Source organism: Dermacentor silvarum, chromosome 4 (genome assembly GCF_013339745.2).
Source record: "Dermacentor silvarum isolate Dsil-2018 chromosome 4, BIME_Dsil_1.4, whole genome shotgun sequence".
NCBI lineage: Eukaryota > Metazoa > Arthropoda > Arachnida > Ixodida > Ixodidae > Dermacentor > Dermacentor silvarum.
Window position 1 is genome coordinate 149,043,973 of NC_051157.2, and position 60,948 is coordinate 149,104,920.

The following is a 60,948-nucleotide window of genomic DNA, read 5'->3' on the forward strand; positions in this document are numbered from 1 at the left end:
GCAAAATCAGGCACCCTGGTTCAAGGTTGTCACCGTAGAAGTATGGTATATATGCTTCGTATTCCTTCCCTATGGCAAGCTGCTCAGTGTGGGACTTATGCTGCCACATATCAGGTGGATACCTGTTGTTTAACGAAGACAGCGCTGTGTCAAACACTTCATAGAACCTCTGGCGGTACATGTCACTCGCTGATGGAAACACGTGAGCTGAGGAACCTTCTTGATAGCGGCGTGGAATCTTCTTTCGCCTAGCGGCTAGAACACAATGGTCCTCAACTTTTCCTTTTCCTGCCTCTGCCACACGTATGTGGGTCACGCGCTTCATTTTGGAGTTAATCTGCGCCGAGTTCACGCTTGGGCCATCCGAAATGGCTGGTTCCTTCGCGTGCGCTGTGTCCCCGCGCGTCTAGTGCTATGTTTCCGCTGGTGCTTATACGGTGGAAAGTACGCTTCCTTTTCAGCGTCAGACGGGTTCTGGCGAAGTACCGATAACCAATGTGCGCACTGTTGGTTTTATCGCTGGTGGTCATGCTGTGTTCGTAGCCGGTGCACATTGCAACGTCCACAGCCGCGGTAGACGCGAGCTCGATGCCTGTTTTCTATTTCTCCTTTTATTGCGACAGCAATTGTATCGACACTCCAGGCAAATTTTCGCTGTCGTCGTCGCCATGATATTCCGTATAAAATCCAAAAGTCATATGAGTGAGCGACGCATACACTACGGGTTCGAGAACGCTGAGCCGTAACACTTTATGGACATTATCTTCCCGCGCGCTCAATATTCGGGTTAGTTGGAGGTCACGTGATCAAATGCGGGCATGGGGAGGAGAGCACGCGTCCTCTTATCTAGGCCTTGATCAGCTGCAAATTACTGTGTGCGGTTGACGCTTACGCAGCCCGCGTGCCGTATCTAATTGTTGGTAATTAAGGGGGGAGGGATGCAATGATCAAGGGCGAGCAGGGATCGCTCCTAACTTCATGCGCGCTGTCTTCCTTCTTAGGATGTTTCTCCGTGCCCCAAGTGTTGCAGGTAGCATAGCCTTAGAGGCAGGGGTAATTGGAGATCGCTGACAGAAGCCGTCCTGTAGTGGACATAAAGATATGCAGATGATGATGAATCTAATTTTCGGATTCGCGGTGAATCGCATGGCTGTACGAACCGGTCGCCTCCGCTGCCGGCGTTCATCATAATGCCAGCGATAGCGACTGCTCGTGGTCATCGAGCGGGATATTTACAGGTTTACATGGTCCATGCATTGCACGATCTTTGTTATTTTAATTAGTGAGTAAATGTTACTACAATTAATATAGGCAATATAACCAACGTACAGACTCGTGTGAGGGCCACACTTTTTTACCACAATTTTGACGAGCCTTACAAGGGACCGGGCCATTTTATCTCATTTTTCCAACAACGAGTATGAAATCCGCTGTAAACCTCCGCGATCGCCTCCTCTCGCCATCTATAGTCGTGTACAACTTTAGAAGGCAGCGGAATCTTCCCCTCAAAGGTGAATGTACACGAGCATGCATCCACCAATGGGCGCGCACTCTAGACTGACGTCACGAGCCGGACGGCCGGTGACCCCGCCGACGGAAGACATGGCAGCCCGCGCTTCGAACTGGGCCAAGTCGCGGCAGCGGGACTATTTCTTTTAGCCGCGGTGGAAATCGGCTGCTGTGCTTCAGTGGTCAGGGCGGGGCGCCTCTCCTGTCTTCTTAAGTTGTAATCAACTTTCTATATATATATATATATATATATATATATATATATATATATATATATATATATATATATATGTAGTTGCGACGCGCGAAAGTACGCTGCGCGGGAAACGGAATCGCGCTGAACGCGATTGCTTCTCGGTCGGATTAAAAAAAATATATATATATATATATATATATATATTATTATTATTATTGCAGTCAATGTAGCCGCATGAGTAGAAGAGGAGGAGTGTTAGCGGAGAAGACGAAGAAGAGAACGCTTCTTGCTCGTCGGAGGCTCGCCCTGAGGCCTGTTCAATAAACACCGTTTGTCGCGCGTCGTAACAGTTTTTGGTGGAGGTGCTGGGTACTTGAAGTAACGACGGACCCGGAGCCATTTATTCTTCGCCGGAGTCGTCGCCTCGCCGGACTACCCCCTGCGCCTGTTAACATGACCAACGAAGGAGACGCTCGGGGACCGATACCTGCCGCTCCGGGATCAATGCCTGCTGGTACGTGGCGCTACTACCAAAAACCCGGTTTTCGCCGGGAGAGCAGGTGAAGATGTAGAAGCATGGCTCAGACATTACCAACGGGTAAGCAAGTCCAACGGCTGGAACACCACCGACCAACTAACCAACGTTATCTTTGCTCTCACTGACACTGCCCTGATGTGGTTTGAGAACCACGAAGAATTATTAACAACGTGGGAACGTTTCGTTCATGACCTAAAGGAATGCTTTGGCGACTCGGACGCAAAAAAAGAAACGCGCAGAGCATACCCTGGCACAGAGAGCACAGCTACCAGGGGAGACTTGCACTGCCTACATCGAAGAGATCTTGAAATTGTGCAAGCAAGCCAACGCAAGAATGTCCGAGGAAGACAAGGTCGGGCACCTGCTCAAGGGCATAGCAGAGGATGTGTACAATTTTCTGATCGGCAAGGACAGTCTCGCTTCAGTGTCTGATGTCATGAAGCACTGCCGTACGTTCGAGGCGCTGAAGATGCGCCGAATAACGCCAAAGATTGGCCGATTGGCCATTGTAACCACTGTGGCCAGCATCGATATGAGCTCTTCATTTGACTTGGCGTCGACCATACGACAGATCGTCCGCGAAGAGCTGGACAGGCACACCGAGACGACACGTCACGTGCCTGATGTCTCTGATGCCTCCTTTTCGCAAGCCCCGGCGACTTCACCACCTTTGAATTGATGGCAACCGTCGGTCAGCGTCGCGAATGTATCAGAGTACCGACACGCACCGGCATGGAGAGGCCACTACTCTTCGGATACCCGATTTGAACCTCACCCTCGTTACGCACGTTCCTCTGGACGCCCCACCACTGGCAATGCTCCGCGTTACGACCCAGTTGTTCGTCCTAGGCGTGCAGACGTGTCTGACAGCTCTGAAGACTACCGCAGAAGCCGTCCGCTTCCGACATGCTACGTCTGCGGCGTTCTTGGCCATATATCCCGTTTTTGTCCTCAACGCCAAAGGTCTCCGTACGATCAACTTGCTGTCCCAGCGCCCAACGCCCAATGGCCTTCTATGGCGCAATCGCCTTCTAGCAGCAACTTTTGGCAAGGAAACTTACGGAACCGCTCACCTGCCTCCGATCGTAGCGTGATGCCACCTCCTGCTCCTCGATTGCACCGGTCTCCTTCACCACGGCGTCGTTCAAGATCACCACGCCGGAAAACTAGAGAGCGCGGCCAATGGAGGTGAGGTCGCTGGAGATTCGCTGCTGAAAGTTATGCCTCCGCCTGTGTTTATGTTGAAGAACAAAGTGAAAGTCCTCGTTGATGGTGTGTCTACATTGGCGTTAGTGGACACAGGTGCTGTTGTCTCTGTGATGAGTCTGGCTTTCCAAAGGTTATTAGGACGCAAAGTGGTATTTCAATGGAACCAAGTGGCAACATTTTGTGGCGTGAGCGGGGATTCGTTGCGGCCTGTTGGTTTTTGCACTGCACAAGTGTCACTGGGTGGTAGAGTTTTCACGACTGAATTTGCAATCCTCCCCCGTTCCTCACATGATGTTATATTAGGTATTGATTTTCTGCAGATGTGTGGGGCCACCATTGATTGCCGAACAGGGGAGATGTTTGTGAGTGGTGACATTTCTTACGAGCTCATGCAGGATGCTCCAAACGAGGATGGCGCATTTCATGCCTGTGAGTACACTCTCGTGCCTGCTTTGTCAGCTGTGTGTGTGCCGGTGGGCTGCGCTACTACCACTCATCGGGCCTTCGACGCCACAGTAGAGCCGGCGTATTTACCGTGCATAAAGAAGAATATCCTTCTGCCACATTGTCTTGTGTCTGTTGCTCAGCGGTGCTCCAAATTATGGGTTGTCAACCCTTCAGGCGAAAACGCAGTTGTACCTGCTGGCATGAAGCTTGCTTCCTTCAAAGAGCACAGATCGACGCCAGTCGCCGTGCTAGCAGATGCTCCACATACACGAGTTGACATCTGCTCGGAAGACTCGAAGATTCTGCCAATGATCAGCAAGTCGATCAGCATGGACGAGCGCCGTACATTAGTGAACGTCCTGACTAAACACGTAAGCATCTTCGACTTCGCCCAGGGCGATAACGCGCCGTCCATTCCTGCGTCTCAAACCAAGCACAGAATTAACACGGGGTCGGCGCAGCCTGTTCGACAGAAACCCTATAGAGTGTCACCGTCAGAGCGCCAGGTTATCGACGAACAGGTTCACGAAATGCTACAGAAAGGAGTAATTCAGGAGTCATCCAGTCCGTGGGCTGCTCCAGTTATACTTGTGAAAAAGAAAGACGATACTTGGAGATTTTGTGTGGACTACCGCCGTCTCAATTCCATTACCAAGAAAGACGTTTACCCTCTTCCAAGGATTGATGACGCATTGGATTGCCTTCATTCAGCATCCTACTCTTCTTCTGTAGATTTGCGATCGGGGTACTGGCAAATCCCAATGCACCCGGCGGATAAAGAAAAAACGGCCTTTATAACCCCGGACGGCCTTTTTGAGTTCAACGTCATGATGTTTGGGCTTTGCAATGCACCCGCGACTTTCGAAAGATTTATGGACACCATTCTTCGAGGCCTCAAATGGCATATTTGCATGTGTTATCTAGACGACGTTGTCATCTTTGGAAGCACTTTTGAAGAGCACAACAGGCGCCTGGAAGTCGTCTTAGACTGCATCGAAAACGCCGGCCTAGTACTCAATTATAAGAAATGTCACTTCGGTGAGCTGCAGACATTGGTGCTTGGCCATCTTGTAGACAAGGATGGTATCAGGCCTGATCCACAAAAGACAGCAGCTGTTGAAGCGTTTAAGCCTCCTCGGTCTGTTAAAGAGCTTCGTAGTTTCCTAGGCCTCTGCTCTTATTTCCGCCGATTTATACCTGCTTTTGCCGATGTCGCATATCCCCTGACTTGTCTTCTGCATAAGGACGCCGTTTTTGAGTGGACTCACGAGTGCGACGCATCTTTTCGTCAACTGAAGTTCTTACTGACGACGGGTCCCATCCATCGGCATTTCGACCCAGCTCCACCAACAGAGATCCACACCGATGCGAGTGGCGTGGGGGTCGGTGGAGTCCTCGTTCAGCGATGCGGCCGGAACGAGCATGTCATTGCTTATGCGAGTCGTACGTTAAGTAAGCCTGAACGCAATTACACCGTTACGGAGCAGGAATGCCTAGCGGTCATTTTTGCTGTGCAACGTTTTCGCTCGTACGTGTATGGACGCCCATTCACAATCGTCACAGATCATCATTCGTTGTGTTGGCTTGTCAATCTTCGTGATCCCTCTGGTCGACTCGCGCGCTGGGCTCTACGTCTCCAGGGGTACAACTTCACAGTTTCATATAAGAGTGGTCGCCGACACGCTGATGCTGACTGCCTTTCGCGAATGCCACTAAACACCACTCTTTGTGATGCCGATAACTTTGATCACTTGATTGCTTCTTTGGCACCTGCATTCCCTGATAAAGAGACCTTCGAGAAGGAGCAGCGAGAAGACTTCAGCTTAGAGCCACTTTTCAACGCGCATGACTCCACAACAAGCCGAGAATATTGTGTTCGTGATGGCCTCCTCTACAAGAGGAATTTCGCAACCACTGGTGCCCGCTTCCTTCTTGTAGTTCCGGAGAAGCTACGCTCCTCTATTCTGCAGGTTATGCACGACGATCCTACCTCCGGACATCTCGGAGCAGCGCGTACATTCCATCGTGCCCAAGAACGGTTTTACTGGCCCCAAATGCGTCGGTCGACTGAAATGTATGTGGCCAGTTGCGCTCAGTGTCAGGCCCACAAACACCTAACTACGACGCCAGCCGGCCTCCTACAACCACTGGCGCCTCCGAGCTCTCCTTTCGAGCAAGTTGGAATTGATCTCATGGGTCCCTTTTCCCGCTCATCGAAAGGGAACCGTTGGATCATCGTATGCGCCGACCATCTGACCCGGTACTGCGAGACGGCTGCTTTGCCATCTGCAACCGCCAGCCAAGTTTCCTTTTTCCTCCTGCATTCGATCATTCTCCGTCACGGCCCTCCTCGAGTAATCATCTGTGACCGCGGCCGCCAGTTTACTGCAGATGTCATGGAAGAGCTTCTTCGATTATGCGCTTCCAGCTTTCGCCACTCGACACCGTATCACCCGCAAACAAATGGGCTGACCGAGCGTACCAAGCGCACGCTGGTGAACATGTTGTCCATGTACGTCGCATCGGACCATAAAAACTGGGACGACATTTTGCCATTCATTACATACGCTTTTAACACAGCAAAGCACGAGACTACTGGTTACAGCCCGTTTTTCCTACTCTACGCTCGTCTGCCGCGTCACACACTGGACACCATATTTTCTTTCTCCACCCACGACGATCTCACCATCGCCGAGACTCTGTGTCTCGCTGAAGAAGCTCGACGCTTGGCCCGCATACATACTCTGGCTTCGCAAGAGCGGTCAAAAGCACGGTACGACAGGCACCATCGGGATGTCACCTATTCTCCAGGGGATCTAGTCTGGCTATGGTGTCCGGTGCGCAAACGTGGCCTGTGTCAGGAACTTCTTGCCAACTATACTGGCCCGTACGTTATTGTTGACCAGCTCAGTGAAGTGAATTATCGACTGGCGCGTCTCACCGCAACTGGACGGCGCTCCGCGAAGACTGAGGTTGTGCATGTCGCTCGTCTCAAGCCCTTCACACCGAGAACTTAGCTGACTTGCCCGGCGGGCTTCGTCTAGGAGGGGAGGAATATTACAGTCAATGTAGCCGCATGAGTAGAAGATGAGGAGTGTTAGCGGAGAAGACGAAGAAGAGAACGCTTCTTGCTCGTCGGAGGCTCGCCCTGAGGCCTGTTCAATAAACACCGTTTGTCGCGCGTCATAACAATATATTTGCTTTCAAGTTGGGGGTGCGGCACTTACACGGATTTATACAGGAAGAATCTTTTTCCTGTACTTGTCTTATGCTTCGCTATCATTAATACTGTTTCGCCTTTCCGGCAAAACAGCAGCCTCTTCTTTATTTTTTTTCTGAGTCCTAGTAGAGGCTCTGTTGCGCATGACTGCTATTGATTCTGATTTCGAGTGAATTTGGCTTGGCCTCACTTTGGTTACTAAGTTAATTATATATACCAGGGTGTTTCAGCGAACACTTTCAAAAATTCTTAAAGTTTACCTGTGGCAGATAGCACAATTCTAGTTAATGAGCCGGTCTACTCAGAGCGGCGGACATTACTTGCGCAAAAAATGGAAAGGCATAATCGACTAATTAACAAAAATTCACTAATTAAGTCTTAACTAATTACCTGATGGTCCATATTGTAATCTATAAATTGTAGCCGTGGAGTTCGCAAGGCGGATCCACTTGGAACGAATTCTCGGGATGACACCGCTTTCGAGATATTAATTCCCGAACTTTGCGAAGAAATGCATGGTCGTTCCAGTTAGTTTCTTAACAAAACGTCGCTTTATGCATTGAAGCACAAAATTAACTGGAACGCCAATGCATTTCTCCGCAAAGTTCGGGAATTAATTAATATCCCGAAACTGATGTCATCCTGAGAATTCGTTCCAAGTGGATCCGATCGTCTTGCGAACTCCACGGCTACAATTTGTAGATTGCAATATGGGCCATCAGGTAATTAGTTAAAAACTTAATTAGTGAATTTTTGTTAATTAGTCGATTATGCATTTCAATTTTTTGCGCAAGTAATGTCCGCCGCTCCGAGTAGACCGGCTCATTAACTAGAATTGGGCTATATGCCACAGGCAACCTTAAATAAATTTTGAAAGTGTTCGCTGAAACACCCTGTATATTTATGGCCTCTGTATGCACGTTGCGATGTTTCCATCCCTAATAAATGTTGTAAATTATTATAAGCTTTTTTTTTTCATGAGTCGCTAGCATTACCTACTGGAAAAAGAAGCAATTGTGCTGAGACACATATCATTCACGTGCATTTCAGACACCGTTGATAAAGGACTCTGCCGAAGGGGTCACTGAAGTCTGCAGGTCTTTTTCAGTGTCAAAAAAGTGCGCATAGCAATTTGCAGCGAGTTGAACATACAGCAACATATTGATTTTCTAGACATATAGGCCATCCGTATCATTAGAAATAATTGTTAGTTGGGTACCTCTCTCTCTTTAAATATATAATAAACTTTTTCCTGTGTACACATTGAAATATAATGTGTCTGTGCATGGTGTTGACACTGGAAATTAAAATAACATGTTGAAGGTGAAAAAAATAGGGATGAGGGAGCCGCCGTTGGTGCTTCTAATGCGCTTGTTTTCATATTGCCAGGAGTTCAGAAATAAAGCGAAATTATGAAGAAAAGCCGTGCACGTCCGCGTCTACAATGATGCAGTTGCAGATGCAACAATCAGCGTCGGGCTCGGCCTGACGCCTGCTTTATCGATTACTTCTCCAAGAAACTCGATTTCCTGGACGCCGATACTGCACTTATCAGGATTGAAGGTTAATCCGGCGCGTTTTGCTGCTAGCAAAGCAGATTTGAGACTTTAATTGTGCTCTTCTACCGACGAGCTCCATACCAGAATGTTGTCCACGTATAATTTAACGCCGGGAAGGCCTTCGAAAATTTCAGCGTTTTTTGGAACACCTCAGGGGCGGACGATATGCCGAAGGGCAATCGTAAAAAGCAGTAACGACTGAACGGGGTTGAGAACGTGCAAATCCGCGATGTCGAGTCATCCAAGGAGACTTGGTGAAATCCACAGTTAGTATCTAAACGAGAGAACACAGTTGCACCAGCTAACTCAGCTTCTATGTCTTCTCATGTAGGCATCATGTAGTGCTCCCTCTTTATGCACTCATTCATTTTCCTAGGGTCAATGCAGAGACGAATTTTCCCGTTCTTTTTTTCGAGCAATCACCAGGGGACTCACCCAGTCAGTAGGCTCGGCGACTCTTGTGACGATTCCGGCGTGCTCCATCCTCCCGAGTTCACCCCGTAATGGTTCTGTCAAGGCCAACGGCACACGTCGGACTGGTCGAACGACTGGCACGTCGTTGTCTCGAAGAACCATGTGATACACTTTTTTTCACGCAGATATTTGATACGCAGCGTATCAAAGATCTCGATGGCGTCCTCACCTGCGACACTGAGAAGGAGCGCTGTCTTCGACGACAATGATCGCTGCTTGTCATTCGGTTCCGATGCAGTAAGGAAAAGCTCGAATCTCTGCTTAAATGTCTGCCAATTCTTGCTCGCTTCCCCCGTCATGTTTAGCGGACCAGGCGGGCTCAACGAATCCATTGCGTAGTCCCTGCTGCGCTGCCCGTAGAAGATCAAAGCCGTGCTCGGATGCGCATCTCACTTCTGGCACCATGCATCGTTGCGTCCAGGAAGCCAGACATGCTGCGCCGGGGCAGTGGGGAAAAACAGAACCGATTCATTGCACAATCGTACATATATAGGATTTCGAAAGGTGCGTGTCTTTCTGCCGATAACAGATAAGTTGTTTGAGTATAGAATTAAAAATACATGGCGCTTGCGGTTTGACACACGATGCGCTTGCGCAGTACACGTATAGCGCTCAGCGCCCAACATACGATACAGATGGGTTTGCGGTATAAGTATTGTATATGCAAAAACACAATCACAATGAAAACAATACGAAGTCGCGATCCGTCGAGTACAAATTTTGCATGTTTGAAATTCATTAACAGGCTTTATATAAAGCTTCAAACACACTGAAGATGTAAAAAATTAAATAAAAAGACAGCATGTAAAGTTTACAGCCCACTGAAGGTCGTTACCGTGGCCCAGGGATGTGACGGGGCAGAAGAACGAACAAAGTGCATTCATTTCGCTCATGCGATCCATACCGGTCATGCCAAGCAGCTTACGCGATAGACGTCAAAAGTAGGTGGCCACTGAGAAGACATACTAGAGAGAAGCAGAAGATGCGCTAGGTCTCATAGAAAAAAAAAAAAAAAAGCTGAGAAGAAGAAAATAATTCAAGTGAAAGGATGGAACGCTCAGTCTCGCAACTTCGGATTAGATGACAGCTTCACGACGGTGAACGGATTGAATCCACTTGCGACTATTCAGTTATGTGCTACGTTTCAACGCCCGACAAAGCACTAAGTACAGCGGGGACTTAGGAAAACCGGCAGTGGAGTGCCGGTGTTGGGGTCGAACCGGCAGCCGGCACCATGAGAGAAAAACCGGCCATGTGGCAACCCTCCATGTAGCAGCACTTGCACTGTGATGGTCGAGTCCCGGAAAACTTACTGTACAAGTTCTTCTAGATGGTCGATTGCTGAAAATACGGGAAATATCCTATAGTAGGTTAATTACCCTGCTGTTGGCAAGACCCTCAAGAAATGAAATATATTTCATACTCTGTGCCGATGGACCCCAGCATAGTGCGGGGTGTAGAAGCGTCACGTAGCATAAAATGCAGCGATCCTAAGTTAGCGCGGTCTAGGATTGCTCACAATTTGAATAGAGAAAAAAAGTTCGGCAGAACCCATCTCACGGTGACTATCGACGGTAATGCGTTAAGCGTTGAATCAAATAGCGACGCGAAATACATCGCTACTATCGAAAAGAGTTATAGATGAGGCGGGTACTGCAGCGTTTCCCAAAGAACACTCGGCGCCTTCTAGCGGCGCCCCCATGAAGCCTGAGCGTGGCCTCCGAAATGCATGGCCCGCCGGTGCGTGCGAACGCTTAGAAACGTGTCATGCGGAAACCGGGCTCTTCTCTCGTGCTTATTTCCGGACACGCTGCACCATATCTGGTGGCGCTGCCGAGGAGTCCGCGCGATGGCCTCCGGTTCGTTGAAGACCGGTACGTGTGTACACATCGCCACATACTAGGTGACCCAAGTTGGTCCGATGGTTGGTTTCAAACCCTGTTACATCAGCACAGCAGCCCAATGCGCTACCCATACGAACACGGACTACCCAGTGACCCAGGGAGCCAGAAAAAGCAGTTAGATACAAACATAGATACATATATATATATACAAATACAGAAAACCCCGCAAGAAGTGCCTGAAGTGCTCTAAGAATGTCAACGCATTAATAAACAGTTGCCGCCTCCTCTATTCCGGCATCGGGAAGTCCCCTTGGGGAGCAACCCTGCAATGATCCTTCACATGGAACCCATTACGATGTTATGATACATACGTATACCCTCACTAAACCTTGACACACCGTTAAACCCGTAGACGAGTGCTTAGAATACTGGCACAGTGCGGTTTAACAGTGTGTGACCCGTGGCCCGATGTTCAGTCCAAGTTGGCTGGAATGTCTTAAGCTAGGTGCAACACTACGCAGGAGCACGTCGTAGCGTAGACGTGTCGGTGATTAGCGGCACCGCGGACTCCGAGCTAATGTGCGTTTCCGCTCTGGTTTTCGAAACAAGCACGCGCAGGAACACCTTGGCGAACGCCTTGGGTGACGGTGAGTGGCGACACTGCGATTCCGAGCCAGATGCGCTTGTCGAGTATGGGTTCAAGACGACCGGCCCACAGGAGCAGCAGGGAGGCCCCCTGGCTGCCGGTGACTAGCGCCACCGTGGATGTACCGAGCTTAAGCCATGGCTGCTTCGAAAGAAGCGGTTACCCGCAGGGGCACCAAGTTGGAACTTGGGTGTCGGTGATTAGCGCCACCGCGGACTCCATGCCAATCTCGCTTGTCTTGACTCCAGACTCTATCCGGCGCAACCACAGGAGCACCTTAGGCGAAAGCCTCAAGGGTGTAGGTGATTGGCGCCACCGTGGTAACTCTGTAGCCAGATCATGTGCGTTTCGCAGCCTGAGTGGGAACGGCGCTCCGCAGGGGCACTCCGGTTAATCGCCGTTGGGTGTCAGTGAACTTTGGCGCCACCGCGGACTCCTAGCCATGTGACAAGACCTGCTTAACGAGGCTCGGCCTTTGCCGCGTGACCTTGCCGCGAGCCCCCAAATACACGCAAAGTGTATTTGGGGGCTTCTTTCACGCTCGGGAAAATACTTTTATGTAGCAAGTATTGAGCAACAGAAAGCCATCTCGGCAGTTTTTCATGTTGCTCTACAATTTTCTCATTGACACTTTTCATCTAATTGTAATGTTTGAGAAGTTGTTTAATTAAGACTAATTATGCAATTAGACTGCCGCGTGGCAATGCCGCGTCTCTTCTATGTCGACGACGATGACAACGATGGGAGTTTTAGTAGGCTTGGTCTCGTCCGATTCATGGCCAATCCCCCGTAGTGGGTTGTGCTATTTTTATAGGCACCAAACCAAACCAAAATCTCGTACGTCGGCCTACTTCGATGAAGCAGGAGGCAGGTTGGAGGTAACAAAGTTGAAGATATATTGCAACAAAAATATTTACGGAGTCAAATGCAGAGTTAGCAAAAGAACACAGATGCAAAACACACAAGTAAACAGTGCCTTACTCTTCTACTTCTTCTTAACTTAGAGCCTAGGACAACTGTCACTTCATACGACCAACCGAGTCTCACTGTTCTACCACCAAGTGGTTAGAGCCCAGACTAACGTTGCATCATACGGAGTCTTTCTGATCTATCAGGTTTAGTGATTACAGCCTAGACTGAGGAACCAGCACCTCGTGTCGATTGTTATAGGTGAAAGAGACAAAGAAAAAGGGCGGTAGGACTGTTGGCCCATCCCAGAGAAGCAGTTGCCAATGAGAGTTGAAAGATTGTTGAGCCACAACCCAAAGGGATGGGCTTACTCCTAAAAGTGAATGTATTAGAAAACAACCCTGTTTGCTTCTTCACAGAACTTCGTTTTCCTCTCCTATTTCTACGTGGTCAGTGACGGCCCCAGCAAACACACCAGGCACGAACGATGATTTATTGAGGCCATCTCGAACCTCAGCGGCGTTTCTAGCCGCCGTTTCTCGGGCGCTGGTGTCACAACACCGCTAGGGAGCCTATATGCAACGCCGTTTCAGGGTGGTGACAACACCAACATTTTCACCGCTATTTACTGCCAAATTTGGTGGGTAGCCATTTTGGTCCCCAGTCGTTCTGCCTTTTTTTTTTTGTCACGCTCTGATGTACTCTATTAAATATCTTTAAAGACTCCGCACCTTTATCTTAAAGACTCCGCAGCCGCCGCGTTCCACGGCGCGCGCCGCGGCTCGTCACCCGACTCCACGTGGGCCGTCCGGCCCCTCAAAAACAGAAACGGTTGCTGCCCGGACGCGATGGTGAGTGGGCGCCTCCCTATTCATAAAACCCTTGGGCAACTCGCGGCACTGCGAAAGTATATACAAAACAATCATGCAGCCCTACACCACCCATTCTGTATGTTCGATTGATGAGCGGCCTAACAGAGCATCAAAGAATGAAGCCTCAATGCAGCGATCGCACGGGTTCGCAGCGACCGACTGCGCGTCTACATGCATGTCCGCGCATAATGTTTCGCTTTCGCTGCGAGCGCGTTTTCGCACCGTGCCGTGAACTTTAGGCCGCAGCATATAAACATTTGGACGTCATCAGAGCTGTTCAAAAAATAATTTCGCTATAACTAGGGACTTCGACGATGTACGGCGACTCGTGATGCGCCGTTGCGGCGATTCAATCATTTTAACACGAAAGTGTTTTATGCCGGGGTCCACCAAGACTTCACTGACGTATTTCCGTCACGGAAATACGTCATAGAACATAATACAAAGAAAGAAACCAGAAGAAAAAGTTCCACAAACATGCAAAATTTGGAAATCGAACCCACGACCTCTCGCGGTCCGCGACGATAGATCGCCGAGCGTTTAACCCATTGCGCCACAAACGCATTTGCAGAGAGCAACACAGACGCGCCTTATATATCTAACACTCCTCCGTGTACCCGCGCTCTTGCTCGGGGTGGTGCCGCCGCCTACGAGCAGAAAAGAGAAGTACTGCATTATGACACTAACGCGCACCGACAGTGAACGCTTCGGTGGTCTCAGCACTACGACGCCTCGATGCCAGCATTCGAAGGGACGCTGGCATCAAGAAGCACTACCAACGACACCTAGGTGGCGTTCACCGTACTCAGCACAGCGGAGCGTGGCCTCCGCAATTAGCTCTGAAAATGTTTCTGAAGTTGATCGCGGAGGCTGCAATTACGACGCGCTGTACGCGCTGATTTGACTCGGTGACGATTCAGTTACGTGCTTTGTCTTGCGCGTTGTATTAGTGTGTCAGTTACGTGCTTCGTCTTTCGCGTTGTGCTAGCGTGTGCAGCGTAGTGCAGCTTCCATATGCACGACGGTTGCTCATGGTCATCGACGTTGGTAGTCGATGATGATGATGATGATGATGATTTATTGGCATCCCCTTTGAAACGGGGTGGCGACAAATAGTCACCTAGCCTGCTTGATTTAATCAGGTATACTACACATGTTCTTTATTTCGCATTTTTGTATACCTTTTTCAAAAAATTTAGCTTGTACCGCTGCCTATGATTTTAAGAGATCAGGTCGTATCCATCTTTTCCCTGCTTTTTTTCCACCAAAAGTCGTGATGGAGGAGACGTGCCACCAGGCGTCAGCGTGGGTGCATCAACGCCTAAGGGCGCTTTAGCCACAAAACACCAATAGACATTATATATCAATGTGCAATAAACATTACACTACTTCTGTGAAGACACGTTTCACTTTCGTGTTCTATACCGATTCCTATATAAGAGGGATCAACCACATTTTTTTTTTGTTTTATAGCGAAAGCTGTATATGGCTAGGCGAAACGAAAAACCGTTCGCCACATGTTTCGATAAATGTCTCCATTGGTTGCGCCGTCAGTTACGTCGTTCTCTGCGTCGCACCCAAGCGCGTGCGCCATTGGTAGCGCCGTTAGGGACTTCGTTCTCTGCGTCGTACCCAAGCAGGCGCGCCAAGTGCCGCTCGAGAAACTCGCCGCCGAAGGCGAGCGTTGGCCCCGGCGAACGCGTTCCCGCCATGGGCACGTTGACGCTGCTCTGCCCGCAACGTTGCTTCCTCGGCTCGCCGTTGTCGCATGCGTTCGATATCTCGAGTTAGTTCGGCGTCGTGGTTAGCAGCATCCGCGTGCCATTGGCGTTTACGTTCCACTATATAGAAACACAAACATGTAACCAATAATTGAGAAACGCTTCAATACAGCGTAGGGATTAACCCACTGCTAAACACCGGGGCCGCACGTTTCAGCTCGCTGGTTAACTATCTGTACGGAGTGCTTAGACAGTGTTTCTTTTAACACGAAGGTGTTTTATGCCGGGGTCCACCAAGACTTCATTGACGTATTTCCGTCACGGAAATACGTCACAGCGAACATACACGAACATAATACAAAGAAAGAAACCAGAAGAAAAAGTTCCACAAACATGCAAAATTTGGAAATCGAACCCACGACCTCTCGGTCCGCGACGATAGATCGCCGAGCGTTTAACCCATTGCGCCACAAACGCATTTGCAGAGAGCTACACAGACGCGCCTTATATATCTAACACTCCTCCGTGTACCCGCGCTCTTGCTCGGGGCGGTGCCGCCGCCTACGAGCAGAAAAGAGAAGTACTGCATTATGACACTAACGCGCACCGACAGTGAACGCTTCGGTGGTCTCAGCACTACGACGCCTCGATGCCAGCATTCGAAGGGACGCTGGCATCAAGAAGCACTACCAACGCGTTCTCGCAGAAGCACTACTAGGTGGCGTTCACCGTACTCAGCACAGCGGAGCGTGGCCTCCGCAATTAGCTCTGAAAATGTTTCTGAAGTTGATCGCGGAGGCTGCAATTACGACGCGCTGTACGCGCTGATTTGACTCGGTGACGATTCAGTTACGTGCTTTGTCTTGCGCGTTGTATTAGTGTGTCAGTTACGTGCTTCGTCTTTCGCGTTGTGCTAGCGTGTGCAGCGTAATGCAGCTTCCATATGCACGACGGTTGCTCATGGTCATCGACGTTGGTAGTCGTGATGGAGGAGACGTGCCACCAGGCGTCAGCGTGGGTGCATCAACGCCTAAGGGCGCTTTAGCCACAAAACACCAATAGACATTATATATCAATGTGCAATAAACATTACACTACTTCTGTGAAGACACGTTTCACTTTCGTGTTCTATACCGATTCCTATATAGGAGGGATCAACCACATATTTTTTCTCGCAAGACTCATTGAGTCCGGCCGCGCCAGGGTTGCCCTGTCGTAGAACGCCCTCGGTATCCACCGCATTGTCTGCGCTTTCATACACCCTCGCATTTTCCGCAGCCGGTTCACCTTGCGCTTCGCTGTCCATACCCTCACTGCTGCCCTTGGTAGGTTGGCACTTGTCGCTAGCCGAGACCACTGGCTTCTCTTGCTTGCCTTGTGGGTCACCACCCCCTCCAGCAGTCTCTTCCGCGTCTGCCTACTCGGCCATCCTGACACGGCGGAACGGCCGCGAAAAGAGCGAGCAGTGAGTGACACGTATAGAGGGATATAAAAAATACAAAACTTGTGTCAGAAGTGGGATTCGAACCCACGCCCACATACGCGGACCAGAAGCCTCGTGCAACCCGCATCGCTGGGCAAGGTTTCCCTTGAGTCTGGCGCCTTAGATCACTCGGCCATCCTGACACGGCGGAAGGACCGCGAAAAGAGCGAGCAGTGAGTGACACGTATAGAGGGATATAAAAAATACAAAACTTGTGTCAGAAGTGGGATTCGAACCCACGCCCACATACGTGGACCAGAAGCCTCGTGCAACCCGCATCGCTGGGCAAGGTTTCCCTTGAGTCTGGCGCCTTAGACCACTCGGCCATCCTGACACGGCGGAACGGCCGCGAAAAGAGCGAGCAGTGAGTGACACGTTTAGAGGGATATAAAAAAATACAAAACTTGTGTCAGAAGTGGGATTCGAACCCACGCCCACATACGTGGACCAGAAGCCTCGTGCAACCCGCATCGCTGGGCAAGGTTTCCCTTGAGTCTGGCGCCTTAGACCACTCGGCCATCCTGTTTTTTTTCTTTATTGCCGTCGTCGACGTACAAAATCAAGGGTTACAAATGATAAAACGTGCCAGCCACACTTTGGCCAACACAGCACTAAAATCTTTTCAGTGACACCAGTTCATCGAGTACATACATCCATTGTGGTGGATCAGGCAGTGATTTGTAAGCGTCTCTCACGTAAACAACACTCTCAATGAAGTGTTCTCGCACTGGTATTACAAACAAGTCTGCATGTTCAAATTGCATGCGAGTTTTCCACATAGCGTGGAGGCCCAGGACCATAATGAGGTCGTACGGTACTTGGTCTGAGGTATCTATTGGCAAAAAGCGTATCCCATACGGGTCCAGGGGTAACTGCTTCTTCAGCGTTCTCTGCAGAACGTCCCAGTGAAAGATCGGGTCCCAGCAATCTAGGAAAACATGTTCTATTGTTTCTGGTTTTTTACATAAAAAGCAGTTGGTGTTCCAGGCGATGAAAATACCCTTGCTATGAAGCCATGCAGGTCTTAACGGGAAGTGTGTTTGAATGTAATTGGAAGAAGGACTTAGTTGATGGCCGTACTGGCATTTTCTTCACTCTTTTTAGCACGTCCTGTCCGGGGCCTCCACGGTGTGGCGAGCGGTACAAAGGTACAGGGAGCATCGTGTCCACAAGATCTCTGTACAATTTTTTCTTTGTAACGGTGGACAGATACTGCTGTGAGAAACGCACATTTAACATCCTATATGACATCACCACTTCACGCAGGTATCCTTTCACAGTTCCCGGCATGTTCTGAGCCGATGAAACAACGAATCCCGGAAGAAGTCTGCCCACCTGTACTTGTACTATTGTTCGAAGAAAGAGATCATTTTGATCCCGCAGAAACACAAAGCGTGACACAATTTGTCGCAATAACAAGTGAACCAGACCAAGCCCACCTTTCTTGACCGGGAGAAACAAGTTTGTTCGACTCGTCCTCTCCCAGGTAGAGGCCCAAATGAAAGTAGCGAAAATGCGGTGAAGTTTTTGTACGCTTACCCGCGCAGCACACAACACATTCATAACATACCATATCTTAGAAACTAAAAAGAGGTTGCAAACAGTGGCTCTAGAAAACATTGACAATTGCTTTCCTCTCCAACCGTCAGCCTTTTCCTTTTCTCTCGAAGCTTGGTCGAACCAGTACGGTTCGGCCTCACGGTAACTTCCGAGAGGCACCCCCAGGTACTGTGTAGGTAACTTTGACCAATTCAATCGAGAAAAGGTCACCAATACTTTATAGTCAACGTTGGCTAGAGTTATCGGGCGATATGAGCCAGGCAACAAGCGTTTCTTTTCATCATCACTCTTCGGGATTAGCACAATATGCGAGGTTGTGAAGGACAAGGGCAATCTTTTTCGGTCATACGCTTCGCTGATAACTAGATGGAGGACATGAGCCAGCGCTGACTTAAACGTTTTATAGAAAGTAGCCCCTAAGCCATCAGGCCCAGGTGCTTTACCGGGCGCCAACTCGTCTATTGCGCACTCTATCTCACTCAGGGTAATGGGATGTTCTAGCCGTGCCTTAACTTATTCATCGAGCTTTGGCATCAATGAAAGTAATTCCATCTGGTAGCCATCTTTAGGTTCGCGTGGTTGACCTAAGAAGGCTTTGAAGTGATCGACGATCCCTTGTTTGATGTCGTTTTTGTCGGACGTGATGTCATTGCCTTTAGCTAGCTTGCGGATTTCCTTCCGACATGCGTACCTTTTCTCGCCTGAAAGAGCTCGTTTTGTTGGCGCTTCTCCCGCCCACAGCTTCTCAGACCTTAATCGCACAACGGCGGCTTTGTATTTCTCAGAGTCTATCCTTTCGAGTTCGGCTTTCACTTCCTTTATTTCGTTAACATACACACCAGGCTGGACACTTTCCATGCTGATGAAAAATTGCAGTTGCTGGCGAAGGTTCGTTTCTGCCTGTTTCAGGTTATGCCGAAGGACACTGCTTCTTTCAATAACCATTGTTTTTACTTTCTGTTTAAATTCTTCCCATTTAATGGCGAAGCTTGCTAATTCGACTGAAATCAGGCTTTCTAGTTCCTTCGCAACAGCATCAACGAAAGCATCGTCATCCAGCAACTGCGCGTTCAATTTCCAGAGGTCCCAGTTAAAGGTGTGTTTGATCTGTCTTTTCCCAAAGGTGGCAGTTACCAAGCAGTGATCGCTATATGCAATCGGTTGCACATCATATTCACTACACAAGGGCACCAATTCGGCTGACACATATAATCTATCTAGCCGAGCGTGGCTATCACGCTGGAAGTGAGTAAACTGCGGGTGAGTACCACTGGCGAAGACACTACCGATATCTTCCAAGTCGTAATCGTGCACGACTGCATTTAGCAATTCAGCACTCCTATCGCGTACGTGTGAAAATTTTGCGCGGTCGTCAGCAGTGCATACACAGTTAAAATCGCCCAGCAGTATTACCACCTTGTCACAGTTTACGTACTCTTCAAGACGCTCAAAGAAGGATCGCCGGTCTGTTTGAATATTCGGTGCATAGACACAAATGACACGGAAATCCTTATCGCAAAAACAAAAATCAGCCACTAAAAGGCGCCCACTTTCACACGAAAACACTGACTGCACACAAATGCCAAAGTTTCTTCGAATGAATACAGCGCAACCACCTGATCCACCAACAGCGTGAGAAACACACACGTCAAAGTGCGCACGAAAATTGGACACCATTCTGTCGGTTAGTTCCTGGCTCTCTATTTTCGTTTCTTGGATTCCCACAAGATGCAAGTCATTATCTAAGAGTAGCCGGCTTAGCTGACATTGCCGCCTTCTTGCACCGAGCCCTCGTACATTTAACGTGGCTACACGTAGCGCTCCTTCGATATTAGCTGCCATGACCACACGGCAGAATGGTGCCCATCACAGGTACGCAAGGACGAGTGTAAATAATGACGTGCCGATAACCGCGTCGAATGCCACAAAAGGGAACACAACCCGACCTCTCGAAAGCAACACTCACATGCAACTCGGGCCCTCGTTCCTGACACATATCCAAGAGAATAGCGCTCAGGGTGACGGCCATTGCACTCACGAACTCCCCAACCCGCCTCAAGCAAAACACAGTACAGAACTACGGAGGCGGTTTACCCGCCTGCCGTGAATCGGCCGTAATGTTCGGCCGCAGCTTCAAGGTTGGTCTCCTCATACCTGGCGTTTTGGGCGGTGGCTCGTCTCCGCCGCTGCTGTCCTGCGTCGTAGCCAGGCTATTGGTCTGGTCGCGCGGGCGTTTCCCCGCCTGCAAGTTAGCGAGCGCGGTTCTTCCTGTTCAGGGGCGGTGGAGGCCGCTCCCGGATCAGGTGGGCTCTCTTCCTCACGGTTCGGCATGGCTACAGTGCCCTCCACTTGCTCTTGTTGTTCAGTGGCGACGGCTTCATTGACATGTTGCCCCTGTTTCTGAAGTCGTACCTCCGTCTTTGCCGCCTCGCCAGCTGCTTCCTTAGCCGTGGTCTATGTGTCTTCCATATCCGCCTCGTCCATGAGTAGGGCGGAGTTGTCGTCGTTGCTCACGGGTCCGGTCACGCTTGCGTACGTCCGCTCGTACTGACTCTCTTCGTGACCGAAGCGTCGGCACGCACCACACCGCTGTATGCAGCAGTCGCGACGAATATGGCCTGTTCCGCGGCAGCGTAGGCAGAGTGGGGTCCTGCCCGGCACAACCACGAGAGCCAGCTCGCCGGAGACGCTCACCTGGTGTGGGAGGTCGTCCAGCATTACGCCCGGCTTCAACTTCAGCGTAACCAGTCTTGTGGTAGAGTTCTTATCAGCCACGCCATGCACCCGCCACCGCTCGCGGGCGACGTCCGTGACCTTTCCAAACGGCGCGAAGGCAAGACGCACGTCCTCGTCAGGAACACTGTGCAGCAGCCAATGCACTTTCAAGCGCACATCCGGGTTGGCGGGGTCAATGACGAGGCATCGGCCCTTTTTGACCTGCAGCTCACCAACGCTGACTATCTTCTTCATGGCTTCGTCGTCCTTGAAGGTCACGGCCCAAACGTGGCTCATACGGTAGGCCCCGAGAGCCACCACTTCCGGCAGGAGCGATAACGGGGCGAGCGCATCGCGGAAATCTTCCACCCGGTATGGGCGGGCCCTGATGTCACAATGTAAAAAAACTGTGTTCACAACAAAACGCCCTGTTGGCAAACTCGGCAAAACAACTTGATACTCGTCAGCAGCAAAATTCCTGTTACCGCTGCCGCTCTGGGCCGCTGAAGCCGCTCCTACGGAGCCCATCATCATGTGTCAGTCACGCTCGGTGGCCGGAAGCAGAATTCCCCACTCGGCCATCCTGACACGGCGGAACGACCGCGAAAAAAGCGAGCAGTGAGTGACACGTATAGAGGGATATAAAAAATACAAAACTTGTGTCAGAAGTGGGATTCGAACCCACGCCCACATACGTGGACCAGAAGCCTCGTGCAACCCGCATCGCTGGGCAAGGTTTCCCTTGAGTCTGGCGCCTTAGACCACTCGGCCATCCTGACACGGCGGAACGACCGCGAAAAAAGCGAGCAGTGAGTGACACGTATAGAGGGATATAAAAAAATACAAAACTTGTGTCAGAAGTGGGATTCGAACCCACGCCCACATACGTGGACCAGAAGCCTCGTGCAACCCGCATCGCTGGGCAAGGTTTCCCTTGAGTCTGGCGCCTTAGACCACTCGGCCATCCTGACACGGCGGAAGGACCGCGAAAAGAGCGAGCAGTGAGTGACACGTATAGAGGGATATAAAAAAAATGTGGTTGATCCCTCTTATATAGGAATCGGTATAGAACACGAAAGTGAAACGTGTCTTCACAGAAGTAGTGTAATGTTTATTGCACATTGATATATAATGTCTATTGGTGTTTTGTGGCTAAAGCGCCCTTAGGCGTTGATGCACCCACGCTGACGCCTGGTGGCACGTCTCCTCCATCACGACTACCAACGTCGATGACCATGAGCAACCGTCGTGCATATGGAAGCTGCACTACGCTGCCCACGCTAGCACAACGCGAAAGACGAAGCACGTAACTGACACACTAATACAACGCGCAAGACAAAGCACGTAACTGAATCGTCACCGAGTCAAATCAGCGCGTACAGCGCGTCGTAATTGCAGCCTCCGCGATCAACTTCAGAAACATTTTCAGAGCTAATTGCGGAGGCCACGCTCCGCTGTGCTGAGTACGGTGAACGCCACCTAGGTGGCGTTGGTAGTGCTTCTTGATGCCAGCGTCCCTTCGAATGCTGGCATCGAGGCGTCGTAGTGCTGAGACCACCGAAGCGTTCACTGTCGGTGCGCGTTAGTGTCATAATGCAGTACTTCTCTTTTCTGCTCGTAGGCGGCGGCACCGCCCCGAGCAAGAGCGCGGGTACACGGAGGAGTGTTAGATATATAAGGCGCGTCTGTGTAGCTCTCTGCAAATGCGTTTGTGGCGCAATGGGTTAAACGCTCGGCGATCTATCGTCGCGGACCGAGAGGTCGTGGGTTCGATTTCCAAATTTTGCATGTTTGTGGAACTTTTTCTTCTGGTTTCTTTCTTTGTATTATGTTCGTGTACATTGTAAGCTGACGTATTTCCGTGACGGAAATACGTCAGTGACGTCTTGGTGGACCCCGGCATAAAACACCTTCGTGTTAAAAATACAAAACTTGTGTCAGAAGTGGGATTCGAACCCACGCCCACATACGTGGACCAGAAGCCTCGTGCAACCCGCATCGCTGGGCAAGGTTTCCCTTGAGTCTGGCGCCTTAGACCACTCGGCCATCCTGACACGGCGGAAAGACCGTGAAAACAGCGAGCAGTGAGTGACACGTACAGAGGGATATAAAAAATACAAAACTTGTGTCAGAAGTGGGATTCGAACCCACGCCCACATACGTGGACCAGAAGCCTCGTGCAACCCGCATCGCTGGGCAAGGTTTCCCTTGAGTCTGGCGCCTTAGACCACTCGGCCATCCTGACACGGCGGAAGGACCGCGAAAAGAGCGAGCAGTGAGTGACACGTATAGAGGGATATACAAAATGCAAAACTTGTGTCAGAAGTGGGATTCGAACCCACGCCCACATACGTGGACCAGAAGCCTCGTGCAACCCACATCGCTGGGCAAGGTTTCCCTTGAGTCTGGCGCCTTAGACCACTCGGCCATCCTGACACGGCGGAAGGACCGCGAAAAGAGCGAGCAGTGAGTGACACGTTTAGAGGGATATAAAAAATGCAAAACTGGTGTCAGAAATGGGATTCGAACCCACGCCCACATACGCGGACCAGAAGCCTCGTGCAACCCGCATCGCTGGGCAAGGTTTCCCTTGAGTCTGGCGCCTTAGACCACTCGGCCATCCTGACACGGCGGAAGGACCGCGAAAAGAGCGAGCAGTGAGTGACACGTATAGAGGGATATAAAAAATACAAAACTTGTGTCAGAAGTGGGATTCGAACCCACGCCCACATACGTGGACCAGAAGCCTCGTGCAACCCGCATCGCTGGGCAAGGTTTCCCTTGAGTCTGGCGCCTTAGACCACTCGGCCATCCTGACACGGCGGAAGGACCGCGAAAAGAGCGAGCAGTGAGTGACACGTATAGAGGGATATACAAAATGCAAAACTTGTGTCAGAAGTGGGATTCGAACCCACGCCCACATACGTGGACCAGAAGCCTCGTGCAACCCGCATCGCTGGGCAAGGTTTCCCTTGAGTCTGGCGCCTTAGACCACTCGGCCATCCTGACACGGCGGAAAGACCGTGAAAACAGCGAGCAGTGAGTGACACGTACAGAGGGATATAAAAAATACAAAACTTGTGTCAGAAGTGGGATTCGAACCCACGCCCACATACGTGGACCAGAAGCCTCGTGCAACCCGCATCGCTGGGCAAGGTTTCCCTTGAGTCTGGCGCCTTAGACCACTCGGCCATCCTGTTTTTTTTTTACCACGAAAGTGTTTTATGCCGGGGTCCACCAAGACTTCACTGACGTATTTCCGTCACGGAAATACGTCATAGAACATAATACAAAGAAAGAAACCAGAAGAAAAAGTTCCACAAACATGCAAAATTTGGAAATCGAACCCACGACCTCTCGGTCCGCGACGATAGATCGCCGAGCGTTTAACCCATTGCGCCACAAACGCATTTGCAGAGAGCTACCGAGACGCGCCTTATATATCTAACACTCCTCCGTGTACCCGCGCTCTTGCTCGGAGCGGTGCCGCCGCCTACGAGCAGAAAAGAGAAGTACTGCATTATGACACTAACGCGCACCGACAGTGAACGCTTCGGTGGTCTCAGCACTACGACGCCTCGATGCCAGCATTCGAAGGGACGCTGGCATCAAGAAGCACTACCAACGACACCTAGGTGGCGTTCACCGTACTCAGCACAGCGGAGCGTGGCCTCCGCAATTAGCTCTGAAAATGTTTCTGAAGTTGATCGCGGAGGCTGCAATTACGACGCGCTGTACGCGCTGATTTGACACGGTGACGATTCAGTTACGTGCTTTGTCTTGCGCGTTGTATTAGTGTGTCAGTTACGTGCTTCGTCTTTCGCGTTGTGCTAGCGTGTGCAGCGTAGTGCAGCTTCCATATGCACGACGGTTGCTCATGGTCATCGACGTTGGTAGTCGTGATGGAGGAGACGTGCCACCAGGCGTCAGCGTGGGTGCATCAACGCCTAAGGGCGCTTTAGCCACAAAACACCAATAGACATTATATATCAATGTGCAATAAACATTACACTACTTCTGTGAAGACACGTTCCACTTTCGTGTTCTATACCGATTCCTATATAAGAGGGATCAACCACATTTATTTATTTATTTATTTATTTATTTATTTATTTATTTATTTATTTATTTATTTATTTATTTATACATACTGTCAATCTCAATAGGGATTATAACAGACTTGTTATAAAGATATGTTTGTTTACCTATTTTTTACGTTTGTTTACATGGAATGGCTTTTCTTTCGAATGTCTGAATTTGGAACAAGCTTCGCTCACGGTGAACCTTAACGTAGATCGTGCGCGAAGTTTCTATTGAAGATATTGCGTACGGCAAGAATTGTTCGTGTGCGCTATCTCTGAAGCGAAATAAGCCAATAATATATTGCAGCGTTAGGACCATGTTTGCTCTTTCTCTTGTTTCCCTTACACCGTCTCACTGTGCTATGTTTATAATAAAGTAATGTCGAGTCTTAACAATTGTCGAATAAATACATGTGCATATGACTGTAAACCACTACTGACCGTGAGTGAAAAGCGCTTAGTGGTCAGCGAAGCGGTCACTGCACGCACGTAGGTATTTCACTTGATCGACTGTGCGAAGGAGGAGGAGGAGGAACAAACTTTTATTTAAACCAGCAGTTTAGCTGGCTGGGCCTAGGCCTCCCACGTGGGGACATCGAGGTCTTGCCTCTTCGCGGCCTCGCAGGCTAGCTGGGTAGCCCAGAGTTGGTCGTCGAGTTGGGAGCTGCGCAGGGCGGCGTGCCATCTCGACGAGAGGGTCACGGTATTATTTGTCGGATATTGGTTTTTACATTCCCATAGCATGTGGGGAAGCGATGCTGCCTCAGTCTTACAGACCTTGCAAATGTTACTAGGGTAGGTGTCCGGGTAGATCCTGCGGTAACGTGTTAGTGAGGGGTACGTGTTTGTCTGTAACAGGCGAAGGGTGGTTGCCTGTGCTCTGTTTAGCTTGTGATGAGGGATGGGGAAGGTTCTTCTGTTGAGATAGAATGATTTCGTGAGGTCGTTGTAGCGGGTGAGGCGATCGCGGAACGCGATCGCCTCACCCGCTACAACCTTATACTTTGACATTTGGAAAAGGACAACGACCTCACGAATTCAATTATTCACTGTGCGAATAATTATTTTTTTCGTTACTGTTATTCTTGCTAGCATGATGCTATTGTCCGCGTACCCATGCGAATACCGTTTTTTACGTTCTTACTTGCGCGGGCTCATTTAGCGCGTTTCTACGCCACGCACAGTTAGCGCATTACGGTTCCCGAACTCTAGCACTGGTGCTAGGCCGCGCTGATGAAGTTGACACGTTCGTTTTTGCATTCTCTTGCTACCCAAGCACATAGACAATGCTCAAAGATGGGTGAGCTCGATGCAGCACCACACTGTTGAAGTTAATTACCTTTATGGGCAGGGCCGCGCAGGGTGCGTGTGAACGCAGAGACAATGTTTTGGTGGACACAGGTACTGCATACATCTTCCATAGGACACGATTTTTCCAGATCGTTGCGAAGTGTATTTACCGACTAGTTCTCTCGCAGAGTGCTCCAATTTGTCTTATACCGGTGTCACACAGCCACTTTTGATAGCGATCGAGACCGATTCGGAATGTTCAACCGCGATTGTTTCCCTTCCGCAGATTGAGCAAAGAAGCTAATCGCGACCAAGAAATTCGACCCATATCGGGCTCGATCACGATCAAAAGAGCGCCGTGTGACCCCCGTATTAGGCACTGGAATGAAGTCGTGTTTGAAAGAATAACAAATGTAGCCTCTGCTACTTCATACGAGAAAATATTGCATCGAACAGCTGACAATTCTCGCAACCTATTGGGAAATGTGCCGAAAAGAGTTTACCAAAATGCGTTATTTTACTGATGTGTGCTTTGGTTCACATTAGACTGAAATGTCAAGTCCTCAGGTAATGCAGGAAACCGGCGAAGCGTGAACATATCACATCGCGGCAGTGGTCTCACGGAGTGCTGTGTTGTGGACACACTTAGTCCCCAAAATTGTTATTTTCCGCTGGTTGTTTGTGCACCCATAAACTGCACAGTGCTGGCCTGTAGCCTTTTGATGAGTATATATGCCGTTATTTACGAGCGTAAGTCATTCGTGACAAAAATAAACGGAAACATCGAAGGAAAGCTACCACTCCGCAATGCAAGCGCAAGGCAAGCTCACAGTCCAGACCGAACAGGCAACACTGACACATACTCTCCACGCCAGACCGTCGGAAGCGCCCTCGTGAAAACGTCTATACTCTCGACCACTCTCGACCTGTAGGCAATAGGCCTAGTGCTAGGTGCGTGTATTCAACAGTTTGTAGCTCTACATGAGACATGGAGCACCCGGCACCGGAACTTTCAGCGAGGCCGCCTGCGCCACCGAGGGCAACGTGGACTGAAAGTGAAACTTGGAAGTTGATTCGCCTCTGGGAGGATAACCTGCACCTACTCAGAGGAGAAAAGCATAACACAAAAGTGTATGCAGCAATTGTCGACGCTCTTCGTGAAAGCGGCATTATAAAAACGAAAAAGCAAGTGCAAGGAAAACTCGACAATCTGACGCAACGATACAGGTAAGTAGCATCTCGTTATATATTAAGTGCACGCTACGAGAGAAATTGTAGTGTTTTCGATGTACTTGCGCATATTGTTGCAAAATGTGCGAGCGGCACATTTGCGCATTTGTACAGGCGTCCTGTACATTGCAGGTGCCGAAGTGGGCCGGCATCTTCGACGAGGTTTACAACTGTCGGCGAAACGTACGAGCGGTGGACGTACTACTATACCCGTGTTTGCATTAATGTTAATTGTGTCACTCTTTTGAAGATGCTTTCTCTGTTATTGCAGGAAGGAACTGCGTGAGCATGGCACGGGCTCGGCAGCAACAACATGGCCCTTCTTTAGGGAGCTGCACCGTTTTTTAGGGTGCTTGCCATCCAACGACAGGTCACTGTCCCAGGAAAGTGCCTGCAGCCCAAGTGAAACAGTTGAAGAAGTGAGATGTCCCATTTGCAGTTCAGCGCAGTATTGTGGAGAAAATATTGCCACGAATATTTACTTTTTCATACTGGCATCAATTGTAACATTCAGAGAAGTAAACACACCCACTGGTGGTAACATAGTCCGCACCCCAAGCAGTCCGGCATCGCCAATTTTGCTAATGTTATGTTCCATGCAGTGTAAGCAGGTGTGCAAAGCCATCTCGCTATTTTAGCATGCTATTATTGAATTCATCACTACTTTACTAGCTTTTACTTTGTGTTAATGCAACAATTAAACCCATTAGGTGCAACAAACTGCAGGTGTGTAAACCTGATTACTATTTCTCTGCAACTGTGAATGTCATGCTGGATATTTCCATGCTTCTGAGGTCATAAATGAACAATTTCACTTTTGGTATGTTTTTCAGATAATTTATTCAATGGAGTTGGGCGCGCCTGTCAGTGCCAACACATCACTGGTGGAGAGCGGCGATGAAGGAGAGGCAGCAGTGGTGCCCACAGATCCACTGTCGCCAAGGCCTGGTCCGAGCAGCACTGTGCCCGGGAGAAGGACGGGAAAGCGCAAGAGAACCTCTGCAAACGAGAACTTTCAAAATGCTCTGCTGGAGCAGAACGAGCGGCTAATTAGAGCTCTTGAAGCAGCTACAGCTGAAGAGAACGTCCTCCGAGAGAGGCAAATGAACATCCAGGAGAAGCTTGTTGAGCTTATAGATGCTTTTCTGAAAAAATAAAATATTTCCTGGTATTGTCCAACTCTTTACATCTATATTCAGATACAACTTTAGAAGGCAGCGGCATTTGCCCCTCAAAGGCGGATGCACACGAGCCACCTCCAATAGGCGCGCACTTAATGCGACGGAGAACATGCGTAACATGGCCGCCCTCGCTTCTCACTGGGCCCAGTCGCGTCAGCTCTGTGCGTCTCCCTTCGTCAGACTGAATTCGAATTGTTTGTGGTGGTCTGTCATGCCGGAAATATTATTGTGAGCTTACGATGCACAATTTGTGTCACGTGCGTTTGTTCTGAGCCGTGAGCCTGCGAAGAAAGATTGCAGCAAACATCGGTGACGCTGCGCTGCGTCTGGAAACAGGATCCCGCCGCGACATACCGCTGCAAACAAACATCGTGCGTGTTTGTTCCATGGTGTTTTGTTTTGCTCCTAAGTGAAGTTACGATGAGGAGAGTTCGCTAAAGTCTGGTACCTACTGTGAGCGGCGGGTGTGTTTGTGTACTGTGGCCCTGCGTTCCTCGTCGGACGTGGCGAAGTGATGGAGCAGAAAGCGTGTGCGGATGAAACCAACCTGCGAGTTTCTCAACAGAAAAGATTTGTGAAAGCAACCTCCAACGCAAAGATTCGTTGCTGCCAGCTCAGCGTGCAAACGACCGATCGTTGGCAGCAGTGTGATAAGATAGCCGAGCTTCTTGCAGCGTCGTTCGAGTGTTGTGTAGCACCGTCGATTGATTGCTTTCCACCAATGCTAACAATCAGTGACTTCACTATGGGGCGCGTCAAACTCGACGATGGCTGCCTGAATGAGCATTTTGGGCCTCACTAAGCTAATGATGTTTTACGTTTGTTCTCTTATTCGCATTACTTGTGTGATCCTCATAACCAAAATAAACAACGCAACCACATGAATGTGCTTTGGCATGCAAGCTGCTCAGTGGCTGTCAGTTTCGTGTTGTCTACTGCTATTTCACCAGCACTGCTATGACATTACTGCGATTTACAGTGCAGACTGCTAACAGAGCCATAAAGCGTGCTCAGACTTCTGCTATTTCACTATGGAGCGCGTCAAACTCGACGGTGGCTGCCCGAATGAGCATTTTGAGCCCGCCAACTATAATCAGGGTTAACAACAGTGTTTCAATTCAGATATGCCAGCATTTAAATGTGTTTCTATGCCACTTCTTAAATCGAGCACGATGTGTGCAGGACGTTGCTTATCAGAATTGAGCTTCTATTATAAGGAATATGCCATAAATGGAACTGCTTATTTATTTGAGAGGTCACGGAATGGATGGTTGGCTGTTGCGAACCCACCGGCAAAATTTTGGTAGCCCTAATAAGGGCTGTTCTTTCGTTAATAAGAAGCCTTTATGCTTCGTCGAGTGGCTCAATGCCAGACAGCTCGCAGTCGGAGTCGCTTTCTTCAGTGTCATCTTCACCCAGCTGGATGATGATGGGTTGAATGTGCTCACTCCCACACGTGTCAAGTCTGAACTTTGCCTCCAAGTCCATCACATGCTGAATGCTCTTCCTCCAGCCTTCCGCTGTTATCTGCTTGATTTTCTCCCTCAACTCCTGTATCTTTTCCTTCTTCCAGGCCGTCGTTGGCAATTTCTCTTCTCGCCGGCTATGGTAAGGTGCATTGCCTAAAACAATGACGCTACCAGCTGGCAACTTCTGCAGAACGTCATTGAACCAGCCCTCATAGCGATTGCCGTTCATTTCCTCGTGGTAGTCGCCTGTCTCGCCACTCGTCAAGATACACAAATCTTATTTATACCGACAAATACGCGTCTTAGAAGAAGTCAATTTTTTGAGCGGGACTATTTCTTTAGTCATGGAGGAATTGGCTGCTGCGCTTCGGTCAACTGGGCGGGGCCTCTCCTGTCTTCTACAGTTGTACCCGACTACAGTGGTCTCCATGCAGCTGAAAATAATGCACAAGTGCATCTCGGACATCTCTTCCACATCCAACTTGCGTGCCTGTTGTGTGAAGTGGTTGCTGATATACTGTATTCTGCAACTCCGCTTCATTCAGCCACTGCTGAGATACGGAATCATTGAAATGTTCGCATATGTTATTTAGCACACAACATGCTCTTACGGCAATAGGCACATTGCTGATGTCGCACTCCATTCGCTTCATCACAAATCTGAAGCGTGCCTTGAGCCTTCCAAAAGCGTTCTCCACAATTCTTCGTGTTTTGGAGAGTTCATAGTTGAAGTTGCTCTCTTCTGGGGTGTGGTTCGTGCCAGGGAACGGTTTCATGAGGTTGGATGTAAGAGGGAAAGCTTGATCACACAAAATTAATGGGGGCACAAGAGAAGTGCCAACACAAATGGTTGGGCTCTGAAATGCTGGTTCCTGAATCGCTCTTGCCAAGATGGAGTTGTGAAACACGTGTGCGTCGTGGCACCTGCCTGGGGAGCCAACGTTAGTGTAGCGGAACCTGTATTTGTGGTCCACCAGAGCCAGCAGGATCACACTGTACCTGCAAGTAAATACACATCATGGTCAAGACCAAGTTTGCAACACAAACTTCACTGCATCGAGGTATGAAGCTTAAAAGAGTGGTATCTATAATACTCGTACTTCTGCAACATAACAGTAAAAAGCGTGTGTGCTGAAGTCATGATAGGAGGATAAAGCGTTTCTAAATTAGTTACTCGAATGCAACATGAACTTATATAGATAAGTGTTTGGGGGGATAATATGAGTGCATATTAACAAACTAGAACAAGACTGGTGAGATTTTTATGCCAATTTTTGTCCAGTATGCGACTCGATTCACAGTTGTAGTAATTAGTTTTTGCTTCTGCGCATTCGGATACCGCTCATTGTAGTTAGTTCACTTACCAGCCTTTGTAATTGTAGTAATCGATGGCGTTTTCCTTTGGTGGCGAGACAGGAAAATGACAGCCATCCAGTGCTCCAACTGCCTGTGGGAAGCCAGTGACCGCACAAAACTCCCGCACATGGTCGGCCATTTCATTTGCTGCGATCATCTTGACCCACTGCTTTTCAAGGGCATCAACAACGGTCTGGCAAAACTCTCGGTAAATAGTGTTCCCTGTCGACCGCCCCAAGTCAAACAAATTGGCCACTGTTCTATCCTCGGCAGAGGAACATAGCTTATATAAAGCAACAGCGACCCGCTTCTCTAGTGACACCGTTTCTCTCATATTTGTTGTTTGGCGCTGCATCACGGGCCTGCAGACGCCTACCAAGTATTTAAAGGTCGTTTTCGACACCCTAAATGACTGCCGGAAGTTCTGCCCGCCCAGGTTCGGCAGCGTCTCCTCGAACCAACGAGCGCATCGTGGGTAAGCCCACACTTGCCTTGTCGCACGTCTCCCGGACAACACAGCAGCATTCAGCATGAGGCTGTTAATAACGAGATGACGCTTGATGGTGCGCACTTTTGCCCTGGCAGCTTCGAGCTCTACATCCATGGAAGCGATCGTCGCCACGGCGAGTGCAATCTCACACCTTTTCTTGACTTCTTCCGCTTCGTCACTCATGATTGCACGGCACAGTGCACAAAATAAAAGAAAAGCTCACGAGATCACAGTGCACGAAATGTTGAGAATTGTTCGGGTAAAACAACGCAGAGCCGTGCAGAGCCTACTCTCCACGCCGCAAAGGAACACAGAGAAGCACAGGGTGGCTAGCGTCGCTGTCAGCACTGCTATGTTTAGCGAGCGCACTTTGATTTTTAGCGAGGTGTATGTTTTTCGCATCAAATATAATAAATAGTATTTTTTATGGAAGGAGCGTTAATTATAATAGCTACGCGCGTAATTAGAAGTTACATTTTTGTAATTCTACAAACATCAAACGCCGCTGATAGTGCCTCTGGTGCCTTCTTTTGAAAACTTGTTATTGGCCGTGTGACACGGCCACAACTTCCTTGAGGTCGAACTCCCTAAGGAAGTTTCGCGCTCCCTTATCCTAAAGGAGTTTGTGGGTGCCCGTCTGACAGGGGTATTAGACCACTCGGCCATCCTGACACGGCGGAACGACCGCGAAAAGAGCGAGCAGTGAGTGACACGTATAGAGGGATATAAAAAATACAAAACTTGTGTCAGAAGTGGGATTCGAACCCACGCCCACATACGTGGACCAGAAGCCTCGTGCAACCCGCATCTCTGGGCAAGGTTTCCCTTGAGTCTGGCGCCTTAGACCACTCGGCCATCCTGACTTTTTTTTTCTTGCATGGTATTTATTGCATCATGTATATGTGAGAGAAATACTATCTGCGGAAAACGTGCAAGCACCAGCCAACACATCTTATATTCATGGCCTATAAATGGCCTAAAATCTCGTTAAGCACACCCTACACGAACAAAACTACAAGTAGTTTTGTTCTTAAACAAGTGGCAAGTAACTTTGATCCTAAAAAGCTGGCAACGACAAGCAACGTAACAAGAGATGGTACCAGTCCGGTTGAAAATCTGTCAAGTCATACATGTCCTTCAAGTGACCAATCATTTGAGCGTAGTTAAATTTCGCCGAAACAACAGGTTCAGCGTTTCTGTCTAACATGCGCGTCTTCCATAAGCTGTGTAGTCCAATTAAGAAAAACATATCAAAAGGCACGTCTTCTCCGTGGGGTGCAATCAAGTATCGGATGGTATGGTGATTCAAAATGAAGTCTTTCTTGAGAGTTCTTTGGAGCACATCCCAAAACAATATTGCGTCTTTACAACTTATAAAGCAATGCTCTATAGTCTCAGGTACATCACAAAGGCGACAGTTCACAGTGGATACAAAAATTCCTTTTTTGTGCAACCAAGTTTTGACAGGTAATGTTTCACTGTGTAATTTAAAGAAAAACGTTTTTGTACATGGGGATAAAGGCATCTTGCGGACTCGTTTAAGTACGTCTTTCCCTGGCAAACTTGAGAATGTAGAACGGTAAAGTGGAGGTGGGAAAATCATTGATATCAAATCTTTGTATAGTTGTTTTCTGGACACTGCGTAGAGATACTCAGTAGAAAATCGAACCATGAGGAACTGCACAGCGAAGTATACTTCATACATAAAACCCCACAAACAAGGTCTTTCAGAATATTGGGATGAAACTACCAGATTGGGTAATGCATTGAATAAGTTCACTTGTATGAATGATCGTAGTATCGGGTGTGAAGTATCTCGAAAAAAGAAGAAACGCCAAACAATTTGTCGCACATATAGATGCACTAGGCCAAGTCCGCCAGCACATACGGGTCGAAAGATATTATCTCGTCTCATAGGCTCAAAGGTGGAAGACCACACAAAAGTAGCAAATATTCTGTGAAATCGTTGAATATAAGTCCGGGCACAGTGAAGTATTTGCAGTACATAAAATATTTGTGTAGCCAGGAACAAGTTACAAGCCGCCGCCCTACCAAATATTGAAAGGCGGTGTGGCGTAAAGGTATCCGCATGGCGTTGAAGTGCAGGTACACGTTCCCGCCAGAAATGTGCACTAAGCTTATATGCATCAAAAGGTACACCAAGGTATTTAGGTGGCACGGTTGTCCATTCTATACCTGCATATTGGGTCGGCGTACATCCCCATAAACCAAACCAAAGACCTGAGCTTTTTGACCAATTTATCTGGGCACTAGAAGCCATACCAAATTTTTCAGTCAATGATAGCACCTTGTCAATGCTCGGTTTGTCTGAGCAGAAAAAGGCAAGATCATCTGCATAAGCCAATACTTTGAGTTCATTGCCCAAAATGTTAAAGCCATGAATGTCACTGCATTTTAGAATGCTTATACACAATGGCTCTAAATAAAGAGCAAATAGAAGTGGTAATAACGGACAACGCTGTTTAACAGAGGAAAGAATATACACCGGCTCGGACAGATTTCCATTAACAATTATATTGGTCGAACAGTTAGTGTAGCACATGCGAACACCGTTATAAGCAACGGATCCAACATGGCGTGTTCTAAAAGTTTGAAAAGGAACGTGTGGTTCACTCGGTCAAATGCTTTCGCTAAATCGATCTGAAGCAATGCAAAATGATCACAGTGGGACGAGCAGTACTGAAGAGCTGTTCGGACTAGATGCAAGTTTGTTTGTATGGAACGGCCTTTTAATCCGCAAGTCTGGTGAGGTCCAATAAGTAATGCCATTGCATACTGGAGTCGATTAGATAAGACTTTTGCATAAATTTTGTAGTCTACATTCGTCAGTGTAATGGGTCTATAGCATTCTACAAACCGCAATTTTTCTTTTTCACTACTTTTAGGGATTAAGATAATATGGCTTTTAGTAAAAGATTGTGGTAGGCAATCTTCATCAAAACTAGCAGTAAATATATTAAGTAAGACAGGGCTTAATATAAATTTAAAGGCTTTATAAAATTCTCCAGAGATTCCATCAGGACCTGGTGTTTTGGAAAGCGGTAACTGATCAATGGCAAGTTCTATTTCTTGTTGGGTAAATGGTCCACTAATCACAGATCCATCATCCTCTGAGAGAGGGTTAACTAGGGAGACGAAATGTGTCAGAATATCAGGATTTGGCGTATGAGCTGAGCTGAACAGCGTTGTATAATATCTTTGAAATTCTTTGATAATCTCTTCCGTTTTTGTCACAAGCACGCCATTAGAATATATATCTGAGATATGTTTTGAATTTGCATGCCGACGCCCATCAAGTAACGCCTGGCGCGTTTGTTCTTCCGAGTGCAAGGCACGGGTTGTACGAGCGCGAATGCGAGCACCTCTATAGCGTTCAGCATCGTATTTTTGAAGGTGGCTTTTAACAAGAGTGATTTCATTTATATATGTGCCAGGTGTTTCTGATTCCAGCTCATAAAGGTTATAAAGGCTTTTCCGCAACATTTTTTCTTCGCACTTTTTGACATACGACCTTATCGAGCTAATTTCGATTGCTATGTCTCGAATTTCCCGTTTAAACATTTCCCAGGCTGCAAATGAGTGTAAATTCTTAGAAAAGCAAGATGATAGCAATGAACGTACTCGAGATATGAATTCTTTATCGCTAATTAGGCTTACATTAAGCTTCCATAGTTTCCACTTTGGTTTGAAATTAGTGCGACCATTATCACCAAACCGGGCGATCACCATGCAGTGATCAGGGAATGAAATAGGCTGCACTTCACAGGAAATCCGGCAATTGAGGAGTGCTGAAGAGACATATATGCGATCCAGACGAGCATGGGAACAGCCTTGGAAATGTGTGTAGGAGTATGAACTCCTAGCACAAGACCAGGTATCAATGAGGCCAGCGTTATCAGTGATGCATGTTAGCACTTCAGCACTCCTATCGCGCCTGCTCACTGACTGAGCACGGTCAGATGGATTGCATACACAATTGAAGTCTCCCATGAGAACGACAGAACGATCGCAATCTAGCACGTTACCCATAGTTTCAAAAAACTTAATTCGATTAGCTTCATCACTGAAAGCATAAACATTAAGTAAATGCCACAGCACACCATGCAACTGAAAATCGCAACTTATGAAGCGGCCTTGGCTGTCGACGTTATAAATGAGATCAGAAAAAGGAAGATTTCTCTTTAGAAACAAAAAACAACCCGCGGAAAGGCCAACAGAGTGTGATACGCAAACAAAGTAATCTGTGAGGAAAGGCTGCAGGGCATTGCCGGTCATCTCATCGCTCTCCAACTTTGTCTCCTGAATGGCGACAAAGTCAAAGCGGCCATGAGATAGTAATCGGCGCAGCTGTACCTGTTTCTGTCTAGATCTCAGCCCTCGTACATTCAAAGTTGCAAAGCTCAGCTGCTGTGACAGCGCCATGGTTACTGACAATTGTTTTAGGTATGTTGCATCGAGTTCGGTGACGCCTCTCGAGAGGTGACACCTGGGCTTCTGGACCTTGATCGTCGAGATCCTCCCAACTTCTTAGATGCTTTACGACGAGGTCCTTTCAAGGAAGAATCGCTGCCTTCCGTCGTATCCCCTGACTTTGTCTCGAACATCGCACGACGCTTTGCCACTGCACCAGAACCAGGCACACCTGCAGTAGGATGCTCGCTAGGCTGTGGCCCAGCGCCCTGCAGATCAAGCACAGGCACGGCAGAGGCACTCACATCACCACTTTCTTGCGGAGCAAGCGTTGACACGATTGAGGCATCCACTACATCTTGCTGAGGACGGTGGGAGGACACTGTCTGCACAGCTTCAGACACGTCCTGTTGCGGTGGTGCATGATTTTGAAGCGCGGCTGATGTAACTGCGCTTACTTCCTGCTTAGGCAACGCTGATGTGCCTTCAGCCACATGTGATGTCGTTGATCCGGTTGCTCCTTCTGTTGACAAACCTCTTGTTGCGTCGAGGACTTCCGTCGCGTCCATGAGATGTTCTTGGACAACCTCATCAGGGGGACGCGTGCCATGCCGGAGCTTATCAGCATACGTCAAAGCGCATTCATCAGCTGAGTGCCCAAATCGGCGACAACTATCACAACGAGGCGTACGACATTGACGGCGTATGTGTCCCACTTTATTACAGCGAAGACACAGTGGTGGCCTTCCGGGGATTAAAACAAGACATTGTATGCAACATACTGTCAAAAGATGTGGCACCTCGCTGACAGAGACACCCTCATTCAATGACAGCATGACGTCTCGGTTCAAAGTCCGCATGTCTTCCATGTCTGCGACTCTCCAATTTTCAAGCTTGATTGACGTAACTTTTCCATATAACTGAAGCGCTTCCCTTATATAGCCATCTTCTAAATGCTCAGGAAGCCATAGGAGCTTCATTTTCACGACTTTCGGCTCGGGGTCTATCACCATGCAGCGCCGGTTTTTAACTAGGAGTTCCCCATGGTTCACAAGTGTTGTTTTTGCCACACTGGTTTTGCATGTCACCATCCAAACATGCGACATCTGAAACTGTCCGATAGAGCTGATCTCTTTAAGGTCAATGGCGTTACGTAGAGTATCTCTGAAATCCTGGGCACGGTATGGACGTCCAGCAAGGTCGGCATGAAGAAAGACGGAATTCGCAACAAGCTTACCCGTAGGTAGACGGGGAAGAACGGTCCGGTAACTATTACTACTGGCTGACGCCTGAGTAGTACCTCGGCCTAAGGCCGATTGATCCTTTTCGGCGGAGAGCATCAGAAAACGCAGCCGTTCGAAACGGCGTCTTCTTCTTCCTCCACTCGGCCATCCTGACACGGCAGAACGACCGCGAAAAGAGCGAGCAGTGAGTGACACGTTTAGAGGGATATAAAAAAAGCTCCGTCGCATGCCCCCACGTGAGGGACACGTGTAAATGCAGAGCATAGTGGGGTTCCGTGGTGTTGGTGTTGTTGGTGTGGTGGTGGTGGTCTGGGTTGAGAGAGAAGAGAGAATCGTAAGTAAGTAACGTAAAGTTGTTATTATTTTATTGGCATCACTGCGATTCTTATTATTATATTATATAATATTGCTTATCTGTTCTCTTTTTTTAATTTCTTCTTCTTCTTTCTTCTTCTGTTTCTTCTCTTCAGAGGTTGGATTGATGATGTTGGATTGCGTCGAGGTACTAGTTGAAGGTCTTGCTTCCATCGCTTATCAACTGCGACCGCCGACGAACGCAAGAGAAGAGAGCCCAGGAGTTCACGAGTGGAGCCCGCGCCAACCCGCTTTATATTCCTAGCGCGCGCGTTAGAGGGAGAGGGGGTGGAGAGAGGGCGCGCTATCACGCCAGCACCTGCTGTTGTTACGGTGCTTGCAGCGCCGGAGCGCGACTCAACTACGACGCTTCGCGCGCTGCACATGTGCTGCAAGCGTGATGCGGGAGAGGAGGAGTGGGGGAGAGGGCTGTTGCGAATGTCGATGGTCCGAGCGGCCACGAAGGTTGCATGTGTGGCGCCGTGCCAGGTGCCAAGAGGAGGAGATATCCAGGGAGATTAGAAAACTGTTTTATATACACTGTACATGGTATTTTACAAGAAGGGCTCCATGATATTTGAGCCGTCTACGTGCTAACATCTTTGCATGTGGTAGCGTTTACATCTCCGAGCGTTCTACATGGTCGAGCGTGCTCTACATCGTCAAGCGTGCTCTACATGGTCAAGCCTCAAGCCCCCTTCACAACACTCAAGTCCCCTGTTTTATCCCTTTCGTTTCCCTCTTTCACTCGACGAGGGAACACACTGTAGTTCTTTTAGCCAATCAGCATCTTGGATCAGGTGGCCATATCCCGCACGTGATGTGTCGTCGTTTCCCGCCGGGCTCCGCCTCCAATCTTGTTAGGTCGCCCCCGAACACCGGCAGCGGTTGACACCTTGGGAACCGAACGTTCATGTCGTTCCCCCGGGATTGCCAGACGCGGGCCCCTTTCAAGATTCGCCTCTCCATAGTGGTCAGTTCGCGGAACCAGGTGGGGCGGTGGCTGTCTCGAAAGTCAGCAGTCGGCGTAGCGTCGTCGTGGTTCGGGCGGCGCTGGTAATTCACGGGACCACACCAAGGGGCGACGCTGCCGTTTAGCCACGCATGAGGTAGCCCGGAGACCAACTGCTAATCCCTCAGTCCCAGGTGACAATTCTCGGCCGCGAGAAAGGGCGCCAGGTTGGCACGTCTGAGTCGGCGCCGGCCTCCTTTGTCCCGAGGGACCGCCAGACACAACAGCACCCCCGCCGCCAGATGATGCATCGGGAGGTCGAGTTGTTTCATGCAGCTCGGCCGGTTTGATGCCTGCTTCGCTCAAAGCCATGGGGCCGCTGCTTCCAGGAATGATGATCTTCCCGCCAAAGGCCTCTTCATAGGTGGGCTCAGACTGGGCTGCAGAAATGACAAGCTCCAAGGAGCGACCTTTGTCAGCCACACACAATGCTGCAAGCGCCACTGCAAGCCACTCTCATCGCCAGACTTTACCAATTCCGAAAATCTGACTGCCCCCTATCTAAAGAAAACCCTGAAACACAAGGTGCTCGTTGATCCGGACAAGTACCAAAAAAAAAAACTTCCGATGATGTGTCTTCGGAAACAGACACCATCTGGGTTAATGTAATGAAGCTAAGTAATTATGAATTAGAGCTTCCACATATCAGGAAGGCGAAGGGAGAACTGGCCTTCACTAATTCGCATTCTGTAACACTTAGCACAAAAGAGCTACATAATCATTACATAATGCTGAAAATGCCGAATCAACAAATAGGAAAACCATCTACCACGTGCCCAAATTGGCTCACAAGGGTGACTTATTCTGCGTTTGCCCTATCGCACTTCGAAATTGTGCTGCTTTAATGCTAAGCTCGATCTGAGCAGATGGCCCTATCTTAACCAACGGTTCCCAAGACATAAAAGTCGCTCACAGCATATTCCCAAAGAAATGAAAGACAATGAACGCAAACTACAAAACGTGCCCTGAAAGAAAATCCCAAACAAAACACGGCGCGTCATTAACTCGCGCAAAAGCGCAGGTCATCAACTTGCGCAACCTGCGCGTGACCTTCTAAATTATTGCAACCTTGACACTAAGTCTATGGCTGACACCTGGTTTGCAATTCAATTCTTTATCTGTCGCCGCGTACACACTCCCCTTTTAAATCGTGGGTCTAACCTGAGCCGGAAAGGTCAACAACAAACAACTGCGGCATTCCTTACGCCTGTCAAACATTCAACACGCATCTCCCATAAATTGAATACAAAAGAAGAAAAAAATTGCTACCCGTCTTCCTTGTTTACTTATTCTCGGGCCCCAATCACACCCCTTCCTTTCAAACGCACTCGAGGGGGTCGCGCGTTCCGGGGATTTCGCAAGGTGTCGTCGCGAATAAGGCAAAACCCCCTAATTTGCCTGACACACCTTGTAGCTGCGACTTTCGAACAGCCGCTTCCAAGTACTGGGAGGGGGAGGCATTGACAGACCCGTGCGCGCACTGTCCCATTATCTGCTAGGCAGACCTTTTTCTTTTCCCCCGCGAGTGCTCGGCCATTGTAACAGCCTACAGGACGCTTCCCTTTGTCCCTCTGCTTACAATGCGCTGTACGCGAGGCGGTTAGGCGACAGTTACCATCCCTCTGTCTACAGTGCACTTTACGCGTTGCGGTCAGGCGACGGTCACTACGCCTGAATCTTCGCGAGACTCGCCTTTTCGCGACGTGCGTCACGCCGATCCTTGACCTCAGCAAACGCCTAAGCTTGGGAGTTACCCTCCTGCGCTTTTTCACATTATCTGGCTGGATCATGATCTTAGCGCGTTTACCAATGTCGACTTGGCGCTTCGCACGTTTGACTCGAGACGCCCCGACCGCCTCCACCTTTCGCATCCTGCGCTTACGCCTTTTATGTTTGGCATGCTTCGTTGGTCCTGCGGCATCAGCACACGCACTTGAAATTTCGTTGCCCTCTCGGGTTTCACAGTGCGTCTGCCTTTGTAATAGAACATTACCAGATTTGACCATTGAGCAAGCTGGCTTGTCATGAAGTCTACCTTCAGCTGGCCTAGCTCTATCACTGCCGTCGATAGCATGCAAAACTTCTCGCTGGCCTTCGAAGTCGGCCCTTGCTTCCGAAACAGCCTCGCTAAACGTCAAAACAAGTGCTTCTTCGCGCTTGTCACTGTTTCCGTCAACTACTGGCACCACAGCCCTCTCAGCGCTGTCTGAACTAGCTTTGTTGTTCTCATCCTGGCCTTCGCAGTCGGTCACGAATTCTAGGGCGGGAAAACCACCGCTCTCTTCGGTGACCGCATTCACCTCGCTTCCGGCTACTAACCCGTCTAACTCATCACTGCTTACAGCTGCCTCTGGAATCGTTCCATGGTCCTGTGACCGCTGCTCAATAGGGAATGCGCCTATCAGTCTCTGAGTCTCCTCACGTGCTTTCGCCCTGAAAGCTCCCTTGCTGGTGGCGGATTTTCCCGGTTCCCTCAGCATTTGCTCCGACCTATTCGAGAAGCAATGCGTGACCTTGTCTGGCAGGCTGGCCGAAATTACCGCCGCCGTACACACTTGGCCTAAAGGGCCTTCCGTTTCTGGTGCGGGAAAACCGCCGCTCTCTTCGCTTTGTGTGTGTGCCACTTGCCTCACACCTTTTCCAGAGCTTTCTACACTAGTCATCTCAGTGCTACTGTTACTTTCGACAGGCTCGACTTTTTCACTCTCATTTGGGCCTTCGAAGTCGGCCTGCCATGCTACCCCAAAGCGCCTGAACAAAGCCCTCTTAGCCCTGTCGTAGTCGCGCGCTTTCTCCTCGGACAAGCAATGCATAAAACACGCGCCGACACTAAACGGGAGAAGTGCCCCTAATCGCTCGGCCCACCAGTCCCGGCTGACACCCTCTTTCTCACACACTCGTTCAAAACCGGCGAGGAAATTAACAATACCCTCGTCCGTCTCGAAAGTGTGGAGCTGGCGTCGCGCTGTCCGCCATCTGAGCATCTGATCTTCTCGTTCAAGCTCTTTCATCCTAAGAGCGTGCCGTTGCGCTGCCTCCTGCTCGCGCCTCTCGCGAATTTCGGCATCGTGCCTGCGCCTTTCTGCTTCTTCACGCTCGCGCCTCTCGCGCTTCTCTACAGCTTCAAGCTCGCGCCTCCTGCACTCCTCTGCCTTTTGCTTTCTTTCCTCAATTGTCTCCCAAGCCTCATCAGCTTCCTCGACCGTCACCTCTTCTACCTTCATGACGTCGAGAACCGCTTCTTTCGTTTTTGCGGAGTCGACCGAAATGCCTAACTCCTCGCAAATTAGAAGGAGGTCCTGCACTCTGAATTTCTCCATAGCGATCTTGTTTGCCTTCAAAATTCGCCCTTCCTAAAATTCGCTATTTAAAGAAGGTGAATTTCCCAAATGGTGCCCGCCAGAAAACACAAAGTTACTCTCCTAGCAACTACCTACTTGTACTAGAGAGTTCTGGCGACATGAAGCGCAAACTCAGGCACTAAGCCCGTCCTTATCGCTACCATCAGGAGATCGCAGAATTTCTCTCTTCGTTCCTCCCCTATGAAACAATTTTCCTGGCCTCTCCGGCCTTCTCCCAACTCACTTCCTCATTCTGTAAAAGCTCCAATTGTTGACTTTTGCCTACCGCAGGGGCAACCAAAATGCCCATCGGCTCACAACTTTTGAGGAGTTCTTGGATTTCAAACTTATCCGTATTTACAGTGCACCCTGTGTTTCTTCCCCTTAGTAACCTAGCCCACGAGACACTATATTCTTGGTCTGCGAGATGAAATCACTAACACCAAACCATCATTACCGACTTAGTAACCTGCGCTAATGAGTCTGGCGAAAAGAGAAGCAAACACGTAGCACTCACCACACCGATGTAGCCAACGCCGGCCGATCCCATAAGCTGCCAGCCACTGTTGTGGTTGTCGATGGTCCGAGCGGCCACGAAGGTTGCATGTGTGGCGCCGTGCCAGGTGCCAAGAGGAGGAGATATCCAGGGAGATTAGAAAACTGTTTTATATACACTGTACATGGTATTTTACAAGAAGGGCTCCATGATATTTGAGCCGTCTACGTGCTAACATCTTTGCATGTGGTAGCGTTTACATCTCCGAGCGTTCTACATGGTCGAGCGTGCTCTACATCGTCAAGCGTGCTCTACATGGTCAAGCCTCAAGCCCCCTTCACAACACTCAAGTCCCCTGTTTTATCGCTTTCGTTTCCCTCTTTCACTCGACGAGGGAACACACTGTAGTTCTTTTAGCCAATCAGCATCTTGGATCAGGTGGCCATATCCCGCACGTGATGTGTCGTCGTTTCCCGCCGGGCTCCGCCTCCAATCTTGTTAGGTCGCCCCCGAACACCGGCAGCGGTTGACACCTTGGGAACCGAACGTTCATGTCGTTCCCCCGGGATTGCCAGACGCGGGCCCCTTTCAAGATTCGCCTCTCCATAGTGGTCAGTTCGCGGAACCAGGTGGGGCGGTGGCTGTCTCGAAAGTCAGCAGTCGGCGTAGCGTCGTCGTGGTTCGGGCGGCGCTGGTAATTCACGGGACCACACCAAGGGGCGACGCTGCCGTTTAGCCACGCATGAGGTAGCCCGGAGACCAACTGCTAATCCCTCAGTCCCAGGTGACAATTCTCGGCCGCGAGAAAGGGCGCCAGGTTGGCACGTCTGAGTCGGCGCCGGCCTCCTTTGTCCCGAGGGACCGCCAGACACAACAGGGCGCACCTGTGCTCGAGCTGTTGCGGACGGACGGCGCACGCTACATGTGAGTTAAAGAAATGCTCTGCATTTAAAATAAGTCATGAGGTGTTACGTACCACAACCACGATCTGATTATGAGTGTGCCTCCGGAACAATTTTGACAAACTGGGGGTTCTTTAACGTGCACCTAAATCGAAGTACACTGGTGTTTTCGCATTTCGCCCCCATCAACATGCAGTCGCTGTGGCCGGGATTTGATCCCGCGACCTCTTTCTTAGCGGCCCAATACCATAGCCACTAAGCGAGATTTATGTAGGAACGAATAGATAACTGGAAAATTGATAAAATTAGGAAAAATTCGAACCGGACGTGCAGATGATTACATTTAAAAAATAAGAATAAGAACTGTGTTTGTCTTCTTCATTGGAAGCACCGCGTTCTAGCTGTGGTCTTGGTTCTTGTTTCCCAACAATGGTTCATACCCACTACGGTGGATTAGCCAAGAAGCCTTATTGTTGTGGCCTCAACTCTGCGTTCTTACCTGCGCGTCGTCTTCTTCTGCCTTTAACAAGGCAACTGGGCACAGAAAAAAAATAGTCTTTTCAGTAACGACTCACTTATTTTCATCGCCTTAGTGGTAGAACTTCGCACACAACGGCTCATAAATGTTTGCTGTACATCTATGTAAGCTGTTATGTCGCAACTTTCATAGCTTCACGCACGACCAATCCTCGCATGTTGAGAATCTGGCCTCAACCACCAGTGGGCGCCGCGTGTAGATAACCGCTGCCCCTCTGTGTAGCCGTGGTCGGCCGATGACATCGATGTGAATCGCGGCGGGCGGGGGAACCGCAAAAGCTCGAAATAGGCACCTACAAGGTAAAATTGTCCATGGCCGCGACACCGCACCGGCTGCTCCGCCAGGGCGGCCTTCTTCTGATCGCCTTCGTCGCCCTACAAAAAGCAGAAGCAGCAAGCATCGACGAACCCATCAACCCTAGGGAGTACCGCGCCCGAAGCGACGTCGGCGTCGCGCAGCCGCTCTTCAGAAGCGCCAGCCGGTGGATGTTCGGCGCCAGTAACGAAGCCAGCCTGCGCCAGCAAGCGAATGAGGGCGGTAGCAGCGACGCACGAGCACACCAGCAACCATCTGCAAGCGTGGAGCAAGGTATGCCCCGAGTGGAACCCCATACCTCCTTCCATGCCGAACAGGGCAGTGTACGTGTGAGTAACAGCGAACAGAGGCGCCCGCGACCAGGTCGGGCATACGTCATAACAGAGCAAGAGGGCGGAGACAATAGCAACGGCGTCGCCGTCGGGCAGAGCTTACAGCTGCAGCAACAGCAGCAGCAACGAGCGGACGACAGCTTCCTGGACGAGGTCATCAAGAGCGCCATGGCGGGTAAACACGGCAGCGGAAGCACTGCTATAAGGCCTGTCGTCTTGTCTGACCGCGGCGGCCCTGTCTTGAACGCGGCCGCCGCGCGGGCTTCCGGCAACTCGACCAAGCTGTACAACGTGAGCAACGCCCAGAAGGTGGTCGGTGACGAACACCCCATGGAGTTGGGCAAGGTCAAGATCCGGCCCGCGCACGTAGTGCTCTCCAACAACGACACGCTGCAGCTCGAGTGCTTCGTCGGCTACAACACGCACGCGTCGGTCTCGTGGACGCTCAACGACCGCGTCCTGCTCGAGGTGGACGAGTCCAAGATCCAGACCATAGATTACAAGGGCGTCAAAGTCATGGTTTCCTCCATCCTCATCCGCAACGTGCTCAAGCTACCCACTTTCAAGGAGATCTACGTCTTCAAGTGCATCTACCTGTTCGACGACGAGATGCAGACGGCGCAGAGCGTCGTGCACGCCCGCGTCACCGACGACTGCCAGACGGACCAGGAGTGCGCGCCCAGAAACGCGCGCTGCGTCAACAGCCGCTGCACGTGCGCCAGCACCCAGTACCCAGTGAAGCTGCAGTCCGTACACACCACGTGCCGCGTCGAGGCCTTCCTGGAGACCGAGTGCCTCTACGACGAGCAGTGCGAGAACGTCGAGCCCAAGAGCGAGTGCACGGTCCACCACTGGTGCGCCTGCATCCACGGCTACGCCAGGGACGCCTGGAGCAACTGCCTGCCCAAGAGCACGGGACTGAGGACCCGGTGCAACTCGGACCGCGACTGCGCCGACCTCGGCGCCAACTGCGTGCTTAGCCACTGCTCCTGTCTGGGCGACCTGGAAGAGCGCAGCGGCAAGTGCGTCGCCAGGAACAAGCCCACGGACGAGCTCCTCAGGCGGAGTCTGGTGGCCAAGGTCACGCAGAACGTTGCGTCGCCGCAGTACGCCGCGGCTTTCGCGCTGTCCTCGACGGTGGCGGCTACCCTAGCGCATTGTCTCCTCCTGAGGCTGCTCACTCCGGAGTAGACCATATAAAGACCGTCTACCGACGAGATCACCAGGTTCTGTTCAGTAATGAATGCGGTGGTGTATCGCGGAAAGTGCATGTTATGATGCGTGTGTGTTTATTGTCACCTATGTGTCGGGGAAAGTATTGCTCGAAATCCATATCAAGGGGGCACGTCATTTGCCACAGTGGCTTAGTACCCGCCGATTAAGGCGCTACAAGGGCAGTCAGGGCAGTCGCTTTCTCACGGAAAGAGGAAGGGGGCGATGGTGAATGAAAAGAGAGAGAAAAAAAAGGAATCTTGTATGTGGATAGCATAATGATGGTACAGAAACCTATAGGTTCTCTGAATTATGCTCGAGGAGGAGGAGGAAATAACATTTATTGCTCTTTCCTGTTTCGCACCGTAATGGGGACCACAAACCGTAATGGGATTCACAAATCAGTTTGCGTGCTAGAGCAGAAAGTGAGGACACACTCATGACAAGAAACATTGTTAGGTACGTGGCCTTGGGCTACTTGGTGGCCTTCAGATCTGAGCATGTTGGGCGTCGAACAGACATCACTAATAAACACAGTGCACGCGGAACGGACAGAACCGTAATGCGTGGCGTCGTTGTCCGTCACCTTTGAGGTGTGTCTTCCCGCGCCCAACACGCAATGCTCAATTCTGAGGGAGCATCAGCAGAAAATTCCTCCGTATGGAAATCTTTACGAATATGGCCCCAAAAGTAACACAGCCCAAAAATATGACATCAGTGCAGCACAGGAGTAGGCTAATATCATCCCCAAAATTAGAGGGAGCGCTTTCCCGCGCCGAAAAGCACCTCGATCACGTTCCATGCACGCCGAACTATATAAGCGCTGCACGAAAGGGCTGTATAATGACGGAGCAATCAATGTGCCCGGCCAGTAGTCTTAAACATCAACCACGAGGTACCAAAGTCAAGACATTTGCGATTGTGCAAGAATTGACCAATATATAGGCTCTTTTGTCGACGAATTTCTTAACGTTTTCGTTAGCAGTTTTAGTGAACATGTTAGGACAGCGAAATTGAATCCGATCGGTGCTGAGTGCATGCATTCCCGCTTAGTATTAGCATCCCGAGACTAGCGCCGCTTTTCAGATATCTGTCCGCAATGTTTAGGCAAAAAGCACCGGCTAACACTGGAAATGGCCTTCCTCATGCACGGCTACAGAAAACTATGCGGAACATGAATGCAGTTTGCCGCAGAATTTGAGGACGAATATTGCGAAACTGATGCCATGACACCCTCCAAATGGGCGTGCGTTAATTAGGCGCTGGCCGGCTTTTGAACCGCTACTGCAAGGTATGCATTAATGTGACTGGAATGAATTTTAGTAAATAAAGTGTTTATGTTACAATTTCTGATGTATTCTGGCCTGGCCTGAAGGTGTTGCCGCAGAGAACAAGCTTTTTATCTACTGCTTTTCTTTTAAGTGTTACTTATTCGTTGCTTGGACGGCCGTGACTGTTAGGCCGTGGAACGCACTGCAGGTAAAGGCACTGTGAGACGATGAGCTATAGGGAAGGCTGTGCCGCGCCCTGGTATTACCTAAGTTATGTAACCGATTATATAATCTGTGGAACTGTCGTTCAACGTAAAGAGCCGGCTTCAAGTGCGATACCAGAGCAGTTGAAATTACATTCGTAGTGTGAATTAAGCTTTATATAGTGTAAGCTTGTGAACAAAAAGGTAAAGACAAAGTTTTTTTTTTTTTGTAATTCGAAAGTTTGCTCTGCAGCATAAAACGTATGAAGCGTGCATGTTACATGTATGATTTGTTGTGTTCGATGAAGTCAAACAGGAATCTATAAGGGGGACCATGTAACCACACATGGTGGTCAGGTGGGCTGCTTGGGCTGTAGCCCCGCTTTTTGCGATTGTAGTGGCGCCTTGATGAGCGCAGTCCGGGACATCACAAGAGGTGCGCGTAAGGGCCAAGCCGAGGCTGGCCAACGGTCCGGAGCCCAAAGACAGGTCGCAGCTGGTGTCACTGCGCACCCACACGTATCTTTCTTAGAGGGCCCCTCACCAATAAGGCCCCACTGCAAATTTTGGTTATACACTGGAAGTTGTAAAACGCCGTCTACAGGGAGCGTTTTGCTGGATGATAGAAGAAATTAACTGTGCTGTTACCATGCCACCAGGAGGGGAGCGTTAATGCCAACGGAGACACTCTCTCCCTTTTCCTCGACTACAAGGGTCCGCAAGCGGTGCTCCCTCACTACCTTCTCCCAAACCGGAGCTGAGGAACCGCGTCACGTTCACCCGTCGAGCCCCGCCTCCTTTTTTAGCGAAGCTTTATAGACTCACAAGTATCGGCGGCGGGGGTGGTGGTGGTGTCATGCTGAAAAGTGGGCCGATCCTGGTGATAGTGCAGAAAGGGTCCAAGCTCAATGGCACTTATCTCTGTGGGCTCGGGGACCTGTAACGCGCTCTTGAACATGTGTGACCCAAAGAGACAAAATCACCAGCCTTTCCCCTGTCGAGAAAATGGGGGTAAGCGAAGCTTGTCGTCCGATTCTGGCGATTCCAGGCGAAACGTCAGCGAAGAGCCGCGGACCCCGAGTTGCGGGAGCGCGATGTTGAGGCCAAACGTCAGCGAAGAGCCGCCGACTTTTAGGGCAAACGAAGCGGAACGCCTGCGACCGTGTCGTCTTGCCACAAGCTTCGCTTACCCCCCTTTTCTCGACAGGGGAAGGGTTCTGTTTTTTTTTCTTCCTTTTTTTGCGGGTGCATCTATGGCAGTGGCGTTGCGCTTCCGCATTGGATGATTAACCGAAGTCACGTGTCATGGAGAGTGGATTGATGGAGTTGGATATTCAACGGAATTTGGTTGCCACGCTTCCTAAATACCAGGAGTTCTGATTTAGTAGAGGAGCATCGAAGTCCGCAAGCGAAGCCGATGCGCTCTACAGTATCCGCTGCCCGTTGGAGTGCTTCCATCTGTCCCATGCTGCCGGTGTTGGTCTATATAGTGATATCATCTGCGTATAGAGCGTGCTTGATTCCGGGTATCTCGTTGAGTGCCCTAGGCAGGTCCAGTAGTGCTATATTAAACAGCAGTGGCGAGATTACTGCCCCTTGCGGTGTGCCAGAGTCCCCCATTGTGATGGGGGCAGATTTTGCGTCGCCAGCTCGTATGGTCACGTGACGGTTGTGCAGGAAGTCGCGCACGTAGTCATATGTACGCTGTCCGATTCCGATTCTAGCCAAGTTGGTCAGGATGGCTGAGTGCCGGACATTATCAAAGGCTCCCTGAAAGTCAATCGCCGGAATGGCGCGCTCCTGTTGCGTGGCTCCGCTGGGGCGATCGATTAAGTCGTACTTGAGTTGGAATAGAACGTCCTGTGCCGATAAATGCGCTCTAACGCCAAACATTGTATGTGGGAAGAGGTCGTTAGCTTCCATGTGTTCAGTGATCCTGATTTGAAGTGCCTTCTCCATGACCTTCCCTGCACAGGAGGTGAGTGAGATGAGACGAAGGTTGTCAATATTGATGGACTTTCCGGGTTTGGGAATAAAGACAATGTCAGCCGATTTCCATTCCCGCGGAAGCATACCTTCTTGCCAATACTTACTAATTTGGTCGGCAAAGAGTTCGAGCATGTCGTTACTGAAGTTGGCCATAAGGGTGGTAGTAATGCGGTCTGGGCCTGGAGCCGTTCCTCGACGCAACCTGTCAATTGCCAATCTGATCTCTGCAGTCGTGAAGTCACGGTACATTTCCGGGTTTGCGGTTCCGTTGTATGCGGAAATGTGGTCAGCGCTCACGGAGATATTGATGTATTTGTCCTCCAGATCTCGAAAGAGTTGAGCTTTGTCCCCTGCATTAGCATGCCCGCAGAAGATTTCGACGGGCGGCTCCACGTGATTGCTCCGGGTCTATTAGATACCTGAGTAGGTGCCAGGCTGATTTAGTGTGTAATGTGCCCGTAAGTGCGTCACGCTTGGCGAACCAATTTTCTTTTGCGAGTTTCGTGGCATATTCCTCTGCCTGTGCCGTGAACTCCGCGATGCGCTGTCTGAGCTTGCGGTTGAGCTTCTGGCGCTTCCATCGTCTGGTCAGTTGATGTCTTGCGTCCCAGAGATGGAGCAGATGCTGATGAACTGCTGGTGTTTCCGGGTTAGTTGAGATTGTCTTGGTCACTTCCTGCTTGAGTTTTATAATGGTTCGTGCCCATTCGCCATAGGAATTGGGCGGCTGGTGAAACGGAAAAGCTTTCCGTTTTGGCGAAAGGCTTGCCAGTCGACCAGGTGTGTTGATTTATTGCGGACTTTATGCCGACCATATGTTATGGTGGTATGGATGATGTAATGATCGCTGCCCAGCGCTTCCTCGGAGTTTAGCCATTTTTTGGTTGCGGAGCATTTAGAGTCATGGTGAGATCCGGGCATGTGTCTCTCGATACGCTGTTGCCAAGCCGAGTGGGATGGTCCGCGTCAGTGAGTCACGTGAGCCCTTCGAGCGTCATTGGGGTATGTAATTTACACCCTTTAACGTCTTCAATGACGTAGCCCCAATCCGCATGTTTGGCGTTGAAGTCGCCTACCACTATCAAAGGAGCCCGTGCTGCCATGGATTTGGCCTTGCGGATGACCTCCGTAAACGTATGGTGTCGGTCCGCAGGCCGGCTGTATATATTTAGGACGTATATTGATTGATGGCATTTTTTGCGTGGCAGAAATTGGACGAATACATATTGTAAGGCAGCGGCCCTGAGGTCGAGGTCATGCTGTAAAGTTGCATATTGATTATTGACAAACGTGACTGCCGATATACTATCGGCACTAGCGTAAGCCGTGTACGAGAATAGTTTTGCTCCCTGTTGGCCGACATCTTGTAGAGCCATAATTTCTGGTATCGATTCTAACGTTTGATTATAGTGATGCAGTGATGCTGCTTTACGGCGAAAACTGCGACAGTTCCACTGAATTACTGTAAATTGCGGATCGTGACTAGCCATCATGTGACGTAGTGGAGGCGTCGTCGCTGTCTGGATTGATGGATAGAGCTGCAGCTGGCATATCACGTCGTCCAGACAGGAGCTTGACACCCTTGCAATGCTTGCCTTCGTTGAGTTGAGTTACTTGCCTATTGTGTTTGGCTATGATTGACTGCATCTGATTGATATACGGCATTGCCAGTTCGTGCAGTTTTTTGTTTTTTTTTTGCGTTGCGTTCTTCGAGCGCACTGACGTGCTTCATGATGGATTGCTCTATCGTTTGGGTTATGGTTGCCGTAAAGGCGCTTAATTTCTGCTCCAAGGCCTTGTCCACCAAATCCACTATTGAGGCCTGTGTCGGCGTGGTCAGGGAGTTAGGGCGTTGGGTGATATGAGTGTCTGGTTCTGGAGTCTCGGAAGATAGCGGGGACATCCCGCAGTCTGCTGAAATAGCTGCTGTAGGGGTTGTCTGGCGACACTTATTTCCTTGTATTTCCTGTCGAAGGCGGGAAATTTCCTGCTGCTGTTGTGTGACTAGCTGTTGCAATTGGGCTAGCGTTCGATTTTGCTGCTCAATAGTGCTTTGAAGCTGTGCGATTATTGGCGATTCGGTATTGCGAGAGCTATTTTGAGTGCGAGGGGAGGTGACCACTGATGCCCAGCTCACCTGAGGTCCCGTTAACTTGAGGACCGGTGGCGTGGATGTTGTCTGGCCCTGCCGGGTGTGCTGCTGAGCTGGTCGGCGCCCACTGGACCGTGACCGTGACTGGCGCCCCCTGGACCGTGATCAGGATGGGGAGCCCGCCCGATTCCCAGAGCGGGACCGGGAGGTCGATCTCTCGCGGGTTTCTTTGCCGGCCACGCTGGTGATGTCTCTCTGTCCGTTGTGGTGGCGAGTCGGTGTCCGGCTTCGTCCGCGTGTTTGGCCGGCCGGTGGGTTTGCGGGCTTGGAAGGGGCTGGTTGGCGATATCTGCGCGGGCAGTCGCGAGAGCCGGAAACGTGCGGGCCGCCACAGAGCACACATCTCGGGTGGCACTCGTGTTGTTGCGACGCGTCCACTCCAGTTTTGCCGCATAGCGCGCACCGTTCGTTCTCTGGCACGGGCGCGGGGCACACGTCCGTACAGTGTCCAGGCTTCCCGCACGTAGCACAAATTGCGTTGGTTTTCCTGTATTTTTGCACTAGGGTGGCTTCGTTGAGGAAGAAGACGCACCTTGGGAGATTGCTGTGCTCAAATGTGAGCGCCACTACGTTTGTGGAGCCAAGCCTCCGGGCCCCGATGATTTGGTTATGTGGCGAGGTGGTGTTCTCCAGGATGTAATCCGTTGTAAATGTGTTGGCCTGCCGGATTACGCCCTTGCCCATGTTGTCCGTTGCCTGAGGTAAGCTTGCACGTTGATGGTTCTGTCGGTCAACCGCAGCTTGTCCAAGCCGAGGAGGATGGGCAGCATACACTCTTCCTTGGTGCCGACTACGACCAGATTCTGTTCCCATATCGGGTGCAGGCTGTATTTATGTGCGAGGTTTCGGTCCGCTTCTGCGTTGTCGCTACGCTGGTAGATGGCTGCCCGTACGGCGTTGCCGATACTGCCCGTGCCTCTGTATTGAGTTAAGTTGCAGGTTTCCCTTGGTTTGATGATGACCACGTACTCGTCAGCATACATGCGAGGCGAGTAGCGTGGTGCGCCTATATTCTTGCTGGTGCCACCACCATGCAGAAAGGTATACGAAATGGTCCCTGCAGCACCGCTTGTCGTTGTGAGCGTCGCCCCCGCCATCGGAGGTGTGCGAACGCCGGTGTGGTGGCGACGCATTTCTCGAAGTACCCCCTCGTAATGAGGGGGAAAATTGGCCGATGATGGAGAAGCCAGCTGTATTTCTTGGACTTGCATACTGTCGGGGTCGTAGCCACGAATAACGGGCTCCTGAGAATGCGTGTCCATGGTTTGAACGGCGGTCGCACGGCCGTACTCGCTGCTAGGCCTCGGGCCGAGCGGCGTCCCACGAGCTCGCCAATGTTTTTCGCAGATAAAGGTCCAAAAAATTGGCCCACCTGGATTATTTGATGTCCACGGACTCCTGGTGACTAGCGGAATCGATGGATATTAGTATTGCGGTAGTAGCCCAAAATTGGCGCGCACAGCGATTCTCGAAAGAAGGAGCGTTCGGAGCATGCGTCTGCTCCGACCTGCGCCGCACCTGCGTATCCTGCGCATCTAGAGCCAGAGCGATCGTGCCTTCGCACTGTGGGGAGCTACTGTATTCGCTTGGACCCACCGGAAGGTATTTAAAAGTCAGTTCTTGGAGAAGGAGCACTTCGGTATGACCCTCCTCCTTCTGCTTGCGAATTAGCGTATCAATAGCTAATCACTGGTTGCATTTGGTTTGACCGTCATCTAGCAAGTGTTTTAGGAGAGTCCACTTTCCCTCGGTGCGCATCCTCCCGTCCGCTGCCGAACAAGCTTCACTGCATTGCTGTCTGTTAAGCTCTGCACAGAGCTCTTCTATGTTCCGGTTAAGTTCGGCGACCTTCTTCCTGAGCCTGCGGTTTAGCCTCTGCGTTTTCCATCTTTCCAACAAGGACCATTTGGCCTCTAGGAGGTGCGCCAGGCGAGCATCAATACCGGGAATCTCTAACTCCGTGGGGATTTCTTTGGTGGCCTTCTCTAGATACTTTCGAACTTCTGCAAACAGTTCACTCAACGTATCATACTCTAGTTCGTCAGCGTCTCGTATCTTCCTGAATAGATTCCAGTCCACGTATTTGTAAATCCTAGACGGGGCAGTCCTCATTTTGACCGAGAGAGCTACTATGTAGTGGTCGCTTCGTAAACTTTCCTGCAGATAAGCCCAAGTTGTCTCCTCATTTCTGACGAATCTGAGGTCTGGCATCGTATCCCTCGAGACCGAATTACCTATCCTCGTGGGAAATGGCGGATCCGACACTATAGGGTGAGTGCGAAATCGCCAGCCGCCTTGACTAGGTTAGCCCCCTTTACCGTTTGCCTATCATACCCCCAGGCCGTGTGTTGGGCATTAAAATCTCCGACCACTAGCACTATAGCCTCTGACGTACGATGTACGACACCTGGAAGCGCTGCCTACACCTGCTGTCCGTCGTCTCATGCACGCCTCCACAAATGGCGCATTTTGGGTCACATTAGTGGTCCTCCGGTGGTAAAGACATGCCGCATCCCCGACATTTCTTCTAACCTTCGCCGTTAGGGCAAAAATCGGATCTCTGTCCGAGCTCGCCGCATGCATAACTATTGTCCACCTGCCTGCGGTAAAGGGTGCAGGGGTATCTGACACCTTCACAATACACATGTTTTGGCACTTTTTGCCCTTCGAAGAGCACCAAGATCGTGGGCGTTTTCTTGATTCTTCCGACTCCCAGCGCCTCGAAGTTTCTACGGTAGACAACCATTTCAGTCAAATGTGAGTCGCTGAGGTTTGTGTTAATCCCTCGTACCACCCTTTGCACGTGTCGTCTGACGCAGCCACGTCGACGGCGTTGCCTCCCAAGAGAATCTTCTGGACCCTGGCGTATGCACGCGCGTTTGCCTCGAATGGCGTGGCAACTGCTAGAATGTTCTGGAAGTTGTTGGCGCAGAATGTGTCCTCATACACTTGCTCCGCAGACAAAGAGGCCGCCGTGGCCAGCGCCCGCTTGAACAGGATTAAATCCGCCTTCACATCCATCCCTCTCCGGGGGTCTGACAATAGCCTTGAAATGCTCCCTCGGTAATCCGGGGATTCTTAACGCGTCCACGATCCGCTTTAGCATGTTTCGTGGGGCAGCCGTGCGGTGGCCGCCGTTCCCGTCAATTTTCTCCACCGTGGGCGCCGCCATGTTTCGTCTCTTCCTGCCTAGGACTTCGATCCAGCCCGAGCACTCCGCTTCTTCTCAATTGGTTAATTTTCATACCTTCCACAATCTCCACGCCAGGATTGGAGGCCATTTTTCTCATGCAGCGGCGCGTTAGGCCTAGGCATATTGGTAATGCCCGCCCGACGACGCCGTTAGGCTTTGTCGGGCGGGCGACGAAGCTAACGGCGAACCTAACCCTACTCTAGAGGTGATCTTCCCGTGCGTCTCAGTGCCTAATTAAAAAAAAAAACCCCTGTCAACATTACTTTGATCACCCTGTATATATATATATATATATATATATATATATATATATCTGTCTTACGAACCGCGTAGAAAGTTTGTCAACTGTCCTGAGAGAACTGTATAAACGTGACCAAGTTCACATTTCGTGAAAATGGAGGGAACACTACGGCTGATGTGCGGTCATTGTTGAAAGGCCATTGGATATTTACGACCTTTGCAATGAAATATTTATTGTAGCATTCGAAAGCTTTACGCGAGCTCTATATTCATCTTTTCCATCTGAATTGGAAGACCAAATCATATGGCACCACATTTAAACTTCTAGGGAACGGGGGTCATATGTAATGGTTTATATGAGGAAAATGTTTAAAGCGTGTGTTTTAATTGCCAGCATTAAAGAAATGCTTGTATCAACGACTGTTCGAAAGAATCAGCTTGTTGGAAGCTGGGTTGTGATTCTGCTAGGCCGCAATAGTATGCTGTATTTGTTGTTGTTCTTTTTTCTAATTAAAAGTTAGGCCCGGCGAACTATTTACATTACGACAATTATGAGCACTTTAGTAAACCCAATAAAATTTTATCTTAGCCGTCATTACCAAAAAATGACTGTTGAAAAAAGAGAACTTATAATAATGCAAAAGAAATTTCTTAAAACAGAAACTATACAAATTCTCCCATTTAAGAAATGGCTTCGTCTCTGTTAACGCAGAAAGACTGATTTTTTTTCTTCGATAATTTTAGGTGTTCGATGATTACAATAATCTCATCCGGGCCTGTTGGGTAGAGATAAAAAAGTTCGGCAGGTGTTACACTCTTGTAACACAAGAAGGCGAAAGCCTGCTGCATATTTGGTAATACATTAAGTTATACAATCGGGGTTAGACTTCTTTGTAAGACATATTGGTAATGCATTAAGTTCTACAATCGCGGTTAGACGTCTTGCAAGACATACCAAGCCGCAATGGGAAGTATACGTGTGGCACTAAGGCGACCTCCTGAGCGCCACATGCGAGCACTTAATGTAGTACATGAAGTGCAGCATGTTAGTGCACGCACTAAGCCACACCTTTAGTCAGTGAGATGGCTGCGACGTGACGTGTGCAATCACGCACGCACTATAGGCACACCTTTAGTAAGCCAGAACCGTGGAGCTGCCATGGCTTCAGAATGAAGTCTTTCTGAAGAGTTCTCTGAAGCACATCTCAAAATAACATTGCATCTTTACAACTTATGAAGCAATGCTCTATAGTCTAGGGTACATTGTAAAGGCGACAATTCACAGTGGATACAAAAAGGCCTTTTTTGTGCTACCAAGTTTTCACAGGTAACGTTTCACTGTGTAAGTTAAAGAAAAATGGCTTTGTAGATGGGGATAAAGTCATCTTGCGGACTCGCTGAAGTACGTCATGCCCTGGCAGATTGGATAATGTAGAACGGTAAAGGGGAGGTGGGAAAATCATCGATATCAAGTCTTTACACAGTTGTTTTCTGGACGCTGTGTTGAGATACTCAGTAGAAAACCGAATCAAAAGGAATTGCACAGAGAATACACTTCATACATAAAACCCCAAAAATAAGGTCGTTCAGAATATTGGGATGAAAGCCACCAGAATCAGCACACCATCCGATACTTGATTGCACCTCATGGAGAAGACGTGTCATCTGTTGTTTTTCCTAATTGGACTATATAGCTTAGGGAACACACGCATGTTGGACTGAAACGCGGAACCTGTCGTTTCGCCGAAATTTCATTATGTTCAAATGACTGGTCACTTGAAGGACATGTATGACCTAACAGAGTTTCAACTGGACTGGTACCGCCTCTTGATAAGTTGCATGTCGTTGCCACTTTTTAAAGTTTATAGCTACTTGTAGTTGCTTTGTGTGTTGCATGATGTGCTCAACGTGATTTATAGGTCGTTTCTAGGCCATAACTACGACTGTGCTGGCTCGTGCTCGCCCGTGTCTCACGTATAGTACGTTTCTCGCATATACATGATGTAATAAATACCATGTAAAAAAAGGAAGCAGCCGTGGCTTTAGGGAAGCGTGCTCGTCTAGCACCCCGGAGGCCCAGGTTCGATTCCCACCCAGACCGAAATGCCCCATATCTTCTGTTCAAAGCCACTAATTTACTCGGTTTACAGGAATGAAATGGGATGGAATGGCATAAAAAAACTTTATTGAGGTCCTTCGGAACGTGCACTAGCCCGTAGCGGGCCGCTCCCACGTCGGGACAGAAAGGCCTAGCCTCTCCGCCACGTCGCGGCCCCTTTGGACAGCCCATAGTTGTGCTTCAAAATCCGGACTGCGTAGAGCAGCCTCCCACTTGGACGACGTAACGTCTTTGTCACCCCGTAACGTGGGGCACAGCCAAAGCATGCGTTGTAAGTTGGCAAAGTCTGAGCAAAGCGCGCAAGTGTTCGACGTTTGAATTTCGGGACAGATCCTGAGTAAGAGTGCGGGGCTAGGGTATGCCCCGACCTGTAAGAGTCTGAGTGTCAATGCCTGAGGCCTGTTCAATTTACTGTCCAGTGGCGGATACTTCCGCCTCCCCAGATAAAAGTACTTAGTGAGTTCGTTGTACAAGGCAGGGGGATCCCTAGCTGTTGTCCGGCACCTCAGCGCCGCGCCATACGGTAGCTACACGGTCGACGACTCCTCGCGCAGCTCTGTGGGCCGACTCGTTGAGGTTGGACGGGGCGCCCTCGATCTGTCCCATGTGAGCGGGGAACCAGACGATTGTGTGTTGCTTGATTTCCTTGCCCGTAGGATCCGCAAGGCCGGTTTCGAGACGGTACCCTTGCCGAATGCTCGGACGGTCTCACGTAGTTTTCTGTGACCACGATGGCCTCTTGAAGCGCAGCCTCTAAGCGTCCGTCGCTGTCACCGGTGCACCATATGGTGTCGTCGTCTGCATAAATAGTGTGTTAATGCCGTAGACCTCGGAGAGTTTTCTCGATAGACCGATCATAGCAGGGTTAAAGAGGGTCGGGGATATGACTGACCCCTGTGGCGTCCCTCTAGAACCGAGCCTAGCCAAGTCTGACGCAAGGTCTCCCACTTTGAGCATGGCTTCTCTGTCCGCCAGGAAAGATCTCGTGTAGTCGTGAAAGTGCTTGCCCAATTCAAGGCTCGAGATCGTGCCCAAGAGAAAGGAATGGAGGATGTTGTCGAAGGCCTTCTCCAAGTCCAACCCAAGTATGGCTCTCGCGTCTCTCGGGTTGCGATCGATAACCTGATTCTTGATCAGCTTCATGGCGTCTTGCGTCGAAAGACCCGCTCTGAAGCCTATCATGTTGTGGGGATAGATGTCCTTGTCTTCCAAGTACCGGGAGACCCTGTTGTGGATTGCGTGCTCGGCCAAGGTACCTTGCCCACACACGAAGTGAGCGAGATGGGCCTGAGATTGTCGAGACTGTGCGGCTTGCCGGGTTTGGGAATGAGGATGGTGGTGGCCCTCTTCCACATTCCCGGAACTTTGCCGCTGCTCCACGCCTAGTTTACAATCTCGCTCAGGTACTCTATTGATTTGTCGTTCAGGTTGCTCAGGAATGTACCTGAGAAATGTGACGTCAATCGAGCATTTTTGCGGCGTCGGCCATTTTGCGTCACGGCGCAGTTTCGCCAAGGGCACCGCCAACATAGACGCCTAGGCTTTCGCCTTAATTATTGAGGGCATCTTTCTAAACTCGGTTCTCGTGTTGGAGCTGTAGTTGAGATACTGGAACAAAAAAGTTGTTAAAAGTGTTTGCAACGTCTCTAGATGTGGTATGGGACAGATCGCCTGAGCATAATTCGGTAATAGGCGTTTCATGACTTAATCTGTTCAAGAAAGAGTTATCTTCCACTATTGCTTAGTGCCATTCAGCCTGAACACTTTTATTGTCAAAGTGAGCTCTTTTAGCCTGCTTTAGCAGCTTGGTGAGTGTGTTGCTGTAGTTTTTGTAACGAGACTTGAGCGCGATGTTAAACGGGCGTTGTTCAGTTTAGTTTTGTTTTTCTTTGTACAAGTTGTCGTTTTTTTTTTCTACGGATGCATGTCAATAAGCTCGTTGTTAACCATGGGTTATGGGAAGCCGGAAACCTTTTCTGGCATTTCATTATGGTCGTGGAAAAGTCTAGACAGCTTTTTATCAAGGTTGAAAAATAATAGAACGCTGCATCTGGATCTGCTGACGACAATACGTATGACCAGTCCAGCTGAGCTATACGATGGACGAATTCCGATTTGTTAAACACATTTGTTACGAACATATGGTTCGCACTGGGCATATGAAAATCAATGCAGGAAAATATGGGGTAACGGTCGGTAACCTCCGTCTTCCAAACGCCGCAATTAGCGGGCAAGAAGTTAGATAAGATGTGAGCGGTTATTGTGGCCGGGTGGCCGGACACGCATCTAGTCGAACTCTTAATTGAGGATTCGTACCCAAACCCTCAAAAGCAGTTCGTGTACTCAACAGAGATAGGGTTTTCACTATCTAGAAGATTGATATATATGCCTTCCATTACCACGACATTTTTCTTTTCTAACTACATTTTGTGAAGTATTGCGTTAACGACAGCAGAAAATTGAAACACATAGCTAATAATGGTGAGCAATAAGTACTACATACTACAACGGCATTGTGACCATGAGGGTTACAATGCTTCTATGCTTTCCCACAGAGACTATTTGACTGCGCTGCTATTCCATGCGCACGGCTGTGCAGTAACATGATAGTTTTCATATTAAGCGGGATTTCTCTATTTGCTCAAAAAAAAAAAAACACGCGATGTATAACTTGCTGGAAAAACCTCATTTTGGCGTGTCTTGGAATTATCTACAACTGCCTAAGTGACATCGTGACAAATTAGAACAATTAAACAGTTAAATAATTGATTTTACTTAAAATTGAATGTGAGGGGATAGGAAAATTATCATGCGGTTTATCAACACGACTCGAACAACATGCACTTGCTATTATTTACGCAGAATGATTCGTTCTTTTCTTGTTTTGTGTTTTCTTTTTAAAGCTCGCTACATGATAGCTGGGATACCCTGTACCCCGGTAGAGTTGATCCTTTTATGCGTTGCGCATTGCCGGGTGTCTTGTCGCTTCACATACTCGTATACTTTCTATGGGAGTCCTGGTTCTATGCGGTGTTCATATCTATAGTACTAGTATATTCCGTTACAGCCCCATCGCGGCACTTCATTCTTTCCTACAGGATGGGGATAAAAGTGACTCTCATAAGGGAGTGAACTGTGCAACAAAATTTCCTACAAAGTGACAGGAATGTGACCGTCAACAGAAAATTTCACCGAAACTAGAGTAAATTTGTAAAAAAAACAGAAGAAAACCGAAAATATATTTCACTGAAATTGCCATACACATTTTTTTCTGTTGCTTTTTCCCTTTTTATACCCGAGTAGGCCAAGCCACATCGTATAGTCAAGCCGCACCATTTACATGCCGACATTTTCACGACGTCACTACGCCGTTTAAGAAACACGGTGGCGCCAGATTACAACACCGCCCTTGTATAGTGCGAAACCCTACGACGAAACCTGAGGCGATTCGCGTTTGAAATTTAGGATATTCGCTCACACATAAAGTGCGCGCGAATGAGACGCTCCCCAGCAGACGGGGACTGCGAGGCTGCTCGCAGTGGCCACGAGTGACGTCGCGCGTTCCTGCCTGGCTGGCTGCGAGGGAGACCACAGCGCCCGTTGG

At 49.6% G+C, this 60,948-nt stretch overlaps 3 protein-coding genes and 13 non-coding genes across 16 annotated transcripts; 1 reads left to right on the forward strand and 15 right to left on the reverse strand.

Moving 5' to 3' along the window:
- Nucleotides 1–16,651: 16,651 nt before the first annotated feature.
- Trnal-caa (transfer RNA leucine (anticodon CAA)) lies at nt 16,652–16,770 on the reverse strand. Its single transcript has 2 exons — nt 16,733–16,770; nt 16,652–16,697 (listed from the first exon to the last, which is right to left on the reverse strand). It is a non-coding gene; the product is annotated as a tRNA-Leu (tRNA).
- A 72-nt stretch (nt 16,771–16,842) lies between these two features.
- Trnal-caa (transfer RNA leucine (anticodon CAA)) lies at nt 16,843–16,961 on the reverse strand. The gene is made up of 2 exons: nt 16,924–16,961; nt 16,843–16,888 (listed from the first exon to the last, which is right to left on the reverse strand). It is a non-coding gene; the product is annotated as a tRNA-Leu (tRNA).
- Nucleotides 16,962–17,034: 73 nt separating this feature from the next.
- On the reverse strand, nt 17,035–17,153 carry Trnal-caa (transfer RNA leucine (anticodon CAA)). The gene is made up of 2 exons: nt 17,116–17,153; nt 17,035–17,080 (listed from the first exon to the last, which is right to left on the reverse strand). It is a non-coding gene; the product is annotated as a tRNA-Leu (tRNA).
- A 4,409-nt stretch (nt 17,154–21,562) lies between these two features.
- On the reverse strand, nt 21,563–21,681 carry Trnal-caa (transfer RNA leucine (anticodon CAA)). The gene is made up of 2 exons: nt 21,644–21,681; nt 21,563–21,608 (listed from the first exon to the last, which is right to left on the reverse strand). It is a non-coding gene; the product is annotated as a tRNA-Leu (tRNA).
- A 73-nt stretch (nt 21,682–21,754) lies between these two features.
- Trnal-caa (transfer RNA leucine (anticodon CAA)) lies at nt 21,755–21,873 on the reverse strand. Its single transcript has 2 exons — nt 21,836–21,873; nt 21,755–21,800 (listed from the first exon to the last, which is right to left on the reverse strand). It is a non-coding gene; the product is annotated as a tRNA-Leu (tRNA).
- Nucleotides 21,874–22,837: 964 nt separating this feature from the next.
- On the reverse strand, nt 22,838–22,956 carry Trnal-caa (transfer RNA leucine (anticodon CAA)). Its single transcript has 2 exons — nt 22,919–22,956; nt 22,838–22,883 (listed from the first exon to the last, which is right to left on the reverse strand). It is a non-coding gene; the product is annotated as a tRNA-Leu (tRNA).
- Nucleotides 22,957–23,028: 72 nt separating this feature from the next.
- Nucleotides 23,029–23,147, reverse strand: Trnal-caa (transfer RNA leucine (anticodon CAA)). Its single transcript has 2 exons — nt 23,110–23,147; nt 23,029–23,074 (listed from the first exon to the last, which is right to left on the reverse strand). It is a non-coding gene; the product is annotated as a tRNA-Leu (tRNA).
- A 72-nt stretch (nt 23,148–23,219) lies between these two features.
- On the reverse strand, nt 23,220–23,338 carry Trnal-caa (transfer RNA leucine (anticodon CAA)). Its single transcript has 2 exons — nt 23,301–23,338; nt 23,220–23,265 (listed from the first exon to the last, which is right to left on the reverse strand). It is a non-coding gene; the product is annotated as a tRNA-Leu (tRNA).
- Nucleotides 23,339–23,410: 72 nt separating this feature from the next.
- On the reverse strand, nt 23,411–23,529 carry Trnal-caa (transfer RNA leucine (anticodon CAA)). Its single transcript has 2 exons — nt 23,492–23,529; nt 23,411–23,456 (listed from the first exon to the last, which is right to left on the reverse strand). It is a non-coding gene; the product is annotated as a tRNA-Leu (tRNA).
- Nucleotides 23,530–23,601: 72 nt separating this feature from the next.
- Trnal-caa (transfer RNA leucine (anticodon CAA)) lies at nt 23,602–23,720 on the reverse strand. Its single transcript has 2 exons — nt 23,683–23,720; nt 23,602–23,647 (listed from the first exon to the last, which is right to left on the reverse strand). It is a non-coding gene; the product is annotated as a tRNA-Leu (tRNA).
- A 72-nt stretch (nt 23,721–23,792) lies between these two features.
- Trnal-caa (transfer RNA leucine (anticodon CAA)) lies at nt 23,793–23,911 on the reverse strand. Its single transcript has 2 exons — nt 23,874–23,911; nt 23,793–23,838 (listed from the first exon to the last, which is right to left on the reverse strand). It is a non-coding gene; the product is annotated as a tRNA-Leu (tRNA).
- A 72-nt stretch (nt 23,912–23,983) lies between these two features.
- Nucleotides 23,984–24,102, reverse strand: Trnal-caa (transfer RNA leucine (anticodon CAA)). Its single transcript has 2 exons — nt 24,065–24,102; nt 23,984–24,029 (listed from the first exon to the last, which is right to left on the reverse strand). It is a non-coding gene; the product is annotated as a tRNA-Leu (tRNA).
- Nucleotides 24,103–30,255: 6,153 nt separating this feature from the next.
- LOC125944812 (uncharacterized) lies at nt 30,256–31,840 on the reverse strand. The gene is made up of 2 exons (XM_049666178.1): nt 31,519–31,840; nt 30,256–31,153 (listed from the first exon to the last, which is right to left on the reverse strand). The coding sequence occupies exons 1-2, from the start codon at nt 31,665–31,667 to the stop codon at nt 30,553–30,555; spliced, it is 750 nt and encodes a 249-aa protein (XP_049522135.1). The 5' UTR covers nt 31,668–31,840; the 3' UTR covers nt 30,256–30,552.
- Nucleotides 31,841–32,744: 904 nt separating this feature from the next.
- Nucleotides 32,745–32,863, reverse strand: Trnal-caa (transfer RNA leucine (anticodon CAA)). Its single transcript has 2 exons — nt 32,826–32,863; nt 32,745–32,790 (listed from the first exon to the last, which is right to left on the reverse strand). It is a non-coding gene; the product is annotated as a tRNA-Leu (tRNA).
- An 11,630-nt stretch (nt 32,864–44,493) lies between these two features.
- Nucleotides 44,494–46,185, forward strand: LOC119448349 (uncharacterized). The gene has a single exon (XM_037711704.2). It carries the CDS (start codon nt 44,630–44,632, stop codon nt 46,154–46,156), a length of 1,527 nt encoding a protein of 508 aa, XP_037567632.1. The 5' UTR covers nt 44,494–44,629; the 3' UTR covers nt 46,157–46,185.
- Nucleotides 46,186–58,097: 11,912 nt separating this feature from the next.
- LOC119448981 (protein YkfC-like) lies at nt 58,098–58,526 on the reverse strand. The gene has a single exon (XM_037712182.1). It carries the CDS (start codon nt 58,524–58,526, stop codon nt 58,098–58,100), a length of 429 nt encoding a protein of 142 aa, XP_037568110.1.
- Between the last annotated feature and the right edge of the window lie 2,422 nt (nt 58,527–60,948).

Excerpts from the sequence above, each read along its gene's own strand:
- LOC119448981 (XM_037712182.1), bottom strand. The coding sequence starts at position 58,526 with ATGATAGGCTTCAGAGCGGGTCTTTCGACGCAAGACGCCATGAAGCTG.
- LOC119448349 (XM_037711704.2), top strand. The coding sequence starts at position 44,630 with ATGGCCGCGACACCGCACCGGCTGCTCCGCCAGGGCGGCCTTCTTCTG.
- LOC125944812 (XM_049666178.1), bottom strand. The coding sequence starts at position 31,667 with ATGATCGCAGCAAATGAAATGGCCGACCATGTGCGGGAGTTTTGTGCG. Across the intron at positions 31,154-31,518 it reads TACTACAATTACAAAGGCTG|GTACAGTGTGATCCTGCTGG; the intron begins GTAAGTGAACTA and ends ATTTACTTGCAG.